The following is a 71,760-nucleotide window of genomic DNA, read 5'->3' as shown; positions in this document are numbered from 1 at the left end:
AATTTTCTTAAACATTGTCACTTTATTCATTGTTGAGTATTGCAATTGTACTGAATTTAGCTTCAAGAATCTCTAAGTTTATCAAAAGAAACTTAGTATAGATCAATTGGAATTGGAATTAGGACATCCTAATTTTAGGGGTCAATTTGCAAGCAAACTATCCTAAGCTAACGTCACTAATCCATTATCACAACTTTCTAAGTTTCTAGAAGAATTAAGTTCCTCATTGGACATCATAGACAAAAATACACTCCCTACAAGGATTGTATTTGTGCTAAGTCACTTAATTTGCAAAATTATATTAACAATTTGGTAAATAAAAACACAATATAGTTGAGAAGTGGTGATTAAAATATATTAAACTAAATGCAATGATCCCTAATGCAAATTATCCTAAGTATGCAAACTATATGAATGAAATAGATTTTAGTAAAATTAAACACAATTTGCGACAATTATAACATAAATAAACTAGGACAATTACTTTAATTAAACTCAATTTATTATCAACATGCTTAATAAAATTCAGAAAAATATTCCATGGCAACTCGATCTTTCATGAGTTTGGAAACCACATTAGGTCCTTTCAGAATCCTTTACTTAGTAAATACGCATTTTATTGATCCTTATTTGCTAAGGGTTTCTTAGCATTCGTGTGAGGTAACAAGGACGTGTTAGGTTTGAAACAATTTAATCACACAAATCTAAAAAATATGCAGATAACAGAGCTTGGTTAGAGTTGTTATGCAACCTACAATTTAATCGGATTAGGATCTAAATTGAGCATGCACATTTCAATTATGCATCCATTAGCCATTGTTTGCTTAGGATCACTCAGCTAATTCAGGTGCATTTCAATCACGTATGAACGAAATACAGACTTGATTTTAATTGAAAACATGATCGATTGAGGCATAAACATTATAAGCATGAATCAAATAAATATTATTTAATCAAAATAATCATCCTAGCTTAAATAAAATTATGCTATCATTGTTGTAAACAAGAACAAAGAACACATAACAAACATCTTTAAATTAAATTTAAAGAAAAGAAAGGTTAAACCCAATTCAGAGTGGCTGTCACCCAAGACTCTGACCGACGAGGCTCATTCGCTTCTTTGCATTGCTCCTTTGCTGATGGCTCTCTAAGGTGGTCGACCAAGGGTTATTTAATAGGCTTAATTGCTAAAATCCTTATGCAAGTTTGATGAAGGGGAAAGATAGCTAAAAGATTTGAGAGAATGATAAATGAGTGAGAGATGATGGGATGAGGGGTGATTGAAAAAGTGAGAAATGAGCTCTTATTTATAGGTGAGGCAAAAGAGCTAGTTTGCTATTAATAGGAGTGTCCATCATTTGAAACTTCCTCCAAGAGTAGTCAGCCATGAATTGAGGAAAGGTGGATGATTTTTCCTTGATTTTTGGTCAATTTGAGTGCCACAACAACTCAGAACTAAGACTCGGTCATCAGCAAATCTTCAGGAAAATCTCCGATTTCTTTAACTCTTCAAGGACTTTGTATAATTAAACCAAAAAATGGTTTATGAAATCCATGTGCAACCAAAAATTGAGTTGACTTGGTCCCCAATTTAGACGGTTTTGCAATTAGAATAAAACTCTCAGACCTATCCAAAAATAGTAGATAGTTTAGAGGACCAAATAATATAATTTAGTCACTTTAATTAATCATTTTACTTAATTAATTAAAAACCCAATTTATTAATGAAATATTAAAAATTAATTATTAAATATAAATTTATATTTTATTATTTAATTTAATCATGCATGGCCCACTTTATAGCTTAAAAATATAATATGCTCAAATTAATATAAAATAAGTCATTTTATGCATGAAAACTATATAATAAAGTATAAAATCACATTTTAATAATTTCTATGTCCTAATTTCATATTTTCAGCATATTTCATTAATTTATTAAACAATTACTTGGTTTTAACAAAAAATTTAAGTAAAAAAGTAATGAATTATATAGGAAAAATCCTATATATTTTTCAGTTTATAGTAATGTGTGCTATGGCAAAATGAATGACAAATGAACAAAAATACTAAAACACGCATGCTCAACTAAATATCTAATGCATTCTAAATGCACAATAGTATCCTTAGCTTGCAACAAGCCTGATTTTCAATTGCAGCCTTAAACTTCATAAGACTTGTGCCACTTCTGACTTGAACTTAAAAAAAATAAACCCAACAATACCTTGTGTTGTCATCAATCAATAGAACGAAAAATCTTCTCCCATTGTATTAAGGTGTCTTCATATGTCCACATATATCGGTATGGACCAAATGCAGTTTGTCAACGACTCTCCATGTCTTGTTAGCTAGAAATGGAAGCTTGGCTTACTTTCCAAACTGACACACATCACACGCATCACTTTTTTCGACGACTTTGGACATATTTTCAACAAAATCAAATTTATACAATTAACTAAGGGACCTATAGTTGACATGCACCAGTCTTTTATGCCATAAATGAGACTCATCTACAGAGCTAGCATAAGAATTTGAGGTCACTAAGTTCAAATTTAAAACCAAACTTCTATCACTCATGGAAACTGTCACAAGTTTCTGACCAAATGGATCTATAATCATACAAACTTTATTCTTGAAAATAATAGAATAATTTTTTTTCTAGCAACTAGCTAACACTAAGTAGATTTTGGTCAATTTTAGGTACTCAAAATACTTCTAAAATCATTTTTGTACCTTTGAGAATGTTGATCAGAACATCTCCTTTTTCTTTTGGCTTCAATGAAGTGCACATTTCCAGTCCTTATCCTTGAGGTGAAGCTTCTATAAACCCTTTTGAAGATGATCTAATTTGAGGCCATGTGGTTTGTGCTGCCACCGCCAATCAGCCAGTCCTTTTTTACTTTTTTGTTGGTTGCAATACATGAAGTTGTGAATGTAATACCTCAATTTTACCCGGCTTATATGCAGAAAATAAAGCAGTCCAAATTACAAGTGGGCCTATATGGCCCAAACTGAAATAAACTAAAAGACGGTGGCCCAAAACAAATGGCCCAAAACAAAATCAAAAACCCTAGGGTTCCTCAAGATCAACAGCGCCACAAACCAGGCCTTGCCTTCCGAATCTCCATCGATCTTCATACCTGCGCATCAAGGAAAAAAATAAAAAAAAGGAAACACAATCAAATATTCGAAGATCAAATAAAGAAACAGATTTGTTTCTTCTTTTAATTGTTTCATTCGGCTATAAAAAAGCCACCAATACACTGTAATAGGGATCCGGGAAATCAATAAAAGAAACAAGTATTTTCACAACAAACAGAGAGTAAATCGGAACCAAAGGTTGATATACATTTTCGTTTTACTATTTATTTTCTTTTTGTATTGTTTTATTATATACTGATATAAAACGAGATAAAAGGTAAAGAGACTCACCATGATTCGCTTCTGAAACGCCGCAAGCAGTTGACGTAACAGTCTCCGAGGATAGACGGTCAGAAGTCGAAGAGTTTCTCGAAGTTTGGGGCTTTTCCGGCCATATTTCAAAAGATTTGAACCCAGATTTGGGGTTTGAACGGTTGGAAGGGCCAAGAAGGGGTTTTTCCCCTTTTTCGGCCACCGCAGACGGCGGTGCTAGAGTCGGAGATCGGCGGCCGATGACCGGACCCTTGGCTGGACGAATGGGGAAGGAGAGTTTTTGGGAAAAGTTTTTTGGTTTTTTTTTTAAAAGGGGCTTAAAATGATTTTTTTTGGTGAGTTGGGGGGTTTTTATAAGGTACCAAAACGGTACCGTTTTGGAGAGCCCCCAGAACCCCAAAACAGCACCGTTTTGAGTACCCGACCCGGATCCGACCCGATCCACCTCAAGATCCGCGCGTTTTTATACGGAGGGGTAAATTGCGCTTTTAGCCCCTCCGCCTTTTAATATTTTTATAATCAAGTTTATTTTATTTTTTTAAATTCGCCTTTAATTTATTTTTTAATTTCAATTTGGTCCCTATAGAACGATGCTGTTTTAGACGAGAAGGGAAAATTTCCCTTCCAGCCCCTCTATATAATTTGTGCGTTTAATCTAGTCCTTTGGGCTTTATTTATTTATGGATTTACCCCAGATTTTTTATTGGCAGTTCAATTTAGTTTTTTTATTTATCTTAAAATTAATTAATTTTAATAATGTAATTTTTATATGTAATTATTTTTATAATCTATATGTATATATTTATTTTAGTATATATATGTATGTATACATATCAATATTTTAACCAATTTTATTTATTTATATATATATATGAATATATTTATTTTTAAAAATGCAAATGTATGTATTTTTATATACTTTATAATTTATATTTTTTCCTTTATTTTCATAAATGCATCATGTATTATATATGTATAAATTTCATAGCCCAAGATTTCATATGTAAATTATGTGTATGACTTTTAATTTCAATGCATACATTATGTGCCTTTTATTCTTTATATTTTGTTTATTTTCTTCATTCGATTATTAATTCATGTTTTCGTTTATATGTTAAAAGATTTTTTTTACTTTGATCATTTATTTGATATTTTGTATGTGATTATTTTTATTATGTATATTGATTTTATTTATTCATTTATTTATATTATTTCTATGCCATTGTAATATTTATTATTGCATTGTATATTTAATGTAGCATCACATCATTTTTTTTACTCGATTTCAAACTTTTCAAAATTGAGAGAATGCTTGTATTTAGGATTTTCAAGGAAATTGAGCCCTAACGTATTGGGTTCCGATTTTCTTCGTTAAATCTAACAATCGAGCATTTCTCTTTAATCAAAAAAATAAGAACTCATTATTGGGAATTCAACACGTTGTGTCCCAACGTATTGGATGTGACGCATTGATTTCTCGAAATGAAGATTTTTTTCTAAAAAATAATAAAGGAAATATTCCGAGTTTGGGATTTTGGAGGAATTGTGCCCTAACGTATTGGGCCGCGATTTCTTAAATCTTGAATAAATGGATATTGTTTTAAATTTTTATTATACGAGTGTTTTGGCCTAATTCATTTTTGAGGAAATTAGAATGTCATGCCCTAACGCATTGGGTGTGGCATTTTCTTTCTCTGAAATGATAAGGGTCTTAATACGTAACGTTTCTTAAGTTTTTGCTAAGGATTATATTTTTCAAATTTTCGACATTAAGACATTAATTAATTAACTAGGTACCAATTTTTGGGCGTAATGAGGGTGCTAATCCTTCCTCATACGTAACCAACTCCCGGACCCGGTTTTTTAAAATTTGTAGACCAAAGTCGTTTTTAGGTGACCCAATCACACCTTAATAAAAGATTTGTGGCGACTCCCAATTTTTCCAATTTTAATTGACAAATAATTTTTGTTTTTTTTCCAAAAATAAAAGTTGGTTTCGACAGCTTGGCGACTCCACTGGGGAGCATTTTAAAAAATAAGAGAGTTGAGCCACAAAGTTGATTAAATTTTGTCTTATGATCGAGAAATTTTTTTAACAAAATTCATGATATCTTTTGCATTCATGTATTTAAGTATTGTTTGCATTACGCATTACATGAGTTGAATGATTTTACCCTTTTAAGTGGGAGCGAAAAACTAGTCCTTCGTGAGGTTTTCACCTCCGTGCAGGGTAGTGGACCGCTTCCGGGATACATCCGTACCTTTTCACGGATGTGCCAACCTTTTCAAAGAAGCTGATGAGTGTAACAGGAATGAGTGAGCAGTGGGTTGTTGCATGGATTAAGCAAAAGGGGGATAGTAAGTGCGTTCCTTGGAGAAGCTTGAAAGATGCAATTCTCATACACCCAGACGTAAGAAAGAGGTTAGATGTCTTTGCTTTAAGTATGTACGGCTTGGTTGTCTTCCCTAAAGCCTTAGGGTATGTGGATGAAGCAGTCACTGATTTATTCGACCGGCTCGATAAGAAGGTTACACCGGTTCTAGTAATTTTGGCAGAAACTTTCAGGTCATTGAGTACATGCCAAAAGACGGGTGAAGGTAGATTTATAGGATGTGCACAGCTTCTACTCGCATGGTTTCACAGTCACTTTTGGAAGGTGGATAAAGTTTTGTACTGAGTTTTCTCTGAAAATTATTCACCACTACAGGAGATAGTAGCTACGCCAAGGAGAGACGACATTTCGAAGGAGAAGTGGATGTCAATTCTTCAAAATCTTCAAGAGGAGGACGTTGAGTGGAGAGCTCCTTGGTTGCATCCAGATGAGATTTTGTATAGGTGTGGTAGTTGTGATTGGGTTCCTTTGCTTGGTATTTGGGGAGCTATTAGATATGCCCCATTATTGGTGCTAAGGCAATATAGGTCAAGGCAATTTATACCTGCGACTCAAGGGATAGCTGATTGTGAATTTTCGTACAAGGATGATGGTTATAGAAAGAAGATTCAAATGATGTCTAGTGCGTGGAAACAGACTCGCCGAATGAAAAGGTTAGCTGTAGGTCCGATGACAACTCCTGAGTATCATGAATGGTGGGCTAGGAGGATTAATGATAATACACCTAAGTTAAATCAAGAAGACAGCCAGTCAATAGAAGAGCATTTGCGAGTCATCCCTTCTGAGTTGGAAATCATAAAACGAGATTTTGAGAGAAGAAGTGCGGATTTAGAGAAAAAAGATAGAGCAAATAGAGGCGAAAAAGACGAACTTGAGATTGGACATAGACGTTCAGAAGCTTGAAAATGAGAAGTTAAAGAAAGAGAAAAACAAGGCTGAGGAGGAGCTGGGCAGTCTGAAGACGGATTATAAAAAGTTGCGTCTGTCAATGAGAACTGCCGGGCTGGGAAAAACTTCAGAACAATGGCGAGCAAAAATTCGAGAAGAAAAGGACAAGGTCGATAGATGGGAACAGAAATTCCAAGAGATGTAGAGGCGAAATGAGGCTTTAGAAAAGAGTTTGTCAGAAAGCCAAAAGGAAAAGGGCGAGTTAAAGGATAGGGTGATCGTGTTGGAAGGATCTCTTCGTCAGTATCAAAATCGAAATTCCATAATAGAGTTGAAAGCAAACTGGAGCAAGATTGAGGAAATGAAGCAAAGAATCGAAGAGCTAGAAACAGCGTTGCAAAATTGTGAAAACCAGATCAAGCACTTGGAAGCAAATGAAAATCGTAATAAGGAACAGCTACATTACTTTCAGAACCAAGTTAGGAGCAGAGATTATATTATGGAGGAAGCTGTGGTCCAGATCCGAGAAGTAGCTGATCACGTACAAGCTTTGACAGTACAAGCAGACATGCTGAGTGTGAAGTATGAATTAGAATCAGATCGGGGGCAGGAGTTAGCTGTGTTATTTAGGAAGATTAGAACGCTGAGCAATAGGGCAAAGCTTTATTTGTAATTCACTTTATGTAAAGAAATTTGCTTTCTAGTAAAGTTTTCTTAAATGGAATTGAATTAAAATTGACGCCTTTTTTGCATTCATGCATTGCATTACTTCATATGCATTTAAAAATATTAAAAGATTCTAATTAATTTAAATCATTCCTCAGTTAATCTGGAAACCAACCAGCCTACTAAACACCGCTACGGTACTCGATCAAAAACTAAGGATATGGATCAAAGGGTCGAAAGGCTAGAACAGTCCCAAAAGAAAATGCAGGAGCAGCGTCAAAAGCAAATGAATGAGCAGCAAAAAATGATAGACAAAATAATGGAATCTCAAGGGAGTATGATGGCCCAGTTAACTCAATGGTTCAACAAGGGAACTGATAAAGGAAAAGGCTCTATGCTCAATGTTGAAGAAGGAGACAATGAGGGACCTGTCTATCCTCCAGATTTTACCTCCCAGCAAGTTGAGATACACCCGCGTAGGTCCTCTGTTACCATTAATCTTCAGCAATTTCAGGGTGACGCTGCAACGTTAATGAATCTCCAGGCAGGATCAGGCTCTAACCCCGGAGCCAACCTTGTTAACCCTACTATCCCAGATTTCAATGAGACAGCTGGAAAGGAGAAAATGAATGATGAGTTGCCAAAACAATTAGAGGAGAAGTACAAATGGCTGGAAGAGAAATTTAGAGCGATGGAATGTGCGGAGAGCTACTATGGGATGGATGCTAAAGAATTGAGCCTGGTCCCAGATTTAGTACTCCCTTACAAGTTCAAAATGCCAGAGTTTGAGAAGTACAATGGAACTAGTAGCCCCGAAGCTCATATTACCATGTTCTGCAGACGACTGACCAGTTATGTCAATAATGACCAACTCTTGATACATTGCTTCCAAGATAGCCTCATAGAGGCAGCACCCAAGTGGTACAATCGATTTAACCGTACCCAGATTAATTCATGGAGAGATCAGCACGAGCGTTCATAAAGCGATCTGACCATGTGGTGACATGGTACCTGATAGGATCACTCTATAGAATATGGAAAAGAAACCAGGCGAAAGATTTAGGTAATACGCACAGAGATAGAGGGAGGTGGCCGTACAAGTTCAGCCATCTCTTCTAGAAAGAGAGATGACGATGCTTTTCGTTAATACATTGAAGGCCCCATTTATTACACATATGTTAGGAAGTGCTACTAAAAGCTTTTCTGACATAGTTATGAATGGTGAAATGATAGAAAATGCTATCAGAAGCGGAAAGATAGATGCGGGAGAAAGTAGTAGAAGGTCGGCCTCGAAGAAGAAGGAAAATGAGGTCAACAATACAAGTTCGTATTCAAAGACGATTACGGTGAATCAACCGGGAAAAGTGGCTGTTAACCAACAAGGATCATCAAAACGAGGATCCGACACAAGGCAAAATACGGAGAAGCTTCAATTTACACCGATTCCAATGTCGTATAGGGAATTATATCAGAATCTATTCAATGAACACGTGGTTTCCCCTTACCACTTGAAACCTCTGCAGCCTTCGTACCCCAAGTGGTATGATGCAAACGCACAATGCGATTATCACGCAGGAATCGTGGGGCATTCTATAGAAATTGTACGGTGTTCAAGAAGCTGGTAGAAAGGCTCATAAGCATGGGTGTTGTTAAAGTGGATGATTCGCCCAGTACAGAGAATCCGTTACCTAATCATAATGAAAATGGAGTGAACATGATAGGAGGTAACGTGGGTAGGAAAATCAAAGAGGATATCGCAGAAGTAAAGATTCCTTTGAGATGGATCTGGAAGAAGATGGTAGAAAGAGGGTTGCAGGTAGTGGATTCAGAAAGAAGCTTTGAAGAGAAGGAAAACTACTGTGAGTTCCATCATGAGGAGGGACATGAGATTCAAGAATGCACAGAATTCAAAGCCTTGGTTTAAGGCTTGATGGATAACAAAGAAATGGAGTTTTATGAAGAAGCTAAAAAGGAGGAAAGTATTTGCACATCTAAATCCGCAAAGGTTCCAAGAGTAACTTAGCCTGTGGTCATCATCTCGCGGCCAAGGAATGATGAAGTGAGAGCACCAGTAATGCCAAGAATCATAATAAAGAAACCTGCAACCTTTTCTTACCAAGATAGTAGGAAGGTTTCGTGGAACTATGGTTGCAATACAACTGTCCCTGGAATGGAGACTACAAAGGACCAGGATGTGAGTGCCGATCCAGAACACGTGAAAGGAAGGGCCATAATAGTGGAACAAGAGGGGGAAATAGCTAAGCCTGTGTTGTCTATCAACGAGCTAGTGAAGGAGGAAGAAGCGGTGGAATTCCTTAAATTCTTGAAGCACAGCGAGTACAATGTTGTCGAACAGTTGGATAAACAGCCGGCTTGCATATCCGTACTAACCTTGCTCTTGAATTCAGAAGTACACCGAAGTGCGTTGATAAGGATGTTAAATGAGACCTATGTGGCCGATGATATTTCTGTCAGCAATTTAGATCGGTTGGTTAATAATATCAGTGCTGATAATTTCATATTCTTCAATGATGATGAAATACCTCCTGGGGGCGTGGGATCTACTAAGGCTTTGCATATCACTGCACGATGCAAGGGGCATATTTTTCCAAGAGTGTTGATTGACAATGGATCAGCTTTGAACGTGTTACCATTATTCACACTCAACAGGCTTCCCATAGACAATTTGCACATGAAAACATGCCAAAATATGGTGAGGGCGTTTGACGGTATAGAAAGAAAGGTCATGGGAAGAATTGAGATACCCTTACTGATTGGCCCAACAGTTTATGAGGTAGATTTTATTGTTATGGATATCAAACCTTCCTACAATTGTTTATTAGGAAGACCATGGATACATTCGGCGGGGGCAGTACCGTCATCTTTACATCAGAAGCTGAAGTTAGTGTCAAAAGGTCGACTAGTGATAATTAACGTCGAAGAGGATATAATAGCAGTTGTATCCAATGAGATGCCATACGTGGAGACTAATGATGAGTCAGTAGAATGCTCATTTCGATCTTTGGAGTTTGTAAACGCGGCATTTGTGCCTGAAGGAAGCAAAATTTTGGTGCTTAAATTATCCAAAACTACAGAGATGGGTTTGCAGTTGTTGGTAGGAAAAGGAGCTTTACCAGGAAAAGGGCTGGGGAGATATCTTCAAGGGAGGATTGAGGTGCCAGAACTGAAAGGAAAGCAAGATCACTTTGTCTTAGGATACAAGCTTTACGAGGACGAGAAAGAAGGAGCTAGAAAAAGACGAGGAAAGAAGAAGGCGCGTCTAAGTGGGGAGGAAACCAAATGGGAGCCAATGATAATTCCACACGTATCCAAAACCTTTTTATCTGGAGGAGTTATTCATACTGAGAGAAGGATACCGGTTGAGGAAAGCATTGAAGAGACGTTGGGAAATATGCACATCAATGCCATTCATGAGCATGAGAATGAAGAGAGGAGCTGGTTAGATATTCGTCCTTATGAGCACAGGAGTGTTCGGACAATTGAATCATGGAAGAAATACCTAAAGTCTTTAGAATGCCTCGAGTAATATTCAGAACAAACTTGTTGTTTTAGCCTAGAAATAACAAGAACTCTTTTGTGAAATAGGCTTATGTTTGAGTATTATTATTTTAATAAAACATCTTTGCAATCGTTTCGAGCAAATATTCTTTCATTCTTTCCATACAAGTATATATATTCTTTCATTTATAATCATTGCACAAGTAATTGTACATAAATTCATACATTCTTTTGTAACTATATTAGGTCTCTGTATATCAACGACGTGAATGACGCCGCTACGAACTCAGAGTGTCCTTTTGAACGAAACATGTGTTTAGAGGGATCGCACGACTTTGAAGGTGATGAAGATTGTGGTTTATCTCTGGACTTGTTCAGGATGGTAGAACAAGAGGAAAAACAAATCCTACCTCACAAATAATCAGTAGAAGTTGTGAGCTTGGAAGAAGGAAAAGAGGTGAAAATTGGAACTGAGATATCTGCAAAGACAAGACGAGACCCCATTGAATTACTCTGAGAGTTCAAAGACGTCTTCACATGGTCATACCAGGATATGCCTGGATTGAGCACTGACATCGTTGTACATCGCCTACCTATAAGGGAGGATTGTAAGCCAGTTCAACAGAAGCTCAGAAGAATGAGGCCTGATATTGTGCTTAAAATAAAAGAGTAGGTCAAGAAGTAGTTTGATGCTGGATTTTTACAGGAGGTTAAATATTCTGAATGGGTAGCTAACATCGTTCCAGTTCCAAAAAAGATGGAAAAGTACGAATGTGCGTGGATTACAGAGATTTGAACAAAGCAAGCCCAAAGGACAATTTCCCATTGCCACATATTGATACTCTGGTCGATAATACGGTGGGATATTCACTGTTCTCTTTCATGGATGGGTTCTCAGGATATAATCAGATAAAGATGCATCCGGAGGATATGGGAAAAACTACATTCATAACTTTGTGAGGAACATTCTGCTACAAAGTAATGCCATTCGCATTAAAGAATGCGGGAGCAACATATCAGAGAGTCATGGTAGCCCACGACATGATGCATAAAGAGATTGAGGTTTATGTTGATGATATGATTGCCAAATCCAGAACAGAGGATAAGCATGTGCAGGTCTTGAGAAAATTGTTCGTAGGACTAAGGAAGTTTCTGCTCAAACTCAACCCAACAAAATGCACTTTTGGAGCCAGGTCAGGAAAGCTGTTGGACTTTGTGGTTAGTAAGAAAGAGATCGAGATTGGCCCAGACAAGGTTAGGGCAATACGAGATTTACTGCCACAGCGTACTCAGAAAGAAGTTCGAGGTTTTTTAGGACGTTTGAATTATATTGCTCGGTTTATTTCACAGTTGACCGAGAAATGTGACCCCATATTTTGCCTTTTGAAGAAACATAATCCTGATGTTTGGAATGAAAAATATCAGAAAGCCTTTGAAAAGATAAAGCAATACTTATCCAATACTCCAGTGCTGTCACCGCCTAGCCCAGATAGACCCTTGATTTTGTATTTGACGGTGTTCGATAACTCCATGAGATGCGTGCTGGGTCAACATCACGCGACTGGAAAGAAGGAAAAGACGATATATTATCTCAGTAAGAAGTTCACTGATTGTGAAATGAGATATTCGCCTATCGAAAAACTATGTTGCGCCTTGATTTAGACAATCAAGAGGTTGAGGCAATACTTACTCTATCACACGACTTGGCTAATTTCAAAATTAGACCCTTTAAAGTATATGACAGAATGAACGGCGTTGACGGGAAGAATGGCTAGATGGCAAGTCTTGCTTTCCTAGTTTGATATAGTATATGTAAGCCAGAAGGCCATAAAAGGGAGTACGATAGCAGATTTCTTGGCTAGCAGAGCTCTAGAAGATTATGAGCCTCTGGACTTTGATTTCCCGAATGAAGATTTGATGTATGTGGCAAATGCTGAAGAGGATCCCCAAGAAAATCATTCTTGGGGATTAAACTTTGACGGAGCATCGAATGCACTAGGCAATGGGATTGGGGCAGTCCTGGTGTCTCCAAATGGAGATTATCATCCTTTCACCAGTAAATTGGACTTTGATTGCACTAATAACATGGCTGAGTATGAAGCTTGCATCATGGGTATACGGGCAGCCATAGAGCAGAAAATCAAAACATTAGAAGTGTATGGAGACTCAGCATGGGTAATATACCAACTAAGAGGGGAATGGGAGACAAGAGACCCTAAGTTGATCCGTTATCAGAGATTGGTTCTGGAATTGATCGAAGAGTTTGACAACATTACCTTCTGTTATCTCCCACGGGAAGAAAATCAGATGGCTGACGCTCTTGCTACTTTAGCTTCCATGATTAAAGTGAATCAGTTAGAGGACATGAAGCCCATTCAAATTAGTATTTATGAGATCTCAGCCCACTGTTACAACATTTAAGAAATAGAGAACGATAATTCTCCCTGGTACCAAGATATTTTACTATATGTGAAAAATCGCGAATATCCTGATCAGGCAACAGAGAATGATAAGAGGACATTGAGGAGATTAGCTATTGACTATGTCCTAGATGGAGAGATCCTATACAAAAGGGGAAAGGATCGAGTACTGTTGAGGTGCGTGGACACTGTAGAGGCTAAAGAAATTCTAGAAGAAGTCTATGAAGGTGTTTGTGGAACACACGCCAATGGATTCACAATGGCTAGACAGATCATGAGATTTGGATATTACTGGTCCACCATGGAAAGAGATTGACTATTTCACTAAGTGGGTAGAAGCAGCCTCATATGCTAATGTCACGAAGTCAGCAGTCAGTAAGTTTTTGAAGAAAGAGATTATATGTCGATATGGAATGCCTGAAAGAATCATATCTGACAATGCGTTGAATCTGAATAATAGCACAATAGCAGAAGTCTGCAGTTAGTTCAACCTTAGACACCATAATTCATCACCGTATCGCCCAAAAATGAATGATGCAGTGGAGGCGGCCAACAAAAATATCAAGAAAATTGTGGCAAAAATGGCTGAAACTTACAAAGATTGGCATGAGAAGTTACCATTCGCTCTCTTGGCTTACCGAACATCTGTCAAGACTTCTACTGGGGCAACACCTTTTTCTTTGGTTTATGGAATGGAGGCAGTTTTACCTATTGAGGTTGAAATTCCTTCTCTCCGGGTATTGGTTGAGCTAAAGTTGGATGAGGCCGAATGGATTCAATCTCGGTATGATCAGTTGAACCTGATTGAAGAGAAAAGACTAAAAGCTATTCGTCATGGTCAAATGTATCAGAAGCGAATGATGCGAGCTTATAATAAGAAGGTTCGTCCCAGAGAATTTCATGAGGGGGATTTGGTTTTGAAAAAGATCCTCCCTTTACAAAAAGATTTCAGAGGGAAATGGATGCCAAACTAGGAAGGACCTTATGTTGTGAAAAAGGCTTTTTCTGGAGGCGCTTTGATTTTGAGTGAAATGGATGGAAAAAATCTTCTGAATCCTGTAAATTCAGATTCGGTCAAGAAATATTTCACTTAAAGGAAAGGAGGAATCAAAGTGAAAACCCGCGAAAGGCGCTCTGGTTTCCTAAAAAAAAGGGAGAGGCCAAAGTGAAAACCCAAAAAGGGCGCCTTGAGACCAAAGGGGGTTTGAGTTGAAAACCCGAGAAGGGCAGCTCAATCACTGTCAGATTGGGGCATATGGTGATCCTGTCACACTTAAGTCAACAAGAAAAGGATATACGACGTCTTGGGGCATCGACAAAGTACTGTAGATCCCCTAAACACATGTTAAATTCAGAATGATTCTTGGTTTGCACGGAGAAGTTCAAGTGGCGATATCCAAGGCACCTAGTCTTCATATTACTTGTACCAAGTTTGTTTGTTCTTACTTCATTCTTTGATGATCTTGAATACCTTTTTCTCTTCAAGACACTTGCTATTAATAAATTCCTTTTCTATTATTCGAGTTATCCCTTGAATTAATTCATTCCTTAGTCAGTATCTTGATCTTTGTGCAAGCATGTGCATTAGAATAATGATTGATGAACTAATAAATTTTCACAAAAAAGTTCTGTGTATTACTCTGGGAATTTCTAAATAATTTAGTAACCTGAAGTAGGACTATTGTTTAGAATGCACCAAGTTTAAAAGTCTAAATTAAGACTGCTTTTTCGGATTGGGTTATCTAAACATCGAATGAGATGGAAAGAAGTCTTGATTGAGTAGGAAGAAGTTCCCTCTGGAAAGAAAATTCTTCATTTATGCATGAACATTTGGTAGGACACCCTGGGAATGGTGTAAAAGAGTTTCATGATCTGCATCCTTGAATTACGATAGGAGAGGATTGAGAAGAGTCAAATTTTCCTACTATTGGGTTACAGTGGAATGAGAATGGTACAAGTTCTGCATCCTAGTAGATTGAGCTTTGAAGTTCACAATGGGGGGCAATTTGATTGAGTGTTTCTCTGGTGATGTCAGCCAAGCAAAAGGCGTCAGCAACAAAACATTAATAAACTTTAAATGATAACTTGAGTGATAATTCTCGAAAAATGACATTTTGTATTCTTTCAAATGTCATTCATACGTGTCTAGTTAGGAGCATTGAATTCATTTTGATCATAACATCTTAATCACTAGGCATAATTAAGTTCATAGAATAGATTTTTACAGGTCATGTTCCCTAAAGAACAGATCGGTAGCCAGCAAATCTTATCTCCCTAAATTTGCAGTGGAGCAGATTGGAGCCAATAATCCTATCTCCCTGAAGTTGCAATGGAGTGGATTAAATCACAGATCTTATCTCTCTGAAGTTGCAGAGAGTAGATCGCATCTAGTCTTATCTCCCTAAAGTTGCAGTGGAGCAGACTAAGAAAGCAAGTCTTATCCTCCTGAAGTTGCAGTGAGGTAGACTGAAGATGGCAAATCTTATCTCCCTGAAGTTGCAGTGGAGCAGATTGGGGCCGATAATCTTATCTCCCTAAAGTTACAGTGGAGTGGATTAAATCACAGATCTTATCTCTCTGAAGTTGCAGAGAGCAGATCACATCTAGTCTTATCTCCCTGAAGTTGCTGTGGAGCAGACTAAGCAAGCAAGTCTTATCCTCCTGAAGTTGCAGTGAGGCAGACTGAAGATGGCAAATCTTATCTTCCTGAAGTTCCAGTGGAGCAGATTAGAGCCGATAATCCTATCTCCCTGAAGTTGCAGTGGAGCGGATTAAAACCTTGGATCTTATCTCTCTGAAGTTGCAGAGAGCAGATCGCATCTGGTCTTATCTCCCTAAAGTTGCAGTGGAGCAGACTAAGTAAGCAAGTCTTATCTTCCTGAAGTTGCAGTGAGGCAGACTGAAGATGGCAAATCCTATCTCCCTGAAGTTGTAGTGGAGCAGGTTAAAGCCGATAATCCTATCTCCCTGAAGTTGCAGTGGAACGGATTAAAACCTTGGATCTTATCTCTCTGAAGTTGCAGAGAGCAGATCGCAAGTCTTATCTCCCTGAAGTTGCAGAGGAGTAGATTGAAGCACTAGTGCCTATACTTCTGAAGATGCAATAGGAGAGAATGAGGCTACTCGAAGAAAAGAGTACTAAGTCCAACACGATCGGGCAAAATTGGGCATTTTTAAAGTCTTTGCTCCATTTTCGTTACACGATAACGAGCAAAGAGGGGCAGTTGTAATACCTCAATTTTACCCGGCTTATATGAAGAAAATAAAGCAGTCCAAATTACAAGTGGGCCTATATGGCCCAAACTGAAATAAACTAAAAGACGGTGGCCCAAAACAAATGGCCCAAAACAAAATCAGAAACCCTAGGGTTTCTCAAGATCAACAGCGCCGCAAACCAGGCATTGCCTTTTGAATCTCCCTCGATCTTCATACCTGCGCATCAAGGAAAAAAACAAAAAAAGGAAACACAATCAAAGATTCGAAGATCAAATAAAGAAACAGATTTGTTTCTTCTTTTAATTGTTTCATTCGGCTATAAAAAAGCCACCAATACATTGTAATAGGGATCTGGGAAATCAATAAAAGAAACAAGTATTTTCACAACAAACAGAGAGTAAATCGGAACCAAAGGTTGATATACATTTTCGTTTTACTATTTATTTTCTTTTTTATTGTTTTATTATATACTGATATAAAACGATTTAAAAGGTAAAGAGACTCACCATGATTCGCTTCTGAAATGCCGCAAGGGGTTGAGGTAACCGTCTTCGAGGATAGACGGCCGGAAGCCGAAGAGTTTCTCGAAGTTTGGGGCTTTTCCGGCCATATTTCAAAAGATTTGAACCTAGATTTGGGGTTTAAAGGGTTGGAAGGGCCAATAAGGGGTTTTCCCCTTTTTCGGCCATTGCAGATGGTCGCATCGCTGTCGGAGATCGGCCACGATGACTGTGGACCCTGGCCGGACGAATGGGGAGGAGAGTTTTTGGGAAAAGTTTTTGGTTTTTTTTAAAAGGGGCTTAAAATGATTTTTTTTGGTGAGTTGGGGGGTTTTTATAAGGTACCAAAACGGTACTGCTTTGAAAGCCCTGACGCCCAAAAAATGGCTGCTTTGAGTACTCGACCCGGATCTGACCCGATCCACCTCAAGATCCGCGCGTTTTTATACGGAGGGGTAAATTGCGCTTTTAGCCCCTCCGCCTTTTAATACTTTTATAATCAAGTTTATTTTATTTTTTTAAATTCGCCTTTAATTTATTTTTTAATTTCAATTTGGTCCCTATAGAACGATGCCGTTTTAGAGGAGGAGGGAAAATTTCCCTTCCAGCCCCTCTTTATAATTTACACATTTAATCTAGTCCTTTGGGCTTTATTTATTTATGGATTTACCCCAGATTTTTTATTGGCAGTTCAATTTAGTTTTTTTATTTATCTTAAAATTAATTAATTTTAATAATGTAATTTTTTTTATATGTAATTATTTTTTATAATCTATATGTATATATTTATTTTAGTATATATATGTATCTATACATATTAATATTTTTAACCCATTTTATTTATTTATATATATATATGAATATATTTATTTTAAAAATGCAAATGTATGTATTTTTTATATACTTTATAATTTATATTTTTTCCTTTATTTTCATAAATGCATCATGTATTATAAATGTATAAATTTCATAGCCCAAGATTTCATATGTAAATTATGTGTATGACTTTTAATTTCAATGCATATATAATGTGCCTTTTATTCTTTATATTTTGTTTATTTTCTTCATTCGATTATTAATTCATGTTTTCGTTTATATGTTAAAAAAATTTTTTTTATTTTGATCATTTATTTGATATTTTGTATGTGATTATTTTTATTATGTATATTGATTTTATTTATTCATTTATTTATATTTTTCTATGCCATTGTAATATTTATTATTGCATTGTATATTTAATGTAGCATCACATCATTTTTTTTATTCTATTTCAAACTTTTCAAAATTGAGAGAATGCTTGTATTTAGGATTTTCAAGGAAATTGAGCCCTAACGTATTGGGTTCCGATTTTCTTCGTTAAATCTAACAATTGAGCATTTCTCTTTAATCAAAAAAATAAGAACTCATTATTGGGAATCCAACATGTTGTGTCCTAACGTATTGGATGTGATGCATTGATTTCTCGAAATGAAGATTTTTTTCTAAAAAATAATAAAGGAAATATTCCGAGTTTGGGATTTTGGAGGAATTGTGCCCTAACGTATTGGGCCGCGATTTCTTAAATCTTGAATAAATGGATATTCTTTTAAATTTTTATTATACGAGTATTTTGGCCTAATTCATTTTTGAGGAAATTAGAATGTCGTGCCCTAACGCATTGGGTGTGGCATTTTCTTTCTCTGAAATGATAAGGGTCTTAATACGTAACGTTTTTTAAGTTTTTGCTAAGGATTATATTTTTCAAATTTTCGACATTAAGATATTAATTAATTAACTAGGTACCAATTTTTGGGCGTAATGAGGGTGCTAATCCTTCCTCATACGTAACCGACTCCCGGACCCGTTTTTCTAAAATTCGTAGACCAAAGTCGTTTTTAGGTGACCCAATCACACCTTAATAAAAGATTGGTGGCGACTCCCAATTTTTCCAATTTTAATCGACAACTAATTTTTGTTTTTTCCAAAAATAAAAGTTCGTTTCAATAGTGAACACAAGCTCCTCCTAAGCTTGATTTCCATCAATAGCTTAAGCTTGAAAATTTTGCTGTTTGCATTATTTCTCTAAGTGTGTAGTATTTTTACAATGAGAGCATTATGGATGTTTCTTCCTTCCACTATCTTTTCTTTGCTTCTACCTTCTTTCATTCCAGTTCTTTTTACCGTTATTACTTGAAGAAATTAGACCTTCTTTGCTCCTGACTTGAAATAAACCTTGTGAGTGCTTCTCTTGCCTACTTACTCATTTCTGTTTTTAAGCATTTATGAGCTTTGATAGAAAGATTGTTGACAAATCTCTTAAGCCCTCTAAGGATGAGATCTTGGACTCATACTTTTCAGGGAGAGTTGTGATAACCTTTTCAAAAATCCACCTGTCACTGAACTGATCTCCAAGCAGCCTAATGTTATTGATAATTACCATGATCGTGACTGAAAATTGATTGATTATCTCAATTTCCTTTATCTTCAGGTTCTCAAAGTCTCCTCAAATTGATAAGTTGTTGCTACATTGTCTTATTTGACCCTTGAATCTCCTCCTTTAGCTTGTCCCAAGCTTATGTAGGAGTTTCACAAGTTATAATCCTGGTGAATATTACATCAGACACACCATTTTCCAAGCATGACATGGCCTTGTACTTTTTAACACATTCATCACTACACTATTTGATTTAAGCAATTGTTGATTTTGCTCTCAAGGGTTGTGGCTCCCTATCAGACTCAACCACTTCCCATAGATCATAAGCCTAGAGGTAAGTCTTCATCTTCACTACCCAAATGTGGTAGTTCTCTCCAGCAAAGATAGGAGGTGGAGGTAGAGGTGGTGAGAAACTTCCTGAAGACATGGTAGCAGCAATAAGAGAAACAGACAGCTTCTTTCACAAAAAAAAAACACAAACAAGGTAAAACAAAAAAGGCCCTCAAAGACACAGCTCTCGATACCAATTGTTAGTGTTTGTAAAATAGAAAAAAGGAATAAAAACAAGCAGACAAAAAGTACAAAAGAATGGTTCACATATGCATTTCATCAAAACATTACATCTTTAAACCAAAAACACTACCAAATACTAACAACTCCCACTAACCTTTCTTGTAACTTGAAAATACATAACTTGTACAAGAGTTAAAATAACTAAACATGTTACATCATAATCTAAAACATTAGAACATAAGCTGATTGCATTGGTTTAAACTAAACTAGATTAAAACTAAGTTAAGTCAACATAGTTGGCCATAGTTTAACATATATGTTCTTTTTTTCCTAATTAAACTATGAATTAGTAGAATTTGAATAGAATTTTCTTTATGTGGAAAGAGATGGTAGAAGAAAACCCTAGAGATCTCTTCCTCAAAAAAGAAGAAGAGCTCATCTGCAGAAACAAGAAAGTTAAAAATGATAACAACCAACCCCCTCCCCATGTTCAAAAACCAATCTCCTACAGAGATTCATTCATTGGCCATGAGTTTGGTTTTCTTGATAGTGAAGTGTTAAGTGAGGAAAAAATACAAATCATGTTGAACTAAGAGATCAATACTGATGAAAACAATGATGTTTCGGCTATTGATTGGGAAATTAGGGTCTCTTTCTCGAAAGAAGAAAAGACCAGGATAAGGAGTAAATGGCTCAAATGTCTCATTGTAAAAGTTTTCGATAAAATAGTCAATTTCCAGCACCTCTCTTACAAACTAAATCTATTAAGAAATACCATGGGAACGATTTAAACTATTGACCTTGATTGCAATTATTTCTTAGTCAAGTTCCTTTGTGTGGAAGATTATGGCAGGGTTTGAAAGGGGGCCCTTGGTTTGTCAACTGCAACTATCTCACCACTAGAAAATGGAACCCAAATTTTAGAGTCTTTAAGGCATCTTTCAATTCTATGTTTGGTCCTTGGTTATTGGTTAAGCTCGAAAAGAATAAAGAAGGTGACAATAGGGATCAGGCTTCCTCATATAAAGGAACTATAGATAAAACTCATAAAAACCCTAATCATCGAGCTGGTAGTAAGGATAGACGTAACTCCAAGTCCCCTTCTTTGGATGGGAAAAGAAAAATTGATCTCCAAAAACCCTCTATTGCTAAAAGAAATAACTAGCGGTTTGTACACAAAACCACGTTAGTGTTGGATCTGGTGCCCTTAGTGTAACATATTAGTTTGTAATTTTTTAATTTTTTTGAACAAACTGTTTAATAAAATAATTCATGGATTCAATTGATATATTTTGTATAATGTCCTTATGTGGTTTTTGCATACAAAGCAAAATAGAAGCAAAAATTGACTCACTATTTGTCTAATGTTAAACTAATACTAAGCAGTATTACGTGGTCAGATCGTAATACAGAAAAATAGCTTCTATTAGTAGGCGAACCTAAACATGTCCTTAGTCTAATCGGAAATGAAAAACTAATTGAAAGACTAATATGTCATCTATCCTGACTGGACTGACAGTAAATCTGACTAGACCAAAGGAGAAAAAATCTTGAATCTGTTTATGGATATATATACTTGTGACATTCATAGTTTGGCATACCTTAATCCTGAGTAGATGAAGGACTATGTATGTATGGTTCATATACTTTGATGTAAGTAAAAGTCTGAGTTCAAATAGATAAGGAACCGAAAGTTGGTGTATTGGGTATACATCTATAGTATGTAGCATCATTCACAATAGTGGAATTCATAGCCTGAGATATGGGTAAATGATATCCTCTCATTGGTATTACATGATAAATGAAAAGTAAATGTGGTCACGGGTCATTCGTCTTTGTGATGAGTGACTTGATTACTATTTGATAGTAAATGACTTTTCATAAAGGAAGATTTAGTTGTTACCATGAGATAAAATAGGATCATATTGAGAGAGTGATAACTATCAATAGTAACATATTTTAGCCTCATTCTTAATGCATTTTTGGGTGATTATATGGTATTAATTGTGAATTATATACTTCTAATTCTTTGTATTCATGTTTTTATGCTTAATACAACACTTGGGAGCCATAGGAGTGAAAAATATCTGGAAATCAGAACATTGGAGCATTTGGGAAGCTACACACGGGTAGCGGAATTTTATACATGCAAACCACATGACCGTATAAGCCATATGGGCATGTGTCCAGGGTGCATGGATTTCAAGAATCGTGTATGATAACAACTAGAAGTTTCGATTTTTTAGGTTTTTGGCACTTTAAAAAGGTATAAATAAGGAAATAAAATAGTAGGGAAGTAGTCATCATAGAATAGCACAAAAAGCACCTAAATAAACACCATTGAAGTTGATTTCGAAGAAATTATCCATCAAGATTCAAGAGTCCAAGTTGATTTCCAAAGGAGTTATCATGAGTTTCTTTTATTTTAGTGGATATATTGTATTTTTGGTGTTTTTTCTTGCAATTATGAACTAATTCTCTTAACACCTTAGGGATATGAACCCTAGGATGGATTCTATCGTTTGATTTCTAGCTTTATGTAGTAAAACCTTAGTTCTTTGTTTTCAATTATGAATGCTTAATTGTTCTTGGGTTAATAATTCTAGAGTATTAATCCATGTTTGATGTGCATAAGTTTGAGGTAGAATAGACCTATCTTGTGATTAGATCTTACATAATTGAATGGAGTTGTATGTAATCCTAGAAATAGGACGATATAAATTTACCGAATTAGATTCAAATCTAATAGGGGATCCATAGAGCGAATTAATGCAATAATAAAGGTTTTAATTAGAAAGAAATTTCAATTAATCAACCTAAGAGTTAGTTGCTCTTATGCTCGAAAGAGATGTTAGCATAAATTAGGGATTTCTACGGAAATTGCATATATTAGATTGAGAATTATAGAAGAAGTCTAGGTGGATTCTTACCTAGTTATTATTTTGTCACTTGGTTGATATTTGATTGTTTTTGTGTTTTATTTCTTTGACGCATTCGTTAGTTAATTTTAGTTTTAATCAATCTTTTGAATTATTAGGTTAAATAATAGGAAGACAATTATTACTAGTAATTGTAGTCCTCGAGGGAACGATATATGTGTTCACTCTAACTATACTATTAATTGATAGGTGCACTTGCCTTAGTCAATTTATTAGTTAGTTTAGTAGACATCAGAGAGTAGATTTATCCCAAAGAGATTACGGATATCCTATAAGGGTTATACACTTATGACAAGGTCATTGGGCGAGTATTGATCGAGTTGCTATAGTGGAAAGCACATTCATGATACAATAGTGGAAAGACGTTGTGACTAAATGCATTTATAATTAATAAGCGAAAAGTTGGAACTTAATTAGAAATCATTTGGGCCCTAACCACATATGTCCAATCAGACCCTTCACTACCTCATTGAAACCTGAAATGAATTGCATGTTGAATCAAATGAATAGAAATGATAAAATTAGAGAAATGGGAAACATTCGAAATTGAATGTGGTTTTCTCTAAATGGAAATGACTTGAAATTTATTTTATGGTTTTTTGAATTATTAATTACTTAATTGATTAATTGAAGCTCAAAAATGGAATTAAATTAATTGGTCATAGTGACTCCATTGAATGTAGAAATATTAAATATACTTTCTCATAGATTCTTTTATGATAAAATTATCATGATTTTAATGGAATTAAAATCGAGTTAAGAAAATTATTTAATTAGGAAATTTATTTATTTATTTAAATTAATTTATGATGTTTATTTTGGGAAATAGAAAACAAATATTGAGTTGGATTGAATTATAAAGTACTGGGTTAAAAGTCCAGGAAGTATTTATAATTACACCCGATACGAGAGAGGCCCAAAAAGCCCCTCATGCTAATATTAAGGATGACAATATCTTTAACTAGGGTTGTCACCCCCCATTAATCTTAGTTCGATTAGGATTTTGTTTTTTCTATTGAAATAGACATCTACTAATTCAACAAGGGTTTCATTTCTTCTCCCTATAAATAGATGAAATCGATAGGGCTAAATATACAACTTTGAGATATTGTCATTCTGGCCGAAAATAGTGAGAATAAATTATATTTTCTAGAATAAAAATTTTATTGGTTTCTATTGAAGAGAGATTTGTTTTCCAATAGAAAGTACAGTAAATAATTTTTGGTTTTATGTTTAATTTCAATTGGTTCAAGCCCACGGTCGAAGCAATTTGTGGTACGAGAATAGCGAAAAAGGCTATTCAGTTGAAATTCGGGAATGATAAGGATCCATCTAGCCGAAAACACATGTGCAATTTTGATAAAGGGTTTATTATTATAAATATCACAAATCTGCTCGATTTTTAAAATTTTAATTTTCTAATGTGCAGCAAAACCATTTTTGAATCGGAATTTTTCCAACAATTAATATCACAGCCAATTTGTTCTATGTTTATAGTACAAATCGATACTGAAATTTTCTCTCTTTTTCATGTGTGATTAATTTTGACAAAATGTGACATTCTTGTAATTATATGCATGTCTAGGGGAATGTATATGAATGAATGTATGTTATTATTTTATTATTTTATATGATAAAATAACTTTGTCAAAGTTGTGATTCCTAAAAATTAAATGTAATTATTATTAATATTTGGGAATTTATAAATTATATCGTGGACTATCATTGGAATGAAGAAAATGTGCAAATGTACACAATTAGGGCAAGTAATAAAGTGATAAGAATTGAGTATTGTTTCCACAGGACTATATAGAAAAACACACTTTTGTGTAAGACTTTAACAATTTGGTGATGGAAAAATATTTAAAAGGAGTGAGCTATGCTATTATCTAAACAAAATGTAACACAAGGTAAATGATATAAATTAAATTAAATTGTAACACAAGATAAATACAAGATTTTTAAGAGTTTAATCAATATGACATAATTGTATTAGATTAACCTTATTCTTTAACTCGAAATTATTAAAACAATGTTCATGATGTTACGATAATTCCATGGCAACTTGGTTCTTTGTTAACCGATGCAGTCTTACTTATAAAATTATTGAACCTCTCTAACATATGTCTATGTTAAATTAATTAAATAATTTTCATAAGCGACATAAGAGATAGTGAAGTAACAATATATTTCTATACTTATACTGATTTAATCACATCAAACTTTAGGGTATGCAAAGCAATAATATATGCCAATACTATCACTCATTTAATCTAATTTATCCCAAAAGATTAAACATGCACCATTTAGATGGTGTGTCAATTAATTATAATTTCAATCTGATTAAATAATTAATTCATTTGCATTCTTACAATTATAATGCAAGAATAACATAAACGTGCTTTTATCTAAATGAACAACTAGCCAACGCCTATAACATCAAAACATAATTTTAATAATTTAAGCGGGCAGAATATGATCAACCTAACACGAACACAATTTAAGTCATTTTAATTAAATCAGAAGCATAAAAAAATTAGCAAACATGTTCATAATCTCAAAAAAAATTAAAAAGAATAAAGAAAAAGGACTAGAAGAGAAAGTCGTTGTTTCTCCGAAGTCAGACTAGTGTGTGCCCCTTTCTTCCTTATGCTTTGTTCTATCAATTAAAGGCCTCCAAGATGTTCAATGTTGCTTCTCCAATGACTTGTAAAACTCTTTTTCAAGAGAGAAGCAATCGAAAATAGGAAAGGGAAAGAATGAGAAGCAAATGGGAGAAATTGATGAGAGGTGAATGAATTGTTTGCTTTTGAAAGGCAATGAGGGTGGCTAGTTATAATGGCATGGGATGACTAAATATAGCATGGGAGAGCTTTGATTTTCTCTTCCCATGGTCGGCCCTTGATTGTAAGAGAATGGCTTTGAATGGTCTTGCTAAAAATAGCTATGTGCTTGAAAAGTGGAAGGGTTAGAATGGTTATAATGAGAAGTTTAGGGGTTATTTTTTTAATTATTGGAATTAGCTTAAAATAGTTTATTTGGGTAGTAATTTGGGACGATTTCGGCTGCTCTCCTTCGTTTTGGATAAGTCCTTTTCAAATGAATATTCTGGGCCTTTTTTCTCCGCATCAAGTTGTCCAATTTTAATCATCCCGATTGAAATTTGTATCATGTTGCGAAGGAATTATAACAATTTGATCTTCCCAATGGTGAATTCTGAAACTAGTTTTTCTTCCATTGCATAAAACTGTTGAAAATTGGCATAATTTTATAAGCTTGGCATAAAAATAATTAAAAATATAAATTTGTCTCTAATTTATCCAATTTAGATATTTTGTAATAAAATTATAAAAAAATATGTTGAGAAGAGCTCATAATTTGCAAGAATTGTCAATTAGAAAGTGCGAAAAAATTCTATATATTTTTTAGTTTCCAATCATCTCCACGCAAGATTTTATATTGTTATTTTAGAATAAATTATGTGATCTCGAAACAGACATAAGACCTATGTAACCAATATTTTTCGACAAAACCTGAAAAACCAAAACACATCCAGGTTGATCGAGAAGATGCAAACCCGACTTAGCCAAACCAGCAGTAGACTGACAATGATCTGACAGCAGAAGTGTGTTGGTGGTCCAACGACGATGGCTAGTGGCGGCCAACGATGGCCGACAATGGTGATTTGACAGTAGCCTAGTAGAGGCCAGCGGAAGGTCGACTATAATAACAGCAACGACATAGAAACAACAGTGGAAAAATAGTGATGACAACAATATGAATCAGTATCGTAACGGAAGCTTGTGGTGGCAAAACAAAAGACCTAAAATATGCTTTGGGGTGAATTTTGCAATTTTATTTTTTTTAAGATGGAATTATGGAAAGTTTGGCTTATCAGGGTCATTTAAATTTTATGTTTTTATATGTAATAGCATGATGATATTTATTTGATTAGGAATTTATGTTCGTGCATATGTATGATAAACATGCCATATGGTTTAAGGAAAGAATATCACATGTATTTGTCATGCATATATTAATCATTCATGATTGAAACTGGACATTAAAAACATTGCATGTTTTTAAAAGATTGAATGGGAGAAGTGTTGGGAAATGTGTTCATATTATAGTAAACATGTAACTATTTTCTATGTATTTGAACAATGAATAAATAGATAAATTTAATTTCACATTTCACTATTATATCTTTTGTGTTTTTGTCTTTCATATTTTGCATACATAGCGAAATTGTGACAAGCAAATATTAGCACATTGATTGTCTAAGTTCAAACAAATGATAAGTGGCACTGTAAGAACGTTTACATTGCGAGAAAGACAACTTACTTCAGTAGATGATCTAAACATGTTCGTAATCGTGTAAAAGAATCAAAGTGATCATTTGATTCAAATACTTAGAAGGATTATTATGTCGTCTACAATTCCAATTAGGGAGATTTATAGTATTGGCTACCGTAGCAGTTGACTTTACAGTAGAGACATAGAAGTACTCATTGAAAGAATGATACAATGGACTGGACCCAAGTTGAATTAATTCTAAATATTTTTTTGAATTGATTCACTTGTGATGTTCATGGTGTGACTAACCTAAATCCTAAGTTAGTCACTGACCATGCATATGCAATTCATGTGTTTTGATATAAGTGGAGTCTTATGCTCTAATGATGATCGAGACGATAGTTGGTATGTTGGATACATGACTTGCGTGTGGCATGACTTTACTAGCAACAATGGAATTCATAACTCGATTAAAGAGTTAATGAAATCCTTTCATTGGCCTTATATGGATTGATAAATATGGAACGTGACCACAGGTTGCTTGTTCTCATACAAACAATTTATCACTGTAATTAGTTGACAGTGATAATAATAATCATTAAGAAAACACGATGGTGACAATGAGATAAAATAGGATTGTATTCACTGAATGGATTTAACTCAAAGGAATCAAGGATATCATATGAGGGTAACACACACATGGCAGGGTCATTGGATAAAACAATTGGATGAATTGTTTTCGTAAAAAGTAAATAATAAGGAGTTTTCAATCATGATGCTTCTTGTATACTGACTACATGATTAAGTAAATTGTGAATTATCGGAAAGATGTTTCTGGACATAATTGTAATTGCTTGAGACTAAATGTATATGTCTGATTGGTCCCTCCGTTAGCTCAACAAAAGCTCGATCGGATTGCATTTGAATTAGAAGAAAATTCTATAACTTTGGAAATAATTTAATTGACTCGATTTATTCAATATAGAATTAAATTAGGTGGTCGTGTGAATTATTCAGTTAGAGAATTTGATTAAAAAATTTTCTTGAAAAATTAATTTGGAAAATCTCAGTTATTTTTGAGAAAATTAATTTTAATCAAGTAAAATTAAATTAATCAAATTAATTAAAATAAATACGATATTTTTGGAAATTAATTTTCAAGTCAGACAATTGGCCCAATGGATAATTGAACTTGAAAATTGGACTCAAGATCGAAAATTAAACCTAAGAACCAAAACTCGAGATCCAATCCCAAAAACTTGTTGAATCGCGCCCTGTGTATGAAAATTGGTCGATGGTCCAATCGGTGGCTGAATTGAACCGGCCGGGTAGTCATTAGCCTTGACTGCACTGGCAGCATTTGAACTGGTCAAGCCCATTCAGGCAAAGCGACAACGGTTTGAGGTACCGAGGGAGTTGCGCCAATAATGGCACCGCCGAGCATGGCAGCTGCGACGGCGACAATCCAACGATCGACAGATGGTTAGTGGCAGTGGTTTTTCGGTGGTAGAGAGTGGAAAAATTAGAATCCTAGTGGGACTCTACCGGGTAACTTGATTTCAAATTAACTTTTCCAAAGATAATATTGTTTTAATAAATTTAATATTTAATTTAATTTAAGATTTATCTATATATTAAAATAAGATATTAAATTTAATTTAATATTTATCTAGATAGTATTTTATTAATTTAATATTTATCTAGATAATATTTTATTAATTTAATATTAATGTGATTAATTATAATCCTACTTGAACTCTCTTTAAATTCTCCCTATATAAAGAGAGCATGAATCATTATTCTCATAAGTTGAATTCAAGAAAAGTTGTAGAGAAAAAATTCTCTGAAAAAATTATTTCAGAAAATTATAGAGATATTCTTATTATTTACAACTTGATCCCAGAAATTTAGAGAAATTATAAAATTTTCCCACTGGTAATTTTGTGAAAAATTTTCTGATTCGAAATGAGCTCACACTTGATAGATGTGAGCTTGAGGATAGCGGAAAAGACTACTCAGTCGAAGCATTCATTCTAAACGAATCATAAAGGTACGATTATGATTAAGTGTTTAGTACTTTAGATAGCACAACCAAGTTATTGTTTTTGGAAAACAATTTAAAACTCTAGTTTTCCCATAAACCTATCTTCTGCTGCATTTTTCGAACCCAATTTTCCAACAAGAAGGTTCCTAAGCAAGACCTACAGTCTCCATCAAAATAAAAAATATAAAATATATTAACGGATTTGAATAGGAATCAAAATAAAAAGTTAGCTTGAGTATTAAATTGCAAAAGAAGTTACAAGCTACAGTAAAAAAAATCTAACTAAACTACCAACCACACCAGCTAAGCTCAGAAAAGAAAATGACCTAAACCTAAAAATAAAGAAAAAAAAACTAACAACTAAGCTAAAAAGATCAAAGAAAGTTGGCTCTTTTAAGCTAACAACCAAAAGGGTCTTTTAACAGTTGAGAAATTCAACCCTGCATTGACAAATTTACCCTTAAAATGTGTGTTTTGACTTGGGTTTGTGTTGGACAAAAGACTACCCCTACAGTAATTTTCTCTCTACCAGGCAGCGGTGTCACGACATCCAAGCTTCAGTGTCACAACACCTTCGACAGTGGCATAATTGAGGCTCTAGGGGTTCTCGATGTCACGACATCCACTGACCGATGTCACGACATCCCTAGTGATGACCATGATTTCTTCACTTCACAAATTTCAATGATATCGCATCCTCAAAAGCCTAATTTTGCAACGTTGGGATTAATGTTGCAACTTTGTCGATAGTCCGGTCTAGGTTGGTTTCTTGTTGATGTCCTGCACCCTTAAGGCAAAGGGACTCAGTGTCACGACATCCATAGCATCATTACCGGGACACCCACGTTGAATGTTGTTTGCCTCAAGATCAGGCCATTTTCGTCTCCGTACACCAACTCAAACACATCGTTAGGTTCCCCATGGCACCATTTTACTAATTTGGGTCTCAGAAGGATTAAAACTAAAAAAAATGATTTTTAATGATAAAAACTAAAATTCAACAAAAGTATGTAAAAGAATCATAAATTGCTTGAGAGTAATGTCCCCGAGTGTTATGGAAAGCTTAATTTGACATGTCAAATTACGATAGATTAGGAAGCCAAAGTGGGCTTTAAATATGATGAAGAAAATGGTGGTTAAAAGGCTATTCAAATGCATTGCTACCAAGAATGAGATAAAATGGTTGTTTCTCTATCGTGAGTATGCCCTAAGTGTAGTGAGTGAGCATAAGCATGACAAAGGGATTTTAACCTGTTATTCTATGTGTTAGAGGCAGGTTCCATTTTCCTGTTCATCCCTTCATTTGAATAGATCTCAACTATTATGGCATAGTCTCCAAATAGCTTGTGAGGTCTACTTGGTGGATAATTATGAGGTATTTGATCCTCTACTACAAACAAAGGGAGATTGCTCATATGAGAGCCTTCCAAAACCTCTATAACCTTATACAATTATACCAGACCACACACCCTAGACTGTTGTGTTTCACAAAACATCAAAGGCTAACTGTAGATAATTTTTTTTTTGGGAGGGGGAAGACCAATAACTTGAGTTTGGACAAGAACAAGTACATCCTAGTATAGTTGAATTTTGGGAAGACTTTGCTTTCCTAACTGTGTAGAATATACCTCTAGATGACATATGTGCAATCAAACCCTCCTTAGATGGTTATAAGGGTGCCCTAAGATAGTTCGATCATTTATGAAAGGGGAATCTCATCGTTGTACCCCATGACATCAACATTTGAAAGGTATAGAGGTTGTTGCACTCAGGTTTCTTTGAGGACTCGAATTTAAAGGAGTTTTGAGAGTTAATCAAACAAAAGGGTGAGTTAGTGGACTCTACTGGAAATTTTGGAAAATTTTGTGACTATCAGGCAAATAATTAGATTTTAATCCTGGTCTGGTTGGGTTGGAATTGACCGGTTCCTTAGTGAGGGATAGAATAATTAGCAACGGATGGCTAGAGGGATTATGGAGACTGTGCTAAATTAAGATGTATGTATATATGTGTGAGGGAGAAATGAATTTTCCTCAATTATTTTATAACTTTCTTCTTCCTTATATTGTCTTCTTCAGTAATTTCGAATAAGAGAAAAACTTAGGAGAGCCCTACATGGAGTAGTGAACGTGTGAATTTAAGTTTGGAAGTAAAGAAATGAAAAAACTTGTAAGTTTTATTATCTTTCTATACTTGTGGATTTGGGGAAATGTGAGAGTAAGGATTTCTTACTAAGATTCTGTAAAATGGGTTTTGGGCTTTAAGGTTTGAATGACTTTTATTTAACCAATATATGGTTGTCGTGGTTAGCTGTCAAGACGATGGAGGCTCCGATATTTGGAAAAGCTAAGCTAATGAGGATAAAGGAGTTCAAGTGAGTTTCTGTGTTTTAGCCTTGGGTTTATCGTTGATAATGCATAGTTTGAACGATCTGTGTTTGAGCTTGTTTGAAACTATGTTATGTATAGAAATGGTAAATAAGTATGCTAAGTATGAATAATAACCATGTAAACGTGTACGTTGGTCACTCAATGTATATGAATTTAAAAAGTTCTTAATTGTGAACGGTATGATATAGTAATAAGTGTAATGACATGAGCATTATGCATGATTATATTGTATGAGGAGTACGGAGGAATTTACCATGATAGGTTAGATGAAGATAGGAATAAATGGTGTATTGGAGGAATGGGCGAATTGAAATAGGGATTTAATGGGGTTTGGGCGTCATCGAGGAATGGTATCTACTAGCTCACTGGAGCGATACTATGACGATGGCCGGTCGACTCTATAGAGCGACACCCCGATGACCGTTATTGATTGACTCACTAGAGCGACACTGTGATGATGATTTATCAACTCTATGGAGTAACACCGCGATGGTAATTTATAGGTCCTACGGGACGACACCTCGAAAGAGGTTTATTGATTCCTCGGAATCGAAAGTCCACCAGGACAGTAAACATGAGATCATATTGTGTAAGACTATAGCTGAGCTATGGCAACATATGGAGTCCGCCAGAACTGTAAATATGGGACCATATTATGTAAAACCATAATTGGGCTATGGCAACAAAGGAAGTCCTCGAGGGAGGTGAACCAGAAAAATGATAGGGCATAAAAAGGGAAACCACTATATGACTCAAGTGGTGAGTAGTGCAATTGAATAAATACGGTGCATCTGAGAACGCGGGTAAACAGAATAGTAAGAGAATCTGCCAAACTAAGAAGAGAATAAAAGTTGTTAGAAGTGTCCAAAGTGCAAGTAAGCCTGATAATAAGGGAATCCACAAAATAGTGGCAGAAAAAAGAATTGGTATTTATGGTCTTAACAAGCATAGGTAATAGAAGTGATACCCTCTTCGATGTATGGAGTATCCATCATTATTAGTTCGCCAGTGGTTGGCAGTTAATATAACATTGGGTACAATAAGTGAGTCAAAGATGCAGATCTAGCAAACAGTCTAAGTGATAAGTCCACCAGAGATCTACGAAAAAAGAGAATGCCAAGATAAGATCTTGTAGCGCGGAAAAGGTTGTAAGACCATCAATCAAGAAATTCCACGAAAGGAAGAAATGAAAATCCATTAGAAGTATTTAGCGCAGAGAAGACCATGTGGGGATACCTAGGCAGCAGATAGTCTGCTAGGAACTATCCATTAATTAGGGTATCTTAAAAATTTTAGACTAAGGTGAACAAATTACTTTAAGGTTACATTGCGAATTCGAGTCTTCCATGGAATATAAAACAAGGGAGAGTTAACTCAATCAACCAAGTTTCAAGTTTAAATCTACAAATGAGGATTTTAGAAAGAGACTTGATTCCAAAAAGGGATCAAGCATAGGATGAATTGAAAAGCACATTACCGTTGAAATAGTACGATTGAACATTATGGGGTTCAGAATGGATTAAAGGGATCCATAGTTGTGGCAAAGTCTTGGTTAAAACACCAATAAGTGTTGCCAATCCGTGATAGCAAACACGGGTATTCAAGGATAAGACATATAATGGAAGGTACAAGGAAAAAAATTGGGATAACGTTAAACAAGGTCAAGAGTCATAAGAGGCAAGGTTTGATAGAACTTAGCTATGGCTGGAGTTTATGTCCACCGACAGTTAGCTTAGAGGAAACAAGGCATCGATTACACCCACGAAGTTTACAATTTCTCCTAGTGAAAAACAGGGAGTTTACGTTTGTGCACAAAATTTCATTTTTCTACATTTCAAGAAGTTTTATGTGTACATCAATGTACAGGAACTCACTAAGTCCTTCCGAACTTATGAGATCTACTGCTTGTATGTAGGGTAAATGAAGACTCGGGGATTGAGTGGAGGGACCAAGCCAAATGTCGTCAGATGCAGTTGTTGGGGGCGGTAACTGTTTCATGTATGTAGAGAGGCACCCTTAGAGGCCACGCCTCAAGGACTATGTCAGAAACATTTGTATCAAGTTTTAATTTAAAATTTGTAAATAATTGTTAGACTTAATAATATTTCAACTTTGAAAGAATTTATCATTTTTATGATAAGATTTTTTGTGGAACTCAAATTTCAAAATTTGAGAATTGTTTAAGTATCTAATTAAATTAAGTATTTTGTTAATATACTTGGATTGATTTACTTGGACCTAGCGATTGGGTCAGTTATAGGGCGTTACAGAGGTACGGGTTGTTTGGGATCAACTCGAATGGTTGTAAAAGCAACTGCTTAGGCTAAGGTTTTTGTACAAGGATGGGAGGTTCCCTTACAATCATGCTTGGCTCAGATTTTGTTAGGGTTGGTGCTTAAGCCCTAAATGTTCATTGTCCATTATGGTCTATATTCGGACCATAAATGAGGAGTACTCGAAGTTGTTGAACCTGTGTTGACTAGAGAAGCTTCAATGGGTGAGGAAGGGGGAAGGGAAAATGAAGGTGATGTCTAGAGGGTGGTTGAGATCCTCGATGAAAAGGAAGGAATGAGTAGTGGAGGGCCTAAGTCCTTTGAGCTTGCCAATTTTGAAGGCATTAACATTGTTGTTGCTGATGATACATGGCTTGCAAACTGATTGTTGTACCTTCCCCTCACAACCCTTAGGTCAGGAAATGTCTAATGATAGTTCAATCCCTGTAATTGAACTCCCTTTAGATAAAGAGAAGACTTCTTTGGATGTCCCTTCGTTAGATGTGGCCATGAACTCATCTATCCTTCAAGAGTATCTTAAGCAACAAAATAAATGGGCAAACTTAGGTTGGAAGGGTCATCTAGAAAAAGTTAGACATATTAGTTGCCCATTTTATCTTCCATAGTTATCTTCTTCAATAGTTTATTGTTTTGAACTATTGTTTTAAGTTTGCAGAAACTTCAAATGCTATTCCTAAATAAATGAATGCTAGTTTCATGGACTTTGTCTTAAGGAGTGCCAATGAAGGCATTAGCCGAAAAAGGGTTGGAAATTCTAAGGGGCCTAAGCAAAAAAAGGTTCAGGCCAAAACTATTATCGTCTATGCTCAGGGGGTTAAGGCTTGCCACTAAAGGGCTCTTCTCCCCTACCCCTGTTGTCCACTACTTACCGTGACTTTGAAAGGTGGATCTACCGTTAACAAGACAGAGGGTGTGGCTGCAACTACTGCTGAGGTCACTACTAGAGAGGCCTTCAATGACTTTTTTCCAACAATGGTTGTTGAAGGCTGATTAGAGGGGCCTTAAGTGGCTAGAATAATCATAGAGCTAACACGTGAGAGTAGTGCTAGAAAGCTACCACCGTGAGGTTTTTCTTGGGCGTTATGGTTGACAGCAGTGTTGATTATTAATATGAATAGCGTCGCCTTTGGTCTTGTTTGTATTATTGCAATAAAGAGTTGTGTTTTTCATTTGCGCAATAGCTGTAATGATAAAATTTCGTGGTTGCTTTCTTTCTTCTTTATGTTGTAAAAAGAACTCATAACCAATTTGCTTTTCATATAGATCTTCGTATGAAATGATGGAATCCTTTGCTCTTATGGAAGCGAAAATCTCCTGAATTCAAGCCCTAGGCCATTCAGAACAAATGCAAGGAAGTCTAACTTACAGGCAAACAAAGAACGAAGAGAAACAAGGAAAAACTAAGCATAAAACACATTAAAAAAATAAAATCCAATGCCTAGGGAGGCAGTGGCACTGCCCAACCATCCAACATTTGTAACCGCAACAACCAACTCTCATCCTGCAACAGGAGACTTCCATGGAGACGTTGTACAGCATCAGGCCCTCCTCTGCAAAAAGCCCATACCAGGAGAGAAAGAAGCAAGCTAAAACAACTCAAGCAAGCCTCACGGCAAAAAGAAAAGGCTCAAACCATCCCAAAATGGAAGACCCGCTGCTACCACCACGGGATTTGTCTGGAGGAGCCATCAAAACCAGTAAACCACCCAAGGGAGTTATTGTTCCGAAAGGGAGGGAGTGGTTGGTCACCTGGGAAAAATTAAATTATAACTTTTACAATAGTAAAAATGCAAGTTCGCCATTTTAATAGTCTATATCTTTGTAGTTTTTAAAGGATTAAACCAAATTTTTAAGGGGGTAAACAAGAAAGGTGTAGGTTGGATTTGCAGGTTACAAGCCGCACAGCAAAATTGAATATAATGTGAAGTTGAAAAATATATCAATTGTCTGCATTTCTTTCATTGAACTTCTTACGTTAAATACAAAAATTAAGTTGTCATCTAACAAGACTTTTGTAATCTAATATTTTCTTGCACAGGAAAACAGGCTACAAGTACACATTCACTCCAAGTTTACATTTTCACTCAAATATGATTTTACAAAAAAAAAAAACAAAACAAAAGCAAAAAGGCTGGGTTTACACATGTTCCTAGTAGCAGAGGCAGCCATTGACTCAAGAAACACACATACACATTTATTACCTTTTTACATTTTACAAACATTAACTTTTTTCATGAACATAGAAATTCAGTTACTCTTACATAAAACATGTTCCAAGCCCTTGAGAAAGACCTGATCTTATTTGAAGACGATGTAGTAGGTTTGTATGAAGGTGAGGATCAAAAAGGTAGCCACAGCAAATCCAGAAACAATAGCCCATGGCTTACCCAAATAGTTATGCTTATAAAAAGCATTCCATCTAGACCGCCATTGATGACAATATCCATTCACATTCTCACAAAGCCTCAAATAATGGAACTCTTTCACATAAGAATCATGATATAAGGCCTTAAAGAACTTGGTCGAGTCTTCAGGAATCAGCCAATTGTCGATAATTCCGGTACCACAAAGTATGTCCAAGTCCTTGGAAGTGTTAATGAGGTTACTTAGAAGAATGACATAAGATGCGACTCTAGGACTACAATTTGGGTAACATTGTTCAAAACTAATCAGATTCCTGAAGATGGTTTCTGTGGTTTCTTGGATCAGCATCTAAACCTTATATCCAAGATGCTACTCGATGAAACTCTTCGAAACTCAATTCCGGCTTCTTTAATACTTGTGGCAGAAGGAAAGGGTTGCCACCCCAAGCAATGCTGGCTATCTTCACCACTGTATGGTAAAATCAATGACTTCCTTAATAAGTCTAGAATATGTTTGATTTCCTGGTTGGCAAAAAGGTGAGGTTCAATGGAATGTTCATCAGATGAGAAAATGTTACTAAAGAACTGAAGGGTAAGTCCAACAAGAGACTTGGCTTCATTTGGACTAGCAGTCAAGCTAAATATGCGTTCAAGCACTAGCCACGGTATTTGATTTTCTAGCAAAATCAAATCATGAAACAAGTACTGCAACATACATGACATGGTGAAAACAGGGTCATCGTCATCTTTGGACACCAAGTTAGCATCCTTGCGGAACAGCTCAACAATAAAGCACGCATCAAGCACCAAAATTTTCACAAATTCATCGTGGCTGAAACCGATTGTACCTGCATAACATGCCCGAGCCTCTTCCTCGACCTCTTTGATGACATCAATGCACTGCTTCAACCTCGCTTCCGGTGAATGTGATCGAGCGATAAGGCATTGCAGATACTTGGATTTGATCTTTTCGGTCTCAGTCAAGTTCGGTTTGCCATGGTGAAAGGGCCCGAATGAAAATGCATTGGGGATGTATGCTTCTTCTTTGTGCCTGTAAAGTATGCTTGGTGTCTTGAAGATGCAACATGTAGATGGCAGAAAATTACTACCCACCATCATATTTTCCAGGGAAGATGCCACAGATTCAGTAGGACAATCCATACAAACAACATGATCTGATCTTCCATCCAATGCTTTTATGTTGGTGATGTTCATATTCTTTTCCCCTTCCTTTCTTCAGACAAAACACAAAAGTGACAGATATCAAAAGAAGAAGGAAAAATGTCTAGAATTAATATGGAAAAAACAAAGCAGAAAAGAGAGTTCAGGTTGTGCAGGTTTCAGTCCTAAAATCTGCAAACACAAGGGTGATGGAAATTGAGTTTGAGTAGTTGGAAAAATCCATGGTGATCTAACAAAGTAAAAGAAATATAGATATAAATAAGCATGGTTATATGTTCTGGAGCTAAGTTTGAGATAGTCCCAAGTGTAAACTATTGGGGTGTCAAAAGAATAAAATATTATAAAGATAAAAGCAAAAGTTAAAGCATGCCTAATTTTTAATATTTCTTCTTCCCGCCTTTCTTCCTGGCTTGTAAAAAGTGAATTTTATTAATATTGTTGTGATTTCTTTTTTAAAAAATTAACTTCTGGATTCTACTCTTCACTTTTCTCTTTGCTTGCAAACCAAAGTATTTTGCTCATAAAAACAAAATCAGATTTAACTCTCTCTTTTTATCTTCTATATTCCACTTATTGTTTATATTCGAGATTTTTTATTTCCTGCTCCATTAATATTATTTTTAAAAATTTAAACTCGTCTTCTCCTTTACAAAATATAATATGCTTTGTTTAATCAATGAAATTATCAAGTAAACAAAATTTAAGTTCCACTTTAATGTTCCACGTGTCACTCTCTGAACCTTTCAACAAACTCCATGTTCCCTGGAGGCCAAAGCTTAAGCCCCCACAATTTACACGTCAAATTTCCTCTCCCCAATAAACAATAAATCAGTTTGTGACGGCTCAACATTTTCACAGCCTTGATGAATCCTGAATTTATCTATAAGTAATTTCCATCACATCATTTATAACCATTTTCTATTTTTTTAATTTTCTTCCACATAATTCTAATAATTTTTTACTTTAAACTCCGAATCTTTAACCTCAAATTCAAAACTATGAATTCAAACCTCAGAAACTCGAATCCTGAATTCGAATTTTAAATCCCAAACTCAAATGATTCAAATTCGAGATTAGAGTTTCAAGTTTAGAGTTCGAAGTTCGTGATTTAAAGTTCGTGTTCGAATTTGAGATTCAGAATAACAAAATTACAAAATTATATATTAATAATATAAAAATTATTAAAAATTAAAATTTTTCATAATAATATAATAAAAAGAGTTCAGCATTAACCACTTTATTTTTCCTTGTTTTCAACTAACAAACAAATGGAAAACTGGACATCCGTTTATGGAATAATTTCCTAAATAGTGCCATCTTCCAAATTTCGTACACTTTCTAGGTTAATGTAAATTACAATAATACTCGCTATATAATTCATTCTACTTTAGACATTTAATTATTTAATTATTTAATTTTATAATTTAATTTTAAAATTAAATATTTTAATCACTTTCTTATTAGTTTACATGAACTTCTTTTATTAGTCTAATATCAAATTTAACCTCTAATATTTATACATTCCATCAACTTAATCCTAAATCTAAAACTTTCAATAGCTTTAATCACTAAAATTTACAAAATTGATAAAATATTTAGTTTAAATAATCAGATTCTTTTGATTTTGTTTTATGTCAAAATCAACTTCAATGAAAGCACTACAAATTAATTTATTTCAAAACATTCAAAAACAAAGAAGACAAACTAATTAAATATATAAACAATTAAAAAACTTAAGATATGGTGATTATTGAAGTTATAATTTTTGTTTGAAAAATAAAATAAAAATGAAATCTTGCCCATTATTTGCTATTGATTTTAGTCCTTGTTAAAACATATATTTTAAATTTTCAACTTTGGTACAAGACTTTTAGGAATCTTTAAATATAAACCTCAAGCTTCAATATAAATTTATATAGTGCTATAAAATATATAATGACCTAGTCTGAGATCCGATATGTTGACCCAAACTAGCTCGCCCTCTAGCAGCTCATCACTTTCTAGCAACTCGCCACCCCAGCAATTCGTCAACTTACCAGCTCCCTACCTTTCTACAACGGCTTAGCACCTCACAGCATGGTCCCGCACACTACGGGATCTCAACAAGGATATCTCTAAGGATACGTGTCGAGCCTAAAAGGGAAAATGTGTCATTATGCATGTCATTTAGTTACCCCTAGCACGTCACATCAAGTAATCGTACCTTAAAATTTTGAAGAATAACCTCCATGATAAGGGATTGAGAGAAAAGCCATCAACAATTGGTGTGGTGAGTGTAGACACACTTCTAGCTTTCAGATTGAACACAGACTGATATGGCTCACCCAAATGAGAGATCCCCCAACATACCTTTTTCAGATTGACACATAATTTCGATGAACTTGATCTCTTCGTGAATTGGTTCGCAAACTGGCCTAAAAACTTGGGCAACTCAGATCAGTAGGAAACCCACCGTGCTTTCAACCTCAATTTTTCGTCTGATTGAGAAATTTCCAACCCATCTAACCAGGAGACTCTCCAACAATATCTCGTACGAATACAAGAGCAGCTACACCTTTTAAAGGAGCAGATGTCCCAGCAAAACACCAGATATGGGCAGCAACAACTTTTTTACCAAGAGTAGCTCAAGCAGAATGAGGAGATGGTGCAAAAAATGCAATCAGTTCATTCAAGTCATCATGATAACACCATGCCCCTGTAGGAAGAGGGCTATGAAATGTACGCAAGGTCATGGCAACAGAAGGTTGGACGCTTTGTGTTGGGACGTCCAGGCATTACAGCCATACGTTCAAGATATGGATTAGGTTTTTTGTTCTAACAATCCTTTAGCTCTAGAAATTGCAACTATAGGTTTATCCTGGAGTTTAAGGTGCCAAAGGAAGTCTTTAAGGGAATAAGGGACCCGTGAGCACATTTAATGCAATACAATAACTATATGAATGTCCTAGGAGCTTCGAATACTACAAAGTGCAAGGTTTCCTCTACTACTTTAAGGGAAGTGCTAAAGATTGGTATCTATCTTTGCCACAAGGCTCTGTTAGGAGCTTCACGCAGCTAGGTCAGATTTTTCTAGGAAGATTTTGCACTTACAAGATAATAAAAAGTACGCCAATGGAATTAATGTCAATTAAGTAGAAAGAGGGAGAACCTTTACAAGAGTACATAAAATGTTTCCATGTAATGACCTTAAATACAAAAAATTTGGAAGATCGGAGGGCCATTGATGCTTTCATCATGGGTGTGTTGAATGAGCATATTCAGTATTCGTTCACAAATAACAAGCCACAAAATCTAGCTGAACTCTATGAAAGGGTTTACAAGTTTACAAAAGCGAAAGAAATAAAAAGATCAATTTATGGCTCATTTCATCTAGAAGATAGGCAACCTTGAAGGTGACTGAGTACTTGTGGGTAGTTAAAGTACACCCCACAAAGTTTGTGGGTACAAAGTGGAGGACAATATAAAAAAATTTTATATGGTGATCCCCTGTGAAACTTTCAGATACCACAACACGAGTCCATAAGAAGGATCAAGATCGTAAAGTGCAGATAGAAGCAAGCAGCATGTTAGAGGTACTATCCAAGTTATCGTAGGCACAAATGAGGAGTGGGCAGCTTCCAATTCCAAGAGGAAGGCTCATCTTCGGAACGTCATATCAGTTGGTAAAGCAATAAGACCTAGGCGCTAACCAACTGTGCCATCAGTCAGTAAAGCTAGGAGATAGAGTCAAGCTCTACAGGGAGAGAATGGAGAAATGAGAAAAAAAAGAGTTAACCAAAACGCAACACAAAGCAGCTAGGTATTTCATAATTTTATTACGTGATGTTCAGTCTATCTTTATATTTAGTATATCTTAGTTTCAGTTAGTTAAGTTTCCTGAATTCATTTCCTTTAGATACATCCTCACACTTAGAACGCTTGTCATCCAAAAAAATATTGTGTAAACACACTAAATTATTTGACTGAACTAGGTTTGTTCTCATAACTTATTATAATTTCAAGTTAGCTGATAAGCATTAGCATCCTTGGATTCACGGATTTATGATCGCAACCTCTCATATACAAGATTTTCAGAATTTTACGATTCACCGATTTATGATCGTGACCTCTTACTTATAAGATTTTCGGAATATCGCGATTTGTGATTTACGATCGCAAACTCCTACTTATGAGATTTTTAGAATCTCACGATTTGCTGATTTACGATCGCAACCTCTTACTTATGAGATTTTCAAAATCTCGCGGTTTATTGATTTACGATTGCAACCTCCTACTTACAAGATTTTTAAAATCTTACAGTTTATCGATTTACAATCGCAACCTACCGCTTACAAGATTTTAGAATCTTGTTGATGCCGATTAAAGATCGCAACTTTCTTGTAAGATCACAACCTAGAATTTTTAGGATTTTCATAATCTTGTAGTTGTCAATTCAAGATCTCAACTTTCTCATATGGTTTGTCAAATTAATATCACAACATGCTTATATGACTTGTTAATTCATTGATTTCAGTTTTAAAGTTACAAAGCTTTCAGAAAAGCATTTTATTTTTAGCAGCACAGCTCGCGTTATTTCCTGCGCAGCTCGTAACTTCTTGCACAGCTCACGCATTTTTATTGAGCAGCTCACCAACTCGCATAATTTTTTGTTGTACAGTTCGGATAAATTTCTACTGCAAAGCTAGCATAATTTTCTGCTGTATAGCTCGCATAATTTTTTTTCTATATAGCTAGCATAATTTTCTGTTGTATAGCTTGCATAATTTTCTACTACACAGCTAGCATAATTTTCTGTTGCACAATTCACACAATTTTTGTTGCAGAGCTAGCATAATCTTCTACTCCACAGCTAGCATAACTTTCTGCTATACAGTTCGCATAATTTTCTACTGCACAGCTAGCATAATTTTTTGTTGTAGAGTTTGCAAAATTTTTCGCTGCACAACTAGCATAATTTTTTGCTACATAGCTTGCGCATTTTTGTTAAGTAACTTACAATGCTTTCACGCTTTTGCAATATAGACAGTCGTTTTTCTGCAATACAACTCATGTATTTTTTTCTCTACAGCTCACTGTATTTTCACAATATAATTTGGCAAACTCATCGCATGTACCCAATGTTATGAGTTAAATCGAAAATTGGATTCTTAGCGGTATTTTGTTAGCATCAACCTCCTCCTCCATCTATTTCCCTTTCGCCTCCCAATCAGCAATGTTATTTTCCAGCTCCTTATTCTTCTCATGCACTTCTTTGTGCAATTCACGAGCCTTATTTAGGGCTTGCTTGTTGCCTTCACAACAAAACTTACACAATAAGTTTTAATTTAAAAACTATGGGATAAACTTCCAATTACACACTTAACGCGTCTGTCTTAGAAGAGTCACTTTATAACTCTTCTTTGAGAAAGTGAGGGATAAATTATTATAGAATATATCACGACCCGGCTTGAAATCTAGTCTGTGAACCCGAACCAGGTCACCACCCTCTAGCAGCACACACCCTTTAGCAGCTTGCCACTCTCTCCAACTTGCCAACTTATCGGCTCCCTACCTCTCTACAACAGCTTGGCACCTCGCGGCACAGTCTCATACATTACGGGATCTCAGTAGAGATATCTCTAAGGATACGTGTCGAGCCTAAGGAGGGTAACGTGTCGTTATGCATGTCACTTAGTTACTTCATAATACTATTAGAGTATGCCCAAAGACCAATCATGAGATGATTGTAATAACATATTTGTTTTACCTCGTTTATTAATAGAAGACATTGCCATTATTATTTCAGTTTCTTTTCTATATATATAAATAAATTGTTTTATAATAATATCCCGAGAATAATATGATTATTCTTAAAATGTCTTTAGTCGAGTATTATTGTGGGCTTGGAAAATAATAATGCATTAAGACTAACGTGTAATTTATTGATGACAAAATGTTGTCATTGACATGGGATGTCAAAATCAATACATGAGTATGTGTGTTAGAGAACAACATATTGGACTAACTCGCTATGAGTATGTTTCTTGGATTATTATGTAATAGTCACAATATTACTCATAGTGATTACTATGTATACGATCCTCAAACTTGAGATCATTATTATCCCAACATCGTGAGTCGTATATTTTGATATAGTCAAACATCTACTGTAATTGGTTGTTCTATAAAAGCTAATGTTGGATATACCACAATCTATGTAGTGGGATATGGTTGATCAATATAAGATTTGTCCTTCCTACATAATAGGAGCAATATCTTAGGTCACTTGATTGAGTGAAACTAGAAATGCATGGTCATGCTCGAATAAGTTGATATGAGATATCATACTTATTTGTTTATCATAGTCTACTCAGGATATCAAGAAACATTAGATGGACTATGCAAGTGTGACTATTCCATGACTTGAGTCCATTCTAGATATAAAGGACAAAAGGATTTAATACATGAAGGGTTAATCACAGAGAGGTTATGTCGAATCATGACTTCTTGTAACTTAGGTAGCAATGATGCATTACTAGATGTCACTCATTGTTTGTAATATTAGAATCGTTTTAGTATTATTGCTAGCGTTACAAGAACCTACAAGGTCACACCCTATAGTTGAAACGAACGGAATCTAAACATAGTTGGTATTATTTTTAGCTGTCACATGAAGTAAGTTGATTATAGAATTAATTTAATTGGACAGTTAAATATTGAACGAATAATATGTACAAGTATGTTGTACACATAATGAGATGTTTAAATTAATATATATGAGTTTGATTTGTATAAAATTTAACTAAACATAATTTACCGAAATCCTTGTTATAATTATTGTTATTATAATTTACGATCAAATATTATTATAATTATTGTAATTGTAATTTTTCAATCAAACATTATTATAAATATGGTAATTATAATCGGGTAATTATTATAATAAATTTTGATTCATATTAAAATATCAATTATTCTCGAATTAGGAAATATAGGGTTTTTAAGAAAAACCTAATATACCCGAAATATATAGAATGAGGTCTAGCAACCGTCAAATAGATTTTCTCTCTAAAAAAGTTTAAGAGAGTTATTGTTGTTCATTGCCACACTGGGTGGATTATGTAGAGGCCGAAACTTTTCATAGTGGCTTGGAATCGACATACAATTGCGTAATCAATTTCACAACAATTATCTTTGGTTTTCCAAACGATTAAAGGTAATCGTTCATACCTTTCTCACCCCAATTTGTTCCTCGCACACGGATTCCTGGATGTGATCGTCAGATTTATTTTTTCCATTGCGTCATGGGATATATCGATGTTCTGACAAATACGTCACATCAAATAACCGTACCTTATGAATATAAAGAATAAAGTGCATTAAAGAGGAGCGAGAGAAAATCCATTAATATATAGAATTTTCGTATCCTATTACTTTAAATTTATCTTAGGAATCTTTGGCATTTCTAAAGCTAAAAAATTCTGTTATACACGTCTGATGTAAAATTTTTGTGTAGAATATAGCTCAGTGGATGCTTAATCCAAATATTAATATATAAAATACTGTTGATACTTTATAAATTTAATTATTTTAATAGTCTAATATTATTTAAACTCTGTGACAAGCTTGTGAGTCCGTCTAACCCATCTAAATCCATAAAAATTTTGTCAACTTATTAATCTTTTTTTATTTTAAATATATTTTTAAGCTTTTAATAAATTTCTTTTTGAAATTTTTATTGTTATTCAGAATTATTTTTATTTCAAATCATATCATATAATCCTCTTTAGCAAGACATTCGTATATGTAATTTCACAATTGTGTTTTTTCTTTTTCTTTTTAGTCTGCAACGTGAATTTTGTAAATATTAAAAATTAAATTTGTTAACTTTTTAGATATAGAATCAAATTGATAGAATATGTAAATATTAGAGGACTAAATTTGTTATTAAGCCAATAAAAAATCATGTTGGCTTCAATCCTCATCTAATAACAACTAAGGGGAGTTGCTAAAATATTTAATTTCAAGAAATTGAAAACTAAATAAAAAATTAATAGTTGGATGACCAAACTAGAAATACTTGTATAGCTGAATAACTATTTTTGTACTTTACCCTTTATGCTGTGGTTATTGTGTACATGCTATATTTCAATTTGACCTAATTTGATTCTTGTGCATAGTGTCATTATTTAGCCATATAATTTATTCTTGTTCATAATATCATTATTTATTCATATAATTGACAACATTAATTATTTCAATCAAAATATTTAGGTAGTTTTTATTTTAAATATTTATTTCAACTTATCATGTCAAAATAGTTTTTTCTTTTCTTTTTGTGTGTGCTAGAAAGGTATTTTTAAAAGAAATTTGCATTATTGTTTTAATTGAAATTGTTTGAACTATTTGAACTAACTAATATCATTATAAATTTAAAGAATCAACTAATGTCAAATTAAAATATGAAAACTAAATCTCAAATGTGAGCAAAATGGATGGATCAATTTGAAACTTTACCATTATCTTATAACCACTAAATAAGGGAAAAATAAAAGAATCATATAATTAATTATCCAAATAATTAGCACCTTTAATGATTTCAAACCTACATTTAGAAAAATAACATTTATCCCAATTCATTATATCGAAGTAATTATTTAATGGATTTGTCCATTTTTGCATGGAATTGCCAAGGGTGTGCAAGTAGTAAGTTTCTGAGGATTTTTCATGAGTATGGTCGGGAATTTAAGTCAAATATTGTTGGCCTTTCCGAAACTAGAGTTAGTGGTGACAAAGCTGATTCAATCATTGCAAGTCTTGGTTTTCAGTGCTCGCATCGAGTGGAAGCCACCGGTTATTCTGGGGGTATTTAGGTTAGGCGGAAAGAGCAGCTACGGGCTGATATAACCCAGAGTCATCCCCAATTTTTTTTTATTTGGGCTTTAGATGACACTTTCAAATGATTGATTTTTATTGTCTTTGTATACGGTAGTCCTGATAGTAGTAAGAAAAGATGGCTTTGGGAGGTTTTGAATACTACTATCCATCATTTTGATTTCCCATAGGTGCCATTAGGATATTTTAATGCGATTTTAGCCTTTAATGAGAAAAGGAGAGGGTAAGTCACTAGGAAAAGGTGTTCTTCTTTTAGAGAATTTATGGATTCTTGTAGGATACATGATTTGGGTTTCAGAGGTGATCATTTCACATGGCAGAAAGGTGGAGTTTCGGAACGTCTTAACCGGGCTATTAGAAATAAGGCACGGCTATCATCATTTCCAAATTATTTTGTGACTCATTTACCTAGAATCAAGTCTAATCACAGGCCTATTTTTCTATCGCTTTGATCTGAGCTCTATTTATATAGGGGTCGTCCTTTTCGTTTCTTGTCTGGTTAGGTTGAGCATGCCGAGTTTCTTGATTTCATGAAGAATAATTGGAATTTTGTTGGTTCCATGTCTAGTTTGCTTTCTAATTTTACAAATCAGCTCAAGGATTGAAATAAGAAGGTGTATGGTCATATGGGGACACGGAAAAAAAAAGACTACTTCAGAAGCTTAATACAATTCAGAGGAGTTTGAATTTCTCTCAATCTGATCATTTATTTCAGTTGGAATTGAAAACTAGAGAGGAATTGGAAAATGTTTTGTACCATGAAGAACTCCTTTGGAAGCAAAAAGTGCGGTATGACTGGCTTTCGTTAAGAGACCGTAATACTAAATTCTTCCATAGGCGCACTCTTAAGAGAAGAAAGCAAAACCGAATTACGGCTTTAAGGAATGCAGAGGGGGATAGGATTTTTTATGAGGAGGATTTACGTTAGGAAGCGACTTGATTTTTTAAAAATTTATATGGTGAAGATTCGGGGTCAATAAGAGGTTTTCCCATTAATTCTTTTTCGAAGCCTGAAGATAATGAGATCCAAATGCTTAGCAAACCTGTCTCTAATGAGGAGATAAAATTTGTCATGTTTGATATGAGTCCTTTGAAGGTGTCGAGGAGTGATGGATTCCATGCACTATTTTTTCAAAGCCAATGGGAGTAAATTAGGGATTCGATTTGTACTTGGGTAAAGAATATTTTCAATGGCGAAAAAATTAATCATGAGTTGAATAATTCCCTTATAGTCCTCATTCTTAAGGTTCCAAATCCAGAATGCTTTTCCCAATTTTCGACCAATTAGTTTGTGCTCAGTCCTTTATAAGTTGGTAATGGAAATTATTACCAACCGTTTCAAGCTGATGTTTCCAAGAATTATTAGCTAAGAACAGACTAGGTTTATTGCAGGAAGAAGTACTACGGATAATATTATCATTTCCCAGGAAGTTTTTCATTCCATGAAAATTAAGAAAAAGACTAGCAACTAGTTGGCCATCAAAATTGACATAGAGAAAGTTTATGATCGAGTGCGTTAAGAGTTTATTGATGCTTCTTCCCAAGCTGCAGATATTCTGAATTACCTTTGTAATGTGATTATGTCTGCTATCACTAACTCTACTATACAGATTTTATGGAATGGAAACCCAACTCCAACATTCAGGCCAACTAGGGGTTCTGTCAAGGGTGCCCACTTTCTCCCTATTTATTTGTATTGTGCATGGATTGGCTTGGTCATAGTATCCATGCTAATATTAATTATGGATGTTGTCGACCTATTCGTTTATCTCGTACAAGCCCTTCATTGTCTCACCTCTTTTTTGCAAATGATTTGATTTTGTTTGGTCATGCTGAAGAGGATCAAGCTACACTCTTGAAAAAAGGTTTTGGATAGCTTTTGTGATTATTCTGAGCATAGGATTACTGCACACAAAACAAACGTTTGCTTTTCAAAAGGCGTGGGTGATGTGTTAGCAAGCAATCTCTATTGTATTCTTAGTTTTCGGAGAATGCATGATCTTGAAAGTTATCTAGGAGTTCCCTTTTTCCATGATAAAGTTACCAACAGTTCTTTGCATTTTGTGGTGGATAAGGTTAAAAGTAAGTTGCAAGGTTGGAACACTAAACTTTGTCTCTTATTGGTAGGGGTACACTAGCACAATCGGTTCTTATGGCAATTCCAAGCTATTTCATGCAGTTTATGTTGATTCCCAAGGGACTTTGTGAGGAAATTGAATGTATGGTACGTCAATTTGTATGGGGATCTTAACCAATGGCAGGAAAGTGGCTTTGGTTGGTTAGGAGGATCTCTATCAGCCTTGAGAGCATGGGGGTCTTGGTTTTCAGAAGTTGCAGGATCACAACATTTCCTTCATGATGAAGTTGGGTTTTAGAATTGTGACTGATTCTAGAGCTCTATGGTTACAAGTTTTACGAGCAAAGTATAGAGTGGCTGTGGGAATACCAGAAAATCTATCTCGTAGTAGAAGCTCTTTCTTGTGGAGAGCCCTTACTAAGGTTTGGCCTCTCATACATGGAAATTTGATTTGGTCTATGGGGGATGGGAGAAGTATTAGGTGTTGGCATGATGTTGAAAGAGGCTACTCGCTGATGTTAAAAGAGTTCGTTGGGTTTTGGGGCATAGTTCGGCTTGTGGAGTCTGTGGACATATTTCTGAAGATGTGTTACATGTTTTAAGAGACTGCCCAGTAGCGACTAATATTTTGAAGCTTTTGATTCCCATTGATCGGCTTAACAGGTTCTACTCTAGCAACTTACAAGAATGGACAATATCCAACTTGCATAACCAGTATAATATCTGCTTTGGGAAGGTTGATTGGGAATGTCTTTTCGGGATTATCATTTGGCGTATCTGGAAGAATCGTAACCTCTTTATCTTTCAGGATACGTCATGGAGTAGTTTTGATACAATCCGAACCTCGTATAGTTAGGCCAAACATGTTTTGAAGACTGATCAAAGTTATTTGAATATGGAGAGGAAGATGACCTTGTAATCTAATTTGCTAGAGGATTGGGTATTTTTAAATACTGATGGTTTTGTTAGGCTTGAGGATGATTCTGTCGTAGTAAGAAGGGTTGTGAGATACCGAAATAGGGAGTCTATCATTGGCTATAAAAGGTTTCTCGGTAGCTGTTCAGTATTTGAGGCCGAATTGTGAGGCTTATTGGATGGTTTAAATATCCTTATTGATCGTGGTTTAGATAATGTGATGATTCAGACTGATAGTCTTGAGTGGTGGGAGGGATCCAATATGACTCTAATTAGAAGGATTTTTTAACTATTGTATCAGGTTTCTCACTGGAATATTTTTTTATATACCCAGAGCAGATAATCAAGAAGCTGATAGACTTACCAAGATGGCTCACTCGGGAAGTCAAGATTTGCGAAAGTTTGAAAGATCCCCGTTTGGGGAGTTAGGCCAGTTAGTGTAGTTTTTTCTTATAATTTTCTATTTTTCACAAAAAAAACCATCAAAAATTTAATCAAATTACTTAGTAGTACTAACCATTTGGTCAACTTTTTTATAAAAATAATTTGAAAATTTTGATTAATTATAAAAATAACTCACTATTTTTTTTATTTTATACATAAATGACCGAAAGTTGGTGGAGCCAAAGAGATTGGCGCCACCTACTTGCCACATCAGCCAATCATTGGTTACTAGGATTAAAAATTATTATTTTTGGGTGGAACCAATCTATTTGGCGCCACCTGTATAAATACTAGTCTAATACCAATATTTCTAAATATTTCGGGGGCTAAAAAATAAATAATAGTGGTTGAGCCATAAAGAATGGCGCCACCACTTTAATATGTCATACTTTTTTATATATAGTGATTGATTTTTTAATTTAAAACTAAAATTAGTATTTTATTTGATGGAGCCATAGAGAATGGCACCATCACTTGACTTTTTATTTTTAGTTTTCTTTTATTAAAGGTGGTGGCACCATTCTCTATGACTTCGCCAAAATAAATAATAATTTTAATTTTAAATTAAAACTAAAAATAAAAAGCCTAAAGGTGGTGGCGCCACTCTTTATGGCTCCACCAAATAAAATACTAATTTTAGTTTTAGGGTCCGTTTGTTTACATGTAAAAGATTTTACAGAAAATATTTTCTGCATTTTCTTGTGTTTGTTTCACATCAAACAGTTTTATCAATGAAAAATAACTTATAGGTCAACATAAAATAATCTCTTTTTCCTGTAAAATGATTTACCCTTTTGAAAAGCGTAAGTCATTTTCCAAAAAAAAAACTCTCAGTAGGTAATTTTATTTTTATAAAAAATTAACTTAAATCAAGCTTAATATTATGATATTAATAATAATTTTATTTTTATATTTAAATATATTTAAAAATATTAATATATTAATATAAAATATTATATTTTCAATATTCTTAAACATACATATTTAATTATTTATATATATTTAGTCATGTAATAAATTATTAATATAATTAATATTATATTAATTATTTTGATAAATTGTTTAATATTTCAATTTTATTTTAATAATAAATTTTAAAATAATAATTTTAAATAATATTCTTCACATATTATTGCAAATATCAATATTAATATTTTAATAATAAATGTTTTTAGTATAAAGGTTAGTCTATGTACTATTCACAAATTTGCAATTTAGTCTCTGTACTTTTATTTTTAAGAATTTAGTCTACTTTTATTTTTAAGAATTTAGTCCTCTACTTTTTAGATTAAAAATCAAGTCCAATTCTTGATATTATTAAAAAATTTATCAATTTTGTTGATGTCACATTTTAAATAAAAAATACTCACTTAGTAGTCATGTAACTAAAAAATGACATTATAATGAACCTGAATTTAACAAAATATTTTTAATACATGCAAAACAATATAAAATATAAATTTATAGATATAAAATAAACTCGATTTAACAATGAAAAGAAAAGAACATCTCAAATGTATGTTTGCTTCATTAAAAACAACTTTTATGAAATATTTTTAAGAAATCTATCAAACAACAGAAAATATTTTACACAGATTCATCCAAACACCAGAAAATATTAACTTTTCCAAGAAAGTAAGTCATTTTCCAGAAATCATTTTCCGAAAACCATTTTCGGCGAAACAAAGAGACCTTTAAATTAAAAAAATTCAATCACTATAAAAAAAAGTCTGACATATTAAAGTCCACTACTATTATTTATTTTTTGGCCCTTGAAATATTAAAAAATATTGGTATTAGACTGGTATTTATACAGGTGGTGCTAAATAGATTAACTCCATCTAAAAAAATTGATTTTTAAATCCTAACAGCCAATGATTGGCTGACATGACAAGTGAATGACGTCAATTTTTTTTTGCTCCACCAACTTTTACTATTCATTTTATGTCATTTACGTATATAATAATAAAACTGGGTCATTTTTATAATTAATAAAAATTTTCAAGTTATTTTTATAAAAAAAAAACCCATTTGGTCCGACTTGTAAAATTATAAAAATATATAGATCAAATTATATTAAAATTTAAAGTAAAAGATTAAATTTTAAATTTAAATATAGTAGAGGATCAAAACTGGAATTTAACCACGTTCAAAATTAACGGGCACGTGTTGTTGTTACTACATGGATTTCTATTTTACAAATGAAGAATGAAACCTCCTCTTTCGTTAGCCCTCTCCAACATTTCCTTTTTGTTTCCTTAAAACCCTAACGCCTCCATGGCATGGCTACCCAAACTCCGAGTTGCCACCGCCTCTGCTGCTTCATCCGCCGTCAACCCACTCCGACGTTGGATCCGAGATATCGGATCAGCCGCTGCGTTGGAGCTCGACTACGACTATGACTGCTACGATTACGAGCGAGCTCCCCTGGATCGGCGCCTGCCTCAGCAGAAGCTGGATGTGGATGGTTCAGTGCCGGAGAGGGGAGTCCAGTGGGTGCTTATAGGGGAGCCTGGGGTGAAACGCCATTCTTATGCTGAGAGGCTTTCCAAGCTTCTAGGAATCCCTCATATTTCAATGGGTTCCCTTATTAGACAAGAGCTTGATCCTTACTCCTCTCTCTACAAACAGGTCTTTTTTTTTCTTTAATCTCTGCTAATTGAAATTTATTCCTTTGTTATTTTCTAGAAAAAAGATATTGTTTCTTTAAAGGTTTGAATGGTAATTGGTTTTAAAGGTACCCTCTATTATGGAAAAACATTGGTATTGGTGTGCAAAAAATTGCTAAGAAATTCGGAGATAGTCTGGTTAATGAGCTTTTACAAGTGTTCACGCTGATTATTACAACTTTTTAAAATATATAATGTAGTCAAAAATATTAATTTGGTCTTTAGGTGGTAAATGCTGTGAATGAAGGGAAGCTTGTTCCAGAGGATGTTGTTTTTGCTTTACTGTCTAAGCGACTTGAAGAAGGTGAAAATGGTTTCATTCTCGATGGAATTCCTCGCACCAGGCTCCAGGCTGTAAGTCATCTATGATTTTGATATTACAGTTGTGGTTCTAAGATTTTTTAAAGCTGAATGAAACATTCTGCAATAGGTTCTGTCACTAATTATGTTTTTACTATTTACAGGAAATTCTTGATCAAATTGTTGATATTGATTTGGTTGTGAACTTTAAATGTTCTGAAGAGTACATGTTGAAGATGAGTTCAGAAAGTGAGCTTCTTCACATTGGCAACTCCAAAGGTGTAGAAAGTTCCTTGAAGAAGAAACTCCGTGTATACTCAGAGCAGGTAATTATTGTTTGATATGGTTGTCTAATGTCAACCTATCATGGTTATCGTTGTTAGGGAGCCAGTGTATGATTCTTTGAGTTGGATCATGGAAGGTGGAATGTATCTCCTAACCCGATGCTCTTGATCTTCACAGGCCAAGTCAGTGGAGGATTACTACAGTAAGCAAAAGAAGCTTCTCAACTTTCAGCTTGCTGGTGCAACAGGAGATGCATGGCAAGGCCTTTTGGCTGCACTACATCTCCAGTATTCGCCTATTAATGCTTTCAGCTCTTCACCAAAGTTGACAGCTTAAACATCGTTATTTTTCAGATCAAGTGGTCAATTTGATATTCCAGCGTGGTAGTAAATATGTACTGATGAGTGATAGATAAGTTTTTGAGTGTGGCGAACACCCAAGTTGGTGATTTGCCTCGAATTTTTGTTTCCAATTTGTGAGTTACTATGCAATATAAAAGTATGTAATGCAGTTTTGGCCGAAGATAAAAAGAGTGGAGATGATCATTGGCCTGTATGACTATTTATGATATAATGAATTCATTGCCATTTTTTGTGGTGAATAAGATCTTTTCTTATAGAAATCAACAATCGAACATCAGGTGTATCACTAACTATGATGTAGAATCAGATTTCTGATCAGCATCAGCTGTCGCTTGAACTTGAGCTGCATACTGCAAGTTCCAAAGAACATCCTCGAAAGACGGCCGAGATGATGGTTCTGGACATGTACATTTGCGTGTAACAGATACAATGATCGATAACGACTCTTGTGAGCTAGTCATTAACACAGCTGGATCCACAATTCGCTTTCGGCCATCCTGGCTGCCAAAGGATGCCTGTGATGTGTAATACAAGATATTTAGAAGTAATACCTTTCTCCAATTCTGAAGGAAAAAAGAAACAACAGAAAGTTCCAAAACTGAACACACTTTGACTGTGCATTTGACTAGCCATTGTCATTGTGGTAAGGTTGTGTTAATGGACTTCATAGGTGAAAAGTAAGTTCCTTACCATTTCATTTAAAAGAAATGTTTCTCCTTTTCCACTCACTATAGGCCCAACAAGAGACTCTAGTAATATAAATCCGAAGTTGTAAACATCATCCTCTAAAGTTTGCCTTTGGCTGCAACAAAAATTTAAATTAGAATGTTTGAGGGGCATGTCCATCCTTTTATGTAAAGATGGAAGTCCAATTTCATTCATGGTTGCAAGCTGAAAGTATGGATACCTAGACTTTAAGCCCCCTCCCTTAGCCTGCAGAAGAACAAAATGTTTCAGGATAGTCACTCCAGACCATGAAATCTTTTCCTATGCATAGCTAGAAAACATACCTCTAGTTTTTCATTGTATTCCAAGATGATAGACATCCCATAGTCACACAGCTTGGCAATTCGATGCTCGTCCAGCAATATATTATTGGTCTTCAATCGGTTATTATGAACACCGGGAATAACCCCAGTATGAAGGAAATGTACAGCCTTGGCTACATCAATTAGAATTGCTAGTCTATCCGACCACTTAAGAACCTTCTCTGGACAACTTTCTGCACTTTGTTTTTCCAGATTGTGGTTTTCAAAGCTCAAAATCCATTAGTATACATTATAGATAACAATGTTTATGTACAAATATAATTTTGAGTTCAAAGTTTCAACACTGACCTGACAGATGCATACGATAATTCCCATTAGGCACATACTCATATACAAGAAAGACTTTGTTTGCAAAGGGATCATCTTGTACACCACCATCAATGCAGTGCCCCAAAAGGCTTACTAAATGAGGATGATGAAGCTTTGAGAAGAAATCAAGCCTAACTTTAAGGTTTTGAATTGAATATCTCTTCAGTAAATTCAAAGATCGAATGGCAACATAGGTTCCATTCTCCAATCTTCCTTTGTATAGCTGAGAAAGAGAAATAAATGTAAGTCAGATATGTCATTGGTGATCTCACTGACCAAGGCAAAACTTCAAGGATATGGTGTTGGTGCCAAGGTTCCATTCAATTCCGGAAACTACTTGATTGACAAAACAAAGTCATCTAAATTTGATAAGTTTTGACTTTTGAGGATACCTTCCCAGCAGGGCTTTCACCCATAAACATTGATGAATCGAAATTATTTGTGGCTTCCTCCAACTCTTCCAAGGAAAACAGTCGAGATACCGGAGAACCTTGTGTCCCTAGCTTCATAACTTCAGAAATGAATCCTAGTCAAATGATATTGCACAATTAATAATTAACATACATAGTGACTCAATCTTCACCTTGAAACACTATAAAATAGTGATAGAAATCATGATGAATTCCCTTCTAATAAGTTATTACAATATGAAGTTGACCTTTATTGCTTACTTGCATTTGCAAGAATGTCAGGTGAAACCCCGGTTGTTGGATTCTCCTGAACTGCCTTTTGCCGTATTTGAGTTTCGAGAGTTTTCCTTTCGAAGCATCTTCGAGACAGAAAAAGAACCCCAAATGCCAAGATCACCAGAAGAAGAATAGATCCTACTATAATAGCAATTAATAATGCTATTTTTCTTCCAGTTTTTCTTGTGTTTGCTTCTTTACAATATGAACTTTGATGTTGTTGATGACCTTCAATGGACAAGCAATTCCCACCAAATTTTACTGCTCTCTTATCTGATGTATTGTCCAAGCAAGAAGGAAGCTTACCAACCAACTTGTTACTAGAAATATTGACAAACCCGAGTTTGCTACCACAAGTTATTTGCTCTGGAAGTGAACCACTGAGCATATTTGATGCCAAATTCAAATAACTGATGTTTGGCAAATCAAACAAGGCAGAGGGGGGTGTCCCACTCAGATGATTGAAAGACAAGTCAAGGTGCTGGAGATGAGTCAATATGCCAACTTGTGCAGGAATTTCACCTGAGAATAAGTTCTTACCAAGAAGAGCAGTAACCAATCCTCGTGGCATGACAGGCAGTTGGGAATCGAATTGATTCTCTCTTACATCCAACACTCGCAGGCGAGTTAAGCTACTGAAATCAGGCAGTTCCCCTGAAAGCTTATTATGGCACAAGGCAATATCTGTTAGGCTTGAAATTCTGCATATTGAAGAAGGAAACTGGCCCTTCAAATGGTTGCCCCTCAAACTTAGAACAGAAAGATTTGACAAAGAATCCAGTGTATCAGGAATAGTGTCGTTGAAGTAATTGCCATCCAATGTTAGAGTTTGAAGCTTAACCATTCTAGATATCTGAGGGGGTATAGAGCCAAACATGAAATTGGAGCTCAAGTCCAAAAGTTCAAGAGAATATAGCCTATGAATCTTATCAGGAAGAGGCCCCCAAATCCCAAGAGACACTAAACTAAGCACCCTTAAACTCGTTAACCTTGTCAATGTGGTAACTAAAGAATTAATGGAGAATGTCTCAGACAATGTTTTATTATGAATTGCATATCCATTGAATCCACTAACATTTGCAAGCTTATCTCCCCTAATCTTAAGCTCAGTGACAAAATTGTCCTGGCAAGATATCATCATATGTGCCGTTGCAGCCAAGTCACAGAGGCTCCCACTGTAATTATCTAGAACTTGCAGCTGTGAAGGGTACTCTAAATGCTTCCTTATTTGCAGAAAAAGTTGAGTTTGATAAGCTTGCAATCCTTTAGTAGTTTGGAAAAAGCAACTCCTTGAAAACAATACAAGAACAAGCAAGTAAAAGTAACCCATTGAACAAGCTCGGAGAAGCTACAAACGCCAGTTGTTGTCTAAAGAAGTGGATAAAAGCCCTAAAATTAAAACAGGAACGTTAAATGCAAAAAGAATCTGAAACATACCTTGCAAAAGGAAGCTTCATAAGCAATGCTTTACCTGAAGGTTTAATCTCTAATTTCAAACGCTAGAAGATAAATTTCACTGGAGCAGAGAACTGCAAATATTAGTTGTGTGTTAAGGAGGACTTTTGACAGTAATTCACACTTATCCATATTCAAGAGCACACTTAAAAGCATAGGAAGCTGAAATTGAAGCAAAAGAAGGAGGAAAACCTGAAGAAAAAGGAATCTGGAAGACTAAAGATGGTGTTTTTCCCAAGAAAAATTGCTACGCTTTAACTTCAGTGAAAAAGAAAAGAACCCCAATGAAGAGAAACACAAGAGAGCACTGACAAACAAGCAACTCTCACGATCCAATGAACATCTCTCTCTACAGCAACTTTCTAAGGAAACAAACAACCCCCCAAAAACCACAACAAGGTTTAAAAAGGACCTTGAAGCGAACAGCAATGCAAGTGTTAATTTTAATATGCCTTGGCCAAGTTACTGTAAATGCAAGTATTGTTTATGCAAGTGAGATATTAAAGAGAAGTGGAATGACAAGTCTTCTGCCTGATGGCGTGGCTGCAAATATAATGGGAGGTGGTAGTTGTAAACTGCGTATAAAATTGATAAGGCAATTTAATAGGGACAGGTGCATTAATGGTTTAGTTCTTTGTTTTTTCTTGAAATAAGTGACAAAGCTAAGTGGGGACTGTGTTATATGTAACCAGAAAAAAAAAATGCTTAAGAAATGCAGAGATGGAAAGAGAGATAATACTGTATAACTAAATACCAGTAGTAGTTTTTATTTATTTGTTGGTTATATTGCTAATTCACCTTGGAGTTTTTGGATATTTATAACAATGCCATCATACGTGAAATCCGAAGCTGAAGTTCATGTGTTAATGTTAAACAGTAAGACATTTACCGAGTATGGGAAAAAGATGAAAGCAATTTTTCAATGTGCTTTCGTGCAACTAAAACCAGTAACAGAGAAGATCTAAAGCAAAGGGCTTAATTAATGGGAATAAAGCAACTTGTAGACAAACATCACTTTGCTAAATGTTTACGATTAGCCATGGAATCTATATATACAACACCTTAACTGCCCATGCTTTGAGTTTGAATCACCAAAAGCCAGAATCCCCACTTCACAACCCACCTCATAAGAATTAGTCAGAAAAAGAGGTTGGCTGGGGGGGACAATGCAGCAGATGGCTTCTGACTCGGTCAAGGCCATCCTCCTCCATAAACATCATTGCAAATATCTTTTCATCAGTTTAAAGATAGCAAAAACATGACATTGACAAACAGATTGCTAAGTTTTACTGGTATCAATTCCTATACCCTACAAGCAGTTAGCGGTATCAATTCCTATACCCTACAAGCAGTATCTTGAAGGGTCAAAGACTCCCAAAAATCAAAGAAACATAACATTGATTTAAGCCATTTATCTTCTACTGGTTTTGGATTGCTTGTAGCTTGTCTGCCTCTCTCTCCTGTACCTTTTTCTAGTGGCAGTGGCAGTTCTTTTTTTATTTTTTTTGGGGGCGTCTTCAGTTAAAGTTTCAAATTTCGAAGAATGCTTTTCGTTTTAATGTGCAGCACATGACCTACAAACTACAGGCTACTGGCCAGATCGACCTTGTTTTCCTACCTAAAAAGCCAAAACAAAGGTACAAGAAATAGTAAACAGAATGTAAGAAAATTTACCCCTGTACAATCAGACATTGTGAACCCAAAAAAAAAAGACCGGGGCGGGGGGATTTCGTTGCTTTTGTTACTATTTCTACCCCCATTGTTTTTGTTCAAAATTTCTACTTTATCCATTTGCCCGAACAAATGACTCTCAAAAGTTCAAAGCAACTAAAGCTGCCAACCCTTTTCAAGCTAAAGCTTTTACAACTTGCAAGCCAACCACATATTAAGAGATTAAAAGTACGATTTCCAAGAGAAAACATGGGATGAATGAAGATACCTCTTTGTATCTCCCTAAGTGCTGGCAAATTCAGGTAGTTTCCTCATAAAAAGCAGGAATGAGATTTGGTAAAAAAAAATACCACTTGGATCATTTACATACAGCAATTAAAATATATGATTACACAAAACAACACACTAAGGATCGAAGGCTATTAGTGCTATGCCATTGAATAATGGCACATAAGATTATAAAACTCCAGTTGACCGATATGAGAGGGACAAATCCACAGCGGATACCACGTTTACGGCCATACTTCAGTTCTTACTTCTCCCATTTAAATTCCTTCTCTGCCAAGAATAAATTGTACTACTATGATAAAAATCAAATAATGCGGATGAAATAAAGGGCAAACGGCCAATTATTTTCTCTATTAAAACCCGAATTACTTGGAAACACAATACATCTTAAGATTCAGCTGACAAGTTCTAATGATACAAACTACAACTTTCAAATGCAATCCAAAGCATAATGGCTCTAGCTATTCGCTTTATCAGAATTTGTCTCCTACCGATCTTTAAATTGAAAGTCGGAAAGAAAAAGATGTAACATAGACAAAAAGTTCGGGAGAGCTCTAGTTCCTGAATATCGACTGATGAAATTTGTTAGTCAAATATCCGCATCCATGATATCCTAGAAGTAAGCAACAGAAGCCGGAAGAAGTAATGATGATCCATCTCGAGCACCAGAGGGCTATGTCCCTGAAATCAAGATGAAATGAAGAAAACATTTTATTATGATAAAAGCACTCCTTTAACAGTTTTGACACAATAGAAGGTGTGATCATCATGCACACAAGAGTAAACAAAGAATCAAGCATTGCAACTTTTCAAAAGAAAGATCATATTGCCATACTACAAACCTTGAACACTAAATTCTTAAAGGCCAATTTTCCTTGGTAAAGTTAACATGGTATACTTTGAGGTTTTATAATTCATATTCTGATTAATAATGGTCTTTACCTCCTATAACTGAGTATTTACACTTGCTGATACCAAAAGACCATCGATCTTAGATTTCTGGTTCTTATGATTTAGAAGGGGAAAACTATCATTTTATGTTTTGGCAAGGAATTGCATACGAAAATAAAACCATCTACCATATTAAACTCCAAACACAACGCTGTAGTTTAAATTGCTACCAATTATAAGCTTTTAATAATGGAACAGAGGGAATAAAACCTCTTTAGGGCATTATTCCTAATTACTGAAGGCACTGGAAATGGCAAATTTAGACTTCATCAATAATGACAGATAAGAATCGAGCACAATATTCTCATAGCCTCGATTGCTAAATCCTAAGGACAATCTAAATACTTAAAAAGAAATGACGTTCCTTGAAAATAATCACATATAGAGTTCTTGAGCATTCCAAATGAGATTAAGATAGAAACAACTTACAGAAATAAATAGACAACTAACGCCAATAAAGCATGCACTTATATCTTTACTCCTGTGTATAAATAGACAAATCTATAATTGCAAACTTACTATTTTTCTTTGCATGCCAATTTTCTATGGTCTGATACCAGTTCCATTGGAAAAATAAACCTACAAGACGTAAGACACCGACAGAAGCCACCTCAATGAATGCCATTAAGAAAGATCTTTCAGGGGATAAACCAGCAGTAGCTATAGCCAGCATGTGCCCCTCAAAGTTGCAAGGGACTGTGAAACTTCCAGATTTGATGCCATCTAAAGCTTTCTTGGCAACTTCATCAGCTTTCATTGAACCAGAGGAGCCCGCTAGCAATTTTGTGAGCTCTGGTCTAACTTCATTTTCTGCAAAAGATCCGCTCATAGTAAATAAAATGCAAATGCTCAATAAATAACACAATGAGCCATACATGTCTCGAAATCAAATTTACTATTGAGAAACACAATCAAGAGTGAGAGGCCAGCATCATGTTCCATAAACCAACAAAAGTCATCAATTATTCGCGCTCAAGATAAACTGAAACTGATTGCTTAGAAAGTGAAACGATTACATCTCACAACTTCAGAAAATGCAACTGTCTGATTATAGTAAATACAGGTTTGATGCCATTTAACAATATAGAAGGCTCAAAGATAAGGATCTCAAACCTTTCTCAAAACCAGGAGTGTCGGTATCAGGTGGGTATACAACAGAGACATGGATATTATCCGCAATAACCTCCTGCTGCAATGCTTCTGCTAATCCCCGGAGCCCAAATTTACTGGCAGAGTATGCTGTGTAACCATAAATTCCTACCTAAACATCCACACTACAGAGCTCAATTAGAAAGCAAGAAGGGAAATCATTTAAAAGCAAAGAAAAATTTTATAAAGAAAAAACAATCAACAAATGTTAGAAAACCCAATTCAATGATTTCAGATACTGACCTGACCAGCTTGGGAAGAAATAAGAGAGATGGAAGCGGGCAAACGGTCCTTCCTCTCCTTCATCAGCGGCAAAGCAGCTTTGATGACATTAAAACTCCCCATGAGATTCACATCTATCATAAACTTGATCTCATCCAATCCCTGCTTGTCAAGCTCCTGAGGCACAAAAACCCCCTGGTTAACTACCAGGACATCGATGGGTCCGGCATCGTTAACCGCCTTCTGGACAGCGTCGTAGTCACGAACATCAGCAGAAAATATCGAAACGTCGAGGCCGGAGGAACGGCGAATCGATTCTTTGGCTTCTTGGAGTTTGTTAAGAGATCGAGCTAAGAGTGAGACTCGAGCTCCTTGGGAAGCGGCTTGGTGGGCTAAGGCTAGCCCGATCCCGCTTGACCCACCTGTTATGAAGACGTGGCGGTTCTTTATTGGGATAGTGACTGGGCGGGGGCGGACGATAAAGTAGAGGAGGAGGAGGAGGATAGGGAGCAAAATAAGAGAGAGTAACACCATTCCCGGCGGTGAATCACGGCGACGATTCCTGGCGGTGAATGATTGCGATTCTGGTATTACGCTTTTAGCTTTTGAGCTTGACTTTCTTTTATAGCAGAAACTAGTATGTATGCTTCACCGCTCGACATTACCGAAGCTATTTAATAATCATCTTTTATAGAATTTTAATAATCATCTTTTATAAAAATTATAAAAATAGAAATCAATAAAAGTAATAAAATTATTAAATTTTAATAAAAATATAAAATATATTTAAAATTATAAAATCGTAAAAATTATAAAATATATAGAAATATAAAAATCATAAAATATATAGAAATATAGAAAAATTAGAAAATTTTATAAATTCATAAGAAAATTATAAAAAATTAAAGAAATATAAAATTCTTAAAAGAATATAAAAATTATTGTATAAAAGGAAGCATTTTATAATTTTTCTGTAACTTTATTTTTATTTTTATCATTTTTGTCACATATCACGCTATGTTGCGACATGTAATGGTTTTAACTAAAAAGAAAAACTAGTGCTCGTTAACTTTACGTCAACGGTCAAATAGAATTTTTATGTATTTTATAAATTTTTTTAATTTTTAATAAAATTTAAATATTTTTATATTTTATTAAAATTTAATAATTTTATAATTTTATTGATTTTTATTTTTATAATTTTTGCTACATGTCACACAAAGGTTGTGATACAAAGTGAGTTTAATTAAAAAATTAAGAACAATTAACTTTATCGGTCAAATAGATTTTTAATGCATTTTAACAGTTCAAGTATCCACTTAAGTGAAAAAAAAGTAAGAACATAATTGTGTTTTAAAAAATATGAGGACCTTTTAATATATTTTGAAAATTTAAAACTCAATTGAGTGAAAAAAAGCAAGACTTTTTTTTAATTTGAGGGTTTTTATGCCAAATTTAATTAATACTATTTATGATATTTTCATTTTAAAAAATATCAAAACATTAAGGAAATATTAATTTAAAATTATCCTCGCACGCACAAATCAATGAATGTAAATGTTGGACGTAATTAATGTGAAGTCTCTTTTTCTTTGCTTTAATTTTTTAAATTTTGGGGGGCCGAAAGGAAGCATGGATTTCATATCAAAACAGCATTCTTCAGATTTTGCAGACACACAATAACATGACAAAACATCTCAACAAAATCAAAATACACCTAACATTCACAACTCTCCTTAACAATCATTACCACTGGAGCTCAATACATCTGATGTTGGTCGATTCCAAGGGCAACGAGTGGTTGTATGGTTTATCCTTCGCTTTCTCCGCGCTTATAACTGGGCTGGAACTAGCACAGAAATTGAGGGTGTATAAGCTGCATGTTCACACAAACTCTTAGCTGATGGCCAAGCAAGTTCAATGAGAATACCAGATCCAAAACCCTATCTTGGCTTACTACCATGGCTGCTCAATAGTCTATTGATGAAGTTTCCTAATGTCCAAGTGGATAGGGTGCTGCAAGGTGACGTTTCAACCCATGCAGGGAATTAGAGTTTTTGTCTTTGTATCTTGTTGGCTTCTAGCCTCTCTTTTTTCCACTTAAAAAAGCATATTAGACACTTATCTGTATTTGAATATATTTGAACTTAGAGGTGTTCATGGGCCGGGCGGCCTGGCCCGGCCCGATGACCCGCTCAAAATATAAGAGGATTCGGATAAAAATATAAGCCTGAAATATGGGTTTGAGCAAAAAAACGAGGCCCGTTTAGAAAACGGGCCGAGCCTCAGGCACCACTTTTTTGGCCCGAGTCTGACCTGGCCCGAATATTATAAATATTTTTTTTATTTTTAAAAATATTTTTTTTATTTTTAAAATAAATTTTTTATGTTTATTAAAAAATGGGCCGGGCCGGGCTAAGCTCGAGCTTAAGAATTTTTTCCCGGACCAGGCCTGGAAAAATTTTAGGCCCATATTTCGGGTCGGGCAGGGCCCGAGCCTAAGACGGGCCAAATTTTTTCTGGTCCCGGCCCGGCCCATGAACACCTCTATTTGAACTCATGTTATCCAATTTGTTGTAATAATAGTAGAGCCGTAGAGGTGTTCATGGGTCGGGCGGCCCAGCCCGGCCCAACGGTCCACCCGAAATATGGGAGGGTTCGGGTAAAAATATAAGCCGAAAATATGAGTTTGGGCAAAAAAACGAGGCCCGTTTAGAAAACAGGCTGGGCCTCAGGCACCACTTTTTTGCTCGGGCTCGACCCAAATATAATAAATATTTATTTTTTATTTTTTAATTTTAAAATATTTTTAAAATACTTTTTTCTTTTTTTTATTGTTAAATTAAATTTTTGGTGTTTATTAAAAAAATGGACTAATCCAGGCCAAGCTTGGGCTTAGGAATTTTTTCTCAGGCCAGGCCTAGACAAAATTTCAAGCCCATATTACAGGTCGGGCCTATAAAAAATTTCGGCCGCGTCCTAGGCCCAAGCCCGGCCCAGCCCGACCCAAAATATGGGCCTAAAATTTTGTCCAGGCCCGGCCCGACCCGGGAAAAATTTCTATGCCCGAGCCCGACTCATCCCATTTTTTTAATAAACACCAAAAATTTATTTTAAAAATAAAAAAAGTATTTTAAAAATATTTTAAAATTAAAAAATAAAAATATATATTTATTATATATTTGGGCAGGGTCGGGCAAAAAAAGTGGTGCCTGAGGCCCAGCCCGTTTTCTAAACAGGCCTCGTTTTTTTGTCCAAACCCATATTTCGGGCCTATATTTTTACCCAAACCCTCCCATATTTCGGGCAAACCGGCCCGCCCGGCCCATGAACACCTCTAAATAATAGTGATACCAACTGAATTAAAACTTAAAATTAACATTCTTAAAAGTGTAACTCAATATAAAACTGTGTCAAAACTTGCATATCATATCAAAACTGTGTCAAAATAAAATAAAAAAAAGTTGGTTGCATATCAAAGAACAAAAACAAATAGTGCAGTCTAGGAAAAGATGATCGCTTTTACATCATATAAATATATATATATATATATATATCCAGTATAAGGCAGTAGTAATACAAGAGGATTAACATCATAGATTAACCAAAAGAGGGAAATTCTTACTTCGATGGTAATCCGTCATTTCAGCAGCTTGTCATGTGAAGATTCCAAATATGTAATTACATTATCTGCTGCTTTGCAACCAGAAGCAATCGATTTGCCCACCGATAATCCCCCTTTGTGGTTACCTACCAAATTCCAAAATAGTTCATAGTCCATACAAACAAAACAAAGGAACGAATCTCAAATATAAATTTGTCCAACACAAAGTTTATTCAATTTTCTTTTTCAAGCTCGACTGTGTAGGATATGGGTACTTTTTAAGGAAAACGGAGAGTTTGGGATGTGTTAATATATTATAAACTTCAACTAAAAGGGCAGTTAGTTACCTGCATAGAAGAATCCAGGGAGATCTCTCTCAATCTTTTCAATGGCTTCCAAGACTGAAGCATAGTTACGGCCATACAAGGGAAATGCCTTGCTCCAATAGAAATGACTGCCATTAGGAAAGTTTCGGGTAAATGTATGGTAGCTATACATTTAAAATCCAAAAACTCCTCGTAGGTAACTTTTAAATTTTAACAAACAGACATTGTAGTATTGTAAATCAAATGCTAAGGTAATGGTTAATGTACTTGAAGAATGTGGGTTCTCCCTCCACTCCCAACAACTGCTGAAGGTCGGAAGTTACAATATGCTTCAATTCATCTCTAAAACAATGGTTAACAGTGATAATTATTAGCAAAACAGTTAAAAATACAATGAAGTATGAAAAAGTAAAGTAAAAGAACCAATTTTAGTTTTCAATACGTTGAGGCTTTTGCCAGCTCCTTATTTCGATTTCCTCCAACAAAGGTTGTATAGAGATACAAATTATTAGGTGCACGATCAGGAAACATCACAGATGAAAAAAGTGTACCTGAATAAGAGCAAAATACATACGATGAAGGCACCAAGAAAATAAATACAAGTTAATCTTAAATGCACTGTACCAGAGCCAAGCATTACCGAGAGTTTTTAAACCATTTTGCTGCTCCTTTGAAGGTATAAGAACTCCAAAACCTTCTAGGGGTTTCTTGACATTCTCCTTCTTAAAAGCAGTAATTATGACGGATAGTGGCATATAACTCACCTACATTTGAAATTTCAAAAGAAGATGAGCATAAACTTAAACTGAGATTAAAGCATACTTTGCTAATGCAAGGATCAAAATCATTTGTGCACATCCCAGTCCATGTATATTGATAAGGGAACTGACACAACCTAATTCTAAGCATTTTTCCTCGTATAAAATTGCAGAAGCAAATACCTCAGGGATGAAGTTCAGTGGAAAGACATTTCCTCCTTTAGTAATTTTCATTTCTTTAACATTGCACACCGGAGCCTGCAATTTACAAGTTTATGTTCTGTTAACAATTATATGTTTTAACATATAATTATAAAGCATAGTAGTATAGATTCATGTCAACACACAAGCTGGTGTTCTTTTGGAAGCAGCAGTAAGAATAATTACTACAGATTGATTGTCTACTAAACAAAGTTCAACTAACCGTCATTATTACAGCATCAAATGATGAGCCTTGTGAGCGCTTGTCTCGATCAGAAGCATAAGAGAGAGACCAGTTCTCTGATGTAGACTTCCCCTCATGACTGTAAGATAATGACAAAACCTTTGATTTCAGTTTAAGCTCATCTTTGGAAAGATCTTTGCACAACATATCAGCAAGTGTCTGCAAAAGACATCAAAAAATAAATGACTGTATTTAAGGGATGAAAGTCTGAGGCAATACATGAGACTATCAGTTAGGTCTTGCTCATATTATTGATCCTAAAAGGAAATAAGAAATTTTAGTAAAGCTAGAGAACAGGTATAACCTTAGTTTGATTAAAACTGTAACCCTAGAACAATCTGAAGGATAAGAAATGGGCATGCAATCAAGTAGCCAGAATTAAGTAACATACTGTTGTCATTTTTGAATGCTTAAAAGATGCCATCGAGATTTTTGTGGGTATTACTGCACTTGCAAATAGCAATGTTATAATTCCAAAATATGTGTAACAGCTTTCATAGAAATGTTCTAGCATGCATTTCACAGAAAATTTTCCAGGCATTATGGATAGTATAATGTGACGTGGTGATCTTGCCTAATATCTTAAGCCTTCAATCTATTTAAAGCACATAAAAGATGTTCCATACAATAATTCATATAAAGCTTCCTTCAAAACAAAAGAATTAAGAAAAGTAGTACTGAATTAACGATGCATGTTCATGGTAGGAAATATGCAAGATTTAAAATCTTAATTAAAGAACATTGAATTGAACTGTAAACTGTAAAAACAGTCGAATATGTAAATTACATAATGAATAAGAAATGTAAATCAGTTCAATATAGATAGAGTAAAACAGCAAACTTGCAATTGGCATAAATAAATAAACTTAGCTCACAACAGAAAAAGTTATCCATAAGTTCATTACCTGCATTCCACCCTGAAAGGAAAATGAGCCACGTAGAGCCTTTCTTTTCACTGAATTTTTTGTTTCTTCACGATTTGTCCTTTTGGCAGAGAATTTAGATTTCACTGCTCCAACAATGATAGAGCCAAACCTGACAAGCAAGAATCATGAAGAAGAATCTGTTAACAAGTAGTAAACCCCAACTATTTTAAGAATATATTGGATCAAGATAAGAAAATTCACAATGCAGCTAGATATGGTTCTTTAACACACATCGGTGGCAAACTTGAGTAAAGTACCAATACACCTAGTCCAAATTTAAATGTGCTCTTCTAACTTTAAACAAATATCATAGAGGCAAAAACCATAATTTGAGTATTCAAGATAAATGTTTTTACATGTAAAAGAATGACACATAAAATTGCAAAGAAGCAACAGTGCACTGACAGAAAAGTTCCCAATCGTGATATTATCAGCAGTGATCCCGGACCAAAGAGTATCGGTTTCATATTAGTACTAATGTTTAGTCATCCAATGCCTTGGGAAAGTAATAACAACTTCTTGTAGTCCTTCCTTTTATGATAAGCAATTTATTGGGTCTAGGAACAAATTTTCATCAAATATAAACTCGTAATTTGAAGGGACAATTTTCAATTTATTCAGCCAAAAGTAATATGAAGGATAGAAGAAAAGTTACACAAAAAATACCTTTGCTCAAGATCCCATAGCTCCGGAAAGGAATGGCACATCTGTTTTAAACGTAAAAAGGTGAAAAGATGAGAATGAAGCATCGGCAACAAGAGCCATTTCACAACTCAATTAAGGACCATAGCTCATGAAAGCAGTGAAACACACTAATTCTTTATGTAAATAGAATGAAAATTAGGTGGATGCTTCCTTCCATGAAACTTAAATAGATTAGTCCAGATAAACGGTGCATTACTCACAGATAGAGATTCAGGATCTCCAGCACTTGTGCCAGCAACAAAGGGATCAACAAGGTAATCCACAACCTTATAAAACAAAACCAGTAAGTAAATTATCATAAAAAATTCAATATTTTGCACTGTTTCAGGTAATCTTCAATTTTTTCTGAATCCAGCTAAAAATCAGTGTTTGCACAAGTCAATGCAGATCCCTCGTAAATAAAGAGAACCTAATAGAATATACTTGGTAAAATTATTTTGGAAAAAATAACATGGACTAAAGAAATTAGAAAGCAAAAGCATACCTCCTGCCCAAAATGGCGCTGAAAAAATCCTCCTACACTGCATGAAAATTGAAAACATACAGTAAAGAAACAAGGCACTTCTTCAAGTAACATGAGAAACGGATGAACAAAAGCATTTAATCAATAACTATGAATCCTAGATTGTGTTTATCACCTTTCCTGATTATAAGCATCAGATACTTTTGAGGCTTCACTTTTTCTCCACAGAAAAGGCTCCAAAATAATCTGAAACTGCAGAAGCAGAACTGGATTTATATAGGAATATTATGAGCAAAAGCTATTGGCAAGGAGGGAAAGCAAGCTCCACTTTACACCATGACTATTAGTTGATTCAAAAATAATATCACAAAAGACTGCTTGCTAACTAATCCGATATGCTAACTGCTTAAAACAAACAAAATTTATGATCCATTCGATACGCCCAAAATAGTTCTGATAAACAAACCTTTGATTTTGCTGAAAGAATGCTGCTTGTGAATAATGCGAGAGGATTTGAGGGGATCTAACACAAAAAAATCTTGTGATAACAGTCAGATCCAAAATATCTCAGGGTATAAGAGTCATACTTTGAGAAGATGTAAACTCAAATAGCAGTGAAGGTGGAACATTAGAAGCATACCAATACAGGCACACCATTTCTCACGATATACCGCTTGTTCTGTGCAATTGGCTGCATTAAACAACCAATAGTCAAGTTAATCAAGGAAAGTAATACTCTTACTTTTACTATCATCCTTCAGGAACTCCCAAGCTTTCAGTTGAACTTGAAAAGCAAGAACCGAAATAGGGGGCAGGTGGAGGCAGTCACCACCAACCCCCCTCCTCCCCAAAGTTCCTAAAAGTTATTAATGTTCATATAAAATTTAATTATATAAAGTTTTTATAAGTTGAAAAAAATTATAATTTTATCCCCCAAAAAATTAAATATAAGTTGAAAATCCTAGTACTTATACTGTTGCAAAGACTGGGGTACCGAAGGATAAATAAACTTACAACTAATAGCCTCAAATTATCATTTACACAGGAACGGATAGAGCTATAGGAAACTAGGAACACTTACAACTTGTTCCTTATCTTGAATACCAAGATCATCAAACAAACTTCTCACTTCAATCTCACTTTCAGTCTGCACTAATAAATTAAACATTCACGTCAAAAAGCAATATCATCATTGCATTTTAAAATTCACACGCGCATTTGTCATCTACTTAACCAGAAAAGCAATTAAAGCTTCTAAAAAGAAACAACGTTTACCATTGTATTTGCTCCTTCATCCCATATCAAACCCTCCCTCGACACACTTCTTAACTTCCCTCCAGCTCTTCCTTCAGATTCAAATACCGTAACATGTAAACCTTGTGATTTCAACTTGTAAGCTGCCGCGAGTCCACTTCATTATAGTCAAAAGTTAAATTAGCTAACTAAATTAACATTTCCAAATTCCAGTTTCTTGATAAATCATCTTTTACACCCGATCAAAAAATCAAAACAACTATACAAAAATTAAAAAGTTATAACGAGAAGAAATGTACGAAATGTAAAGTTCGAAACCGTACCTAACACCAGCGCCAATGACAGCTACTCTTTTAGCAGAAGCTGAGAAAGGAACACTTCAAAAATCAGCACAAAAAACAAAAGCTAGATCATTGCGAAATTAGAATTTAAGATATTAGATGAGAGAGATAGAGATAGAGATAGAGAGGTGTACAGTGGTCATCTTTGTTTTCAGTTGACGCCATTTTCGTTACGGGTTTCGAGATTCCCGATGCTAGCACGCAAGATGGGGCGATATTTAACATTCTTGTTCAGGTTTCGGCCCTCTTTGGGTCTACTCCGGTAATCTCCTTGTGTTTTGGGCTCAGCATTAACATTCTTTGAAAAGGATGTTAAAAGCTATCTACAAGCCCGTTTCTTATTAACACTCGCATCAAATTCTGCTATTAAACTTAGTGTCCATAAAATTGGATTCGACTTTAAAAAAAATTAAAAATAAGTTTCAATTTTGAATTATTCAAATTAAGTTAATCAAATTAAATTGAACTTTTTTTTTAATTTCGAGTTCAAATCAAGTTAAAATTTTAAATTTGAATAAATTAAATATCAAACTATCTTTTCACTTCCCTTTAACACCCAAGTCAAACACCTTTACTTTTCCTAAAATTTTACTTTCCTAAATCTTCAAAACTCTTTTCCTTTTATCTCTCTCAAAATTTTAACTTCCCTCAAACGGGTAAAACTTTTCCCTTTTTATTTTCTCCTAAAACTTTTACTTCCTCTTAATCCCCAAATTTTTTTCAAATTTATGTCTATTATTTATATTATTAAATTATATTTTACATTTTGTACTATTTATATTATTGAATTATTTAATCGTATTAAATCTTTATCAATTTCTATTAAAATTGAATTATTGATGATGACATAAAATATTCGTATTAAATTTTTTTGTTGGTATCAATTTCACATTTTATTTTTAAAATAACTTTTATTAAAAAAATTACATTTTTTACATTTAATATATTTTTTAATTTCAAAATACACAGTGACAAGAATCAGAATATATAACACCCCTAACCTCTCTTCGTCGTCAGATTAGGGTCACGGGCATTACTAACAATTCAAACAATTGATCAATCATAATTAAACATATAAGCTAGCCATTAACAATATAATATACAGGGGCAGGTCATAACAATCAAATACTATCATACTAGAATATTATACAATCGAATAACGAATCATGCTATGTAATGCTAAACTTGGTCTTCTACTGTCTACACTCTTATCACTATTTATCCCTTCTTAAATGTTAGAAGTCGGATACATACAAGACTATTCCAATTATTAGCATCAGAATATTGGTTCATACTCCGACTATGATTATCTTTTTATTTTATCTTCGATTATGTTAGTAGAATGCACTTAATTTAGGTTTGCTAATCCATCCCAATTCAGAGTAAAAGTTACTTTTACAGCCCCTATTTCAAGTCTACGAGACCTTAAAAATAGTTTAAAAACAAGCAGAGACTAATTTGGAACAATTATGAAAGTTTAGGGTCATTTCTGAAAATTCTTAAAAAAGGGGACACATGGCCGTATGGCCAGGTTGTGTAGAATGCCCCAGGTCGTGTGACTCTCAAAGTTAGGACACACGGCCGTGTCCCAGCCCGTGTCTTGCCTATGTAACTCACTGACTTAAGACACACGATTGTATCTCAGCCCATGTAACTCACTGACTTGGGTCACACACCCATATGCACCAAAAAGTACCTTAAAATTCAAGTTTATCATTTCCTACTTACTTCGGCACTAAGCAACTCAATTACCAATTGTTTAACCTACTCAAAACACGATTA

General features: G+C 34.8%; 4 protein-coding genes and 1 pseudogene across 12 annotated transcripts; 1 reads left to right on the top strand and 4 right to left on the bottom strand.

Moving 5' to 3' along the window:
* Positions 1–35,859: 35,859 nt before the first annotated feature.
* LOC105781042 (UPF0481 protein At3g47200-like) lies at positions 35,860–40,446 on the bottom strand (annotated as a pseudogene).
* Positions 40,447–51,962: 11,516 nt separating this feature from the next.
* On the top strand, positions 51,963–53,618 carry LOC105779760 (probable adenylate kinase 7, mitochondrial). Its single transcript, XM_012603681.2, has 4 exons — positions 51,963–52,391; positions 52,655–52,783; positions 52,894–53,055; positions 53,192–53,618. The coding sequence occupies exons 1-4, from the start codon at positions 52,038–52,040 to the stop codon at positions 53,348–53,350; spliced, it is 804 nt and encodes a 267-aa protein (XP_012459135.1). The 5' UTR covers positions 51,963–52,037; the 3' UTR covers positions 53,351–53,618.
* LOC105779758 (probable inactive leucine-rich repeat receptor-like protein kinase At3g03770) lies at positions 53,560–57,437 on the bottom strand. Of its 3 annotated transcripts, none has more exons than XM_052629554.1 (9): positions 57,068–57,437; positions 56,892–56,949; positions 55,406–56,809; positions 55,127–55,245; positions 54,714–54,957; positions 54,387–54,598; positions 54,284–54,309; positions 54,067–54,178; positions 53,560–53,891 (listed from the first exon to the last, which is right to left on the bottom strand). In XM_052629554.1, the coding sequence occupies exons 3-9, from the start codon at positions 56,748–56,750 to the stop codon at positions 53,667–53,669; spliced, it is 2,283 nt and encodes a 760-aa protein (XP_052485514.1). In that variant the 5' UTR covers positions 56,751–56,809; positions 56,892–56,949; positions 57,068–57,437; the 3' UTR covers positions 53,560–53,666. The 3 variants fall into 3 exon arrangements, with proteins under 3 accessions (XP_052485514.1, XP_012459133.1, XP_052485513.1); XM_012603679.2 differs by having other exon boundaries at positions 55,127–55,260; positions 57,068–57,436; XM_052629553.1 differs by having other exon boundaries at positions 55,127–55,260; positions 55,406–56,949; positions 57,068–57,436.
* Positions 57,438–59,157: 1,720 nt separating this feature from the next.
* LOC105779759 (3-dehydrosphinganine reductase TSC10A) lies at positions 59,158–61,817 on the bottom strand. Its single transcript, XM_012603680.2, has 4 exons — positions 61,178–61,817; positions 60,899–61,046; positions 60,305–60,595; positions 59,158–59,515 (listed from the first exon to the last, which is right to left on the bottom strand). The coding sequence occupies exons 1-4, from the start codon at positions 61,688–61,690 to the stop codon at positions 59,508–59,510; spliced, it is 960 nt and encodes a 319-aa protein (XP_012459134.1). The 5' UTR covers positions 61,691–61,817; the 3' UTR covers positions 59,158–59,507.
* Positions 61,818–62,774: 957 nt separating this feature from the next.
* LOC105780397 (protoporphyrinogen oxidase 2, chloroplastic/mitochondrial) lies at positions 62,775–70,259 on the bottom strand. Of its 7 annotated transcripts, none has more exons than XR_008195282.1 (20): positions 70,113–70,259; positions 69,961–70,000; positions 69,659–69,794; positions 69,465–69,530; positions 69,024–69,074; positions 68,850–68,906; positions 68,559–68,635; positions 68,405–68,441; positions 68,121–68,186; positions 67,882–67,922; positions 67,195–67,324; positions 66,269–66,448; positions 66,028–66,102; positions 65,727–65,850; positions 65,529–65,637; positions 65,354–65,428; positions 65,108–65,214; positions 64,782–64,906; positions 63,087–63,172; positions 62,775–63,005 (listed from the first exon to the last, which is right to left on the bottom strand). XR_008195282.1 is itself a non-coding variant. In XM_052629550.1 (19 exons), the coding sequence occupies exons 1-18, from the start codon at positions 70,201–70,203 to the stop codon at positions 64,797–64,799; spliced, it is 1,572 nt and encodes a 523-aa protein (XP_052485510.1). In that variant the 5' UTR covers positions 70,204–70,259; the 3' UTR covers positions 62,775–63,172; positions 64,782–64,796. The 7 variants fall into 7 exon arrangements, 4 of the variants coding, with proteins under 4 accessions (XP_052485510.1, XP_012460150.1, XP_052485511.1 ...); XR_008195283.1 differs by having other exon boundaries at positions 62,775–62,999; XR_008195281.1 differs by having other exon boundaries at positions 62,775–63,032; positions 63,117–63,172.
* Positions 70,260–71,760: the final 1,501 nt, after the last annotated feature.

This window comes from Gossypium raimondii, chromosome 4, assembly GCF_025698545.1.
Source record: "Gossypium raimondii isolate GPD5lz chromosome 4, ASM2569854v1, whole genome shotgun sequence".
Lineage (NCBI taxonomy): Eukaryota > Viridiplantae > Streptophyta > Magnoliopsida > Malvales > Malvaceae > Gossypium > Gossypium raimondii.
This window is presented reverse-complemented; position numbering and strand designations above follow the sequence as displayed.

Excerpts from the sequence above, each read along its gene's own strand:
- LOC105779760 (XM_012603681.2), top strand. The coding sequence starts at position 52,038 with ATGGCATGGCTACCCAAACTCCGAGTTGCCACCGCCTCTGCTGCTTCA. Across the intron at positions 52,392-52,654 it reads ACTCCTCTCTCTACAAACAG|GTGGTAAATGCTGTGAATGA; the intron begins GTCTTTTTTTTT and ends TTTGGTCTTTAG. Across the intron at positions 53,056-53,191 it reads TCCGTGTATACTCAGAGCAG|GCCAAGTCAGTGGAGGATTA; the intron begins GTAATTATTGTT and ends TGATCTTCACAG.
- LOC105779758 (XM_052629553.1), bottom strand. The coding sequence starts at position 56,750 with ATGGGTTACTTTTACTTGCTTGTTCTTGTATTGTTTTCAAGGAGTTGC. Across the intron at positions 54,599-54,713 it reads TTATCGTATGCATCTGTCAG|AAAGTTGTCCAGAGAAGGTT; the intron begins GTCAGTGTTGAA and ends AACAAAGTGCAG. Across the intron at positions 53,892-54,066 it reads CATTTCTTTTAAATGAAATG|GCATCCTTTGGCAGCCAGGA; the intron begins GTAAGGAACTTA and ends TACACATCACAG.
- LOC105779759 (XM_012603680.2), bottom strand. The coding sequence starts at position 61,690 with ATGGTGTTACTCTCTCTTATTTTGCTCCCTATCCTCCTCCTCCTCCTC. Across the intron at positions 61,047-61,177 it reads TTTCTTCCCAAGCTGGTCAG|GTAGGAATTTATGGTTACAC; the intron begins GTCAGTATCTGA and ends GTGGATGTTTAG. Across the intron at positions 60,596-60,898 it reads CACTCCTGGTTTTGAGAAAG|AAAATGAAGTTAGACCAGAG; the intron begins GTTTGAGATCCT and ends GATCTTTTGCAG.
- LOC105780397 (XM_052629550.1), bottom strand. The coding sequence starts at position 70,203 with ATGTTAAATATCGCCCCATCTTGCGTGCTAGCATCGGGAATCTCGAAA. Across the intron at positions 67,923-68,120 it reads GAGATCCTGAATCTCTATCT|ATGTGCCATTCCTTTCCGGA; the intron begins GTGAGTAATGCA and ends CGTTTAAAACAG. Across the intron at positions 66,103-66,268 it reads TTGATGCTGTAATAATGACG|GCTCCGGTGTGCAATGTTAA; the intron begins GTTAGTTGAACT and ends TGTAAATTGCAG.